At 37.0% G+C, this 53,328-nt stretch overlaps 1 protein-coding gene across 1 annotated transcript; it reads right to left on the reverse strand.

Moving 5' to 3' along the window:
* Window positions 1-11,569: 11,569 nt before the first annotated feature.
* On the reverse strand, window positions 11,570-47,914 carry LOC110447349 (probable G-protein coupled receptor 158). Its single transcript, XM_021492969.1, has 7 exons — window positions 47,840-47,914; window positions 47,441-47,550; window positions 45,182-45,420; window positions 25,519-25,657; window positions 24,612-24,717; window positions 14,767-14,946; window positions 11,570-11,915 (listed from the first exon to the last, which is right to left on the reverse strand). The coding sequence occupies exons 1-7, from the start codon at window positions 47,912-47,914 to the stop codon at window positions 11,586-11,588; spliced, it is 1,179 nt and encodes a 392-aa protein (XP_021348644.1). The 3' UTR covers window positions 11,570-11,585.
* Window positions 47,915-53,328: the final 5,414 nt, after the last annotated feature.

The raw sequence follows: 53,328 nt of genomic DNA on the forward strand, positions 1-53,328 counted from the left end.
CCATTATATGTTTATCCCGGTATCATCTACATATGCCAGTAACGTCCGTTTCATCATTGTATATGTCATACTTTAATAGTTTTCTCATCTTCTTTCTTTTTAAATGATTTTGTACCGGTGCTTTGTAGTCATTTCTTACCAATATCTTCAGATCGCATGAAATAGTTTACAAATCATCTGCATCACATACATCATTGTTTATTGTATAACTGTTGTGCTCCTTTACTTGTCTCTACGTACTAGAAAATACCAGAAATATCGGAAAACATCCTGTGGCTTGTCTGCGCCTAGCGTCCATGCCCGCTTCGGTACTAGCTATATCCGGTGTCAGTCCTACACAGTGATAATGAACAACAGAAATCCTATCCAAACTTCAGCTTATATTTGTTTTTAGCAACAGACACTAATTCTCAAATAGATAAACAGTGACATAACATCTAAGATTTCAAAATGTCATGTATATGACATCACAGTCATCTGTTTCCACCGTGATAATACAGATATGTAGCAATGATCATAAGAAACTGTCCACTGATGTGTGATCCCATTTTTATACGCTGGTCAAATTTGACGGGAGTATTATCGTCCGACCGGCATTGACCGTCTCCTACATTTATTGACTGATCTCTTTGAAACTTGGTACATGTATACATTAATTTATAATCATGATATGAAATTGATTCGACTATTTTTGCAGAAGTTGTTGCCCTTTGTTTATTTCTAGTACTTGAATCTTGTCCGGAGATCTAGTTTTCTATCGATTTCTTCGAAACTTGGTAGGCTTCATAATCATGATATCAAGTTGTGTTAATATAATGAGTTGGAGACTAATCTTTTGATTATTTGTTTTCCTCAAACTTTTAGAAAATTAAACAAAATCGGAAGTTGACTTTGTAGTGAAAGGTGAGATTTATAACATGCTATATATAGCTAGCTAGCAACTCTTAAGGTGATGCAAATCTTATTTTAATGCAAGTTAATATATAACACTATATGACATTCGACTGGCGTATATTGTTCCGCCCTACGCTACTCTTGTTAGTTCACCTGGTCCGAAGGTAAATTTTGTCCTTTTCTTTTTCTTTGCCTTTATAGCAGCATTATACCAGACAAATTTTGCAAAAGGAAATGTCCTTGACCTTTATTCAAGGTCAAAGAAGTCAAATTTGTTAAAACACTCAAAAGATTTCTTCAATGTCATGTTGAATAGCTTTTTTACCCGTGTTTAAACAGAGTTATTGCCCTCTACACTTCATTCCATCTGTGACACCCCTTCAGGTGTCGCCGCACTAGTAATGTAATGCTTAGTGTACATACGTCTAAACAGTAATGTAATGTGTTGTGCGCATACGTCTAAACAGTAATGTAATGTTTTCTGTCCATACATCTACACATTAATGTAATGCTTAGTATACATACGTCCACACAGTAATGTAATGTTCTTTGTACATACGTCTAAACAGTTATGTAATGTTTTGAGTACATACGTCTAAACAGTAATGTACTTAGTAGTACATACATCTAAACAGTAATGTAATGTTTTGTGTACATACGTCTAAACAGTAATGTTATGTTATGTGTACATACGTCTAAACAGTAATGTAATGTTTTGTGTACATCCGTCTAAACAGTAATGTAATGTTTTGTGTACATTCTTCTAAACAGTAATGTAATGTGTTGTGTACATACATCTAAACAGTAATGTAATGTTTTGTGTAAACACATCTAAACATTAATGTACTGTTTTGAGTACATACATCTAAACAGTAATGTAATGTTTTGAGTACATACATCTAAACAGTAATGTAATGTTTTGTGTAAACACATCTAAACAGTAATGTAATGTTTTGTGTACATACGTCTAAACAGTAATATCATGTTTTGTGTACATATATCTAAACAGTAATGTAATGTTTTGTGTACATACGTCTAAACACTAATGTAATGTGTTGTGTATATACGTCTAAACAGTAATGTTATGTTTTGTGTACATACGTCTTAACAGTAATGTTATGTTATGTGTACATACGTCTAAACATTAATGTAATGTTTTGAGTACATACATCTAAACAGTAATGTAATGTTTTGTGTAAACGCATCTAAACAGTAATGTAATTTTTTGTGTACAAACGTCTAAACAGTAATGTTATGTTATGTGTACATACGTCTAAACAGTAATGTAATGTTTTGTGTACATACGTCTAAACAGTTATGTAATGTTTTGTGTACATACGTATAAACAGTAATGTAATGTTTCGTATACATACGTCTAAACAGTAATGCAATTTTTTTTGTACATACGTCTAAACAGAAATGTAATGTTTTGTGTACACACGTCTAAACAGTAATGTAATGTTTTGTGTACATACGTCTAAACAGTAATATAATGTTTTGTGTACATACGTCCAAACAGAAATGTAATGTTTTGTGTACATACGTCTAAACAGTTATGTACTGTTTTGTGTGCATACGTCTAAACAGTAATGAAAGGTTTTGTGTACATACGTCTAAACAGTTATGTAATGTTTTGTGTACATACGTCTAAACAGTAATGCAATGTTTTTTGTACACACGTCTAAACAGTAATGCAATGTTTTTTGTACATATATCTTAACAGTAATGTACTGCGTTGTGTACATACATCTAATCAGTATTGTTTTTTGTGTACATACAATTAAAAAGTAATAGATTGTTTAATGTACACACTTGTTAACAGTGATGCACCGCTATGTGTACATGCATCGAAACAGTTATGCACCGCTTTGTGTACGTACATTTTCTGTGCTTATGTATATACCTGATGTAACCATTGTATTTGAATCTCTGTAAACTTAATAAAAAAAATCGAAAAATTACAGGAAAGTACAGAAAGGTTTAAGAGAAGTATAATATATAAGACAGGATGTTGACAGTTATCTTGGATTTTAATGAGCATAGTAATAACACGTATATATCACCCACTCCTCTTCTCCACATGCACACATTATCAAGCGTATTCCGGTTTAAATATGAATGGTTACATGTTGACTCGTCAACAATATTGTTCTTATATTACTTACAAGACAACATATTCATGTTAAAATGTGGAAGAAACTAATTATAAATTATCAAACCATGTCACAGATCATCGAGGTAACAGTATGTGGCCAGCAGGCATCGACCAGTTTTATCGTATACTGCTCATATTTATTTCAGCGATAACATTTTCTGGTAAGTAAACACTAAAAGCATAAACGTGTCCATAAGTATGGACCCTCTTTCCATTGGAGGCAAGAAAATAAGGATCATATAATTTAAACAATGAATGAGATTATCGATAGTCTAGATACATCCAGATGGCCGGTAGTCAAGATACATCCCGATGGCCAATAGTCTAGATACATCCCGATGGCCGGTAGTCAAGATACATCCCGATTGCCAATAGTCTAGATACATCCCGATGGCCGGTAGTCTAGATACATTCCGTTTGCCGGTAGTCTAGATACATCCCGATGACCGGTAGTCAAGATACATCCCGATGGCCGATAGTCTAGATACATCTCGATGGCCGGTAGTCAAGATACATTCCGATGGCCAATAGTCTAGATACATCCCGATGGCCGGTAGTCAAGATTAATTCCGATGGCCAATAGTCTAGATACATCCCCCCGATGGCCGGTAGTCAAGATACATCCCGATGACCGGTAGTCAAGATACATCCCGATGGCCGATAGTCTAGATACATCCCGATGGCCGGTAGTCAAGATACATTCCGATGGCCAATAGTCTAGATACATCCCGATGGCCGGTAGTCAAGATACATCCCGATGGCCGATAGTCTAGATACATCCCGATGGCCGGTAGTCAAGATACATTCCGATGGCCAATAGTCTAGATACATCCCGATGGCCGGTAGTCAAGATACATCCCGATGGCCGATAGTCTAGATACATCCCGATGGCCGGTAGTCAAGATACATTCCGATGGCCAATAGTCTAGATACATCCCGATGGCCGGTACTCAAGATACATCCCGATGGCCGATAGTCTAGATACATCCCGATGGCCGGTAGTCAAGATACATCCCGATGGCCGATAGTCTAGATACATCCCGATGGCCGGTAGTCAAGATACATTCCGATGGCCAATAGTCTAGATACATCCCGATGGCCGGTACTCAAGATACATCCCGATGGCCGATAGTCTAGATACATCCCGATGGCCGGTAGTCAAGATACATCCCGATGGCCGATAGTCTAGATACATCCCGATGGCCGGTAGTCAAGATACATTCCGATGGCCGGTAGTCTAGATACATCCCGATGGCCGGTAGTCAAATTACATCCCGATGGCCGATAGTCTAGATACATCCCGATGGCCGGTAGTCTGGATACATCCCGATGGCCGGTAGTCAAGATACATCCCGATGGCCGGTAGTCAAGATACATCCCGATGGCCGATAGTCTTGATACATTCCGATGGCCGGTAGTCTAGATATATCCCGATGGCCGGTGGTCTAGATACATCCCGATGACCGGTGGTATGGATACGTCCCGATGCACTAATAAAGCGTCCAGTCTTATATAATTAAAGGAAGAATTGATAGTTCATTTAACTTGCGAGAGTTGGAAAACCGACGTCACAAGATGTGTTAGATTAACAGTATAAAAACACTTAAGGACGTCACAGAAAAATTCTTCGGTCATTAAACTTGCTGATGACAGTCAGGACAGCGTTAGAGTTATTTAGCTTTCGTAACGCACTTCCAAAGAAATCTAATCTAACGTCCTTCTATCTTATTCGGGTAATTTTTTAAGTTACACTAATGTTGTTATCTCGCCAGAGTGATGTCATAGGAATCTTTAGAATAATACCATTGCATCTACTTTATTGATGTCACAAAAATCGTCAGGCTCAAGTTATTGAAAGCTTGAACGACGTAACAAAAAATGGTCAACTAACTAACCTTATTAAACATTAAACGTTTCATTTAATTTGTATATGAAAGCAATCAGAAACGTTACATTTACGTTATTTAGCTTAATAGAGTTTCATCACAAGAAAGTTTAGACTAACGTCAATCAATTTGCAAAAGTAACGTTAAGATATTCTTTAGACTAACGTCATTTAACTCATCAGAGTGACGTCAAAAAGTACTTAACATGACCTTATTTAATTTGCCAGAATGACGTCAAAAGGTACTTTACACTGACGTCATTTTACTCGCTAAGGTGACATCACAATGTACTTTAGATTAATGCCATTTAACTCGCAATAGTCACGTCACAATGCTCTTTATATGGACGTCATTTAACTCCCCAGGGTGACGTCACAAGACATGTTATTTAACCCGTCAGAATGACGTCCAAAGAAACTAAATACTAACGTCATTTATTCGCCAAAATGACGAAAACAAGAAATACAATTTTAGCATTATTTATAGTCACTGGCTACAGAGTTGAGTTAAATTCACTTCTACTACAAAATTTACACCAACAAAAATAAAGGCATATGTGATGCTTTAACTTCGAATGAATGGTCACTATTTCTCAACTGCCTCATAGTGAATGTGTCGGTGTATCAACAAAAAACATTACATGTAATCCTACATATCAAACATAGTCTTATATAATCTATATGAGCAAAACTCATTTCCTAAATATCTTTCACTAAACAGGCAAAATATTTCACTTTCACGAAAGCATCTCATAGTTTTAAGCACTTGTAACATATAAATGAATCAAAAGAGCAAGGAAATGAGACCTCGTGATCAACGAAACACCGATATCAGTTACAAAACTGACAAACTTACCTGTTCATAATCACGTTTTAGATATCACAATATACAAAACTTAAATAACGGCAGGGAATAGAATAATCTATATAGAGTAAATCATTAGATTATTAATAAATAAAGCAAAACATCAACAAATGCATTAACAATAAAAAATAACGTATAAACACAAAAACCTTATGGATTTCTATAGAGTTCTTTCAGGAACTATCAAAAATCTTACATAGCGGTTCATATATTTTAAAATGCGGAGACAGGCAGTAGTACTAACAACGTCTAACCATAGGTAAGACCTGATAACTGACAGTGTCTGACTATATGTTAGACCTGATAACTGAGAGTGTCTGACTATATGTTAGACCTGATAACTGACAGTGTCTGACTATATGTTAAACCTGATAACTGACAGTGTCTGACTATTTGTTAGACCTGATAACTGACAGTGTCTGACTATATGTAAGACCTGATAACTGACAGTGCCTGACTATATGTTAGACCTGATAACTGACAGTGTCTGACTATATTTTAGACCTGATAACTGACAGTGTCTGACTATATTTTAGACCTGATAACTGATAGTGTCTGACTATATGTTAGACCTGATAACTGATAGTGTCTGACTATATGTTAGACCTGATAACTGATAGTCTCTGACTATATGTTAGACCTGATAACTGACAGTGTCTGACTATATGTTAGACCTGATAACTGACAGTGTCTGACTATATGTTAGACCTGATAACTGACAGTGTCTGACTATATGTTAGACCTGATAACTGACAGTGTCTGACTATATGTTAGACCTGATAACTGACAGTGTCTGACTATATGTTAGACCTGATAACTGACAGTGTCTGACTATATGTTAGACCTGATAACTGACAGTGTCTGACTATATGTTAGACCTGATAACTGACAGTGTCTGACTATATGTTAGACCTGATAACTGACAGTGTCTGACTATATGTTAGACCTGATAACTGACAGTGTCTGACTATATGTTAGACCTGATAACTGACAGTGTCTGACTATATGTTAGACCTGATAACTGACAGTGTCTGACTATATGTTAGACCTGATAACTGACAGTGTCTGACTATATGTTAGACCTGATAACTGACAGTGTCTGACTATATGTTAGACCTGATAACTTATAGTGTCTGATTATATGTTAGACCTGTTAACTGAGAGTGTCTGACTATATGTAAAACCTGATAACTGACAGTGTCTGACTATATGTTAGACCTGATAACTGAGAGTGTCTGACTATATGTTAGACCTGATAACTGATAGTGTCTGACTATATGTTAGACCTGATAACAGACAGTGTCTGCCTATAAGTAAGACCTGATAACTGATAGTGTCTGATTATATGTTAGACCTGATAATTGACAGTGGGTGACTATATGTTAGACCTGATAACTGATAGTGTCTGACTATATGTTAAACTTGATAACTGACAGTGTCTGACTATTTGTTAGACCTGATAACTGACAGTGTCTGACTATATTTTAGACTTGAAAACTGATAGTGCATGACTATATTTTAGACCTGATAACTGATAGTGTCTGACTATATGTAAGACCTGATAACTGACAGTGTCTGACTATATGTTAGAACTGATAACTGATAATGTCTGACTATATGTTAGACCTGATAGTGTCTGACTATATGTTAGACCTGATAACTGACAGTGTCTGACTATATATTAAACCTGACAGTGTCTGACTATATGTTAGACCTGATAATTGACAGTGTCTGACTATATGTTAGACCTGATAATTGACAGTGTCTGACTAAATGTTAGACCTGATAACTGATAGTGTCTGACTATATGTTAGACCTGATAACTGACAGTGTCTGACTATATGTTAGACCTGATAACTGATAGTGGCTGACTATATGTTAGACCTGATGACTGATAGTGTCTGACTATATGTAAGACCTGATAACTGACAGTGTTTGACTATATGTTAAACCTGATAACTGATAGTGTCTGACTATATGTTAGACCTGATAACTGATAGTGTCTGACTATATGTAAAACCTTATAACTGACAGTGTCTGACTATACGTAAGACCTGATAACTGACAGTGTCTGACTATATGTTAGACCTGATAATCAGTTAGACTATATGTGAAACCTAAAAACAAACAGTGTCTAATTTAATGTAAGACCTGATAAATGACGATTTCTGACTATATATCTGACTTAATAAGTTACAGTGCACATCACGTACAGTACACACGTCCGTTATATTACGTACAATACACACGTCCTTTTCATTACTTACAGTAAACGCGTCCTTTATATTACTCACAGTACACGCGTCCTTTACATTACTTACACCATACACGTCCTTTATATTACGTACAGTACACACGTATTTTACATTACTTACAGTACACGCGTCCTTTATATTACTTAAAGTACACACGTCCTTCACATTACGTACAGTACACACGTCCTTTACATTACTTACACTATACACGTCCTTTATATTACGTACAGTACACACGTCCTTTACATTACTTACAGTACACGCGTCCTTTATATTACTTACACTATACACGTCCTTTATATTACGTACAGAACACAAGTCCTTTACATTACTTACAGTACACGCGTCCTTTATATTACTTACAGTACACACGTCCTTTACATTACGTACAGTACACACGTCCTTTACATTAAATACAGTCCACCCATCCTTGATATTACGTACAGTCCACCCGTCCTTGATATAACGTACAGTACACCTGTCCTTAACATTACGAACAATACACACCTCCTTTACATTACGTACAGTCCACCCGTCCTTTACATTAAATACAGTCCACCCGTCCTTGATATTACGTACAGTACACCTGTCCTTTACATTACGTACAGTCCACACGTCCTTTATATTATGTACAGTCCACACGTCCTTTACATTAGGTACAGTACACACGTCCTTTATATTATGTACAGTCCACACGTCATTTACATTACGTACAGTACACACGTCCTTTATATTATGTACAGTCCACACGTTCTTTATATTACGTACAGTACACATGTTCTTTATATTACTTACAGTACACACGTCCTTTACATTACGTAAAGTACACACGTCCTTTATTTTACGTACAGTACACACGTCCTTTATATTACGTACAATACACACCTTCTTTATATTACGTACAGTACACACGTCCTTTACATTAAATACAGTCCACGCGACCTTTATATTACTTACAGTACACACGGCCTTTATATTACTTACAGTACACACGTCCTTTATATTACGTACAGTACACACGTCCTTTACATTAAGTACAGTCCACGCGTCCTTCATATTACGTACAGTACACACGTCCTTTACATTAAATACAGTCCACCCGTCCTTGATATTACGTACAGAACACACGTCCTTTATATTACTTACAGTACACACGTCCCTTATATTACGTACAGTACACACGTCCTTTATATTACGTACAGTACACACGTCCTTTATGTAACGTACAGTACACACGTCCTTTATATTATGTACAGTACACACCTCCTTTACATTACGAACAGTACACACGTCCTTTATATTACGTACATAATACACGTCCTTTACATAACTTACAGTACACGCGTCCTTTACATTACGTACGGTACAGACGTCCTTTATATTACTCACAGTACACGCGTCCTTTATATTACGTACGGTACAGACGTCCTTTATATTACTCACAGTACACGCGTCCTTTATATTACGTACGGTATAGACGTCCTTTATATTACTTACAGTACACATGTCCTTTATATTACGTACAGTACACGCGACCTTTATATTACATACAGTACACACGACCTTTACATTACGTACAGTACACACGTCCTTTATATTACTTACAGTACACGCTTCCATTACATTACGTACAGTACACACGTCCTTTATATTACGTACAGTACACGCGACCTTTATATTACATACAGTACACACGACCTTTACATTACGTACAGTACACACGTCCTTTATATTACGTGCAGTACACGCGTTCTTTATATTACATACAATACACACGTCCTTTATATTACGTACAGTACACACGACCTTTACATTACGTACAGTACACACGTCCTTTACATTACTTACAGTACACACGTCATTTATATTATGTACAGTCCACACGTCCTTTATATTACATACAGGACACACGTCCATAATATCACGTCCAATAAATACGTCCTTTATATTATGTACATTACACACGTCCTTTACATTACTTACTGTACACTCCTCCTTTATATTATGTTTAGTCCACACGTCCTTTACAATACGTACAGTACACACGTCCTTTATTTTACGTACAGTACGCACGTCCTTTATATTACATACAGTACACGCGAACTTTATATTACATACAGTACACACGTCCTTTACATTGCGTACAGTACACGCGAACTTTATATTACATACAGTACATGCGTCCTTTATATTACATACAATACACACGTCCTTTATATTACATACAGTACACGCGACCTTTATATTACGTACAGTACACACGTCCTTTACATTACGTACAGTACACACGTCATTTATATTATGTACAGTACACACGTCCTTTATATTACGTGCAGTACACGCGTCCTTGATATTACATACAATACACACGTCCTTTATATTACATACAGTACACACGTCCTTTATATTACGTACAGTACACACGTCCTTTACATTACGTACAGTACACACGTCATTTATATTATGTACAGTCCACACGTCCTTTATATTACGTACAGTACACGCGTCCTTTATATTCCATACAATACACACGTCCTTTATATTACGTACAGTACACACGTCCTTTACATTACTTACAATACACACGTCATTTATATTATGTACAGTCCACACGTCCTTTATATTACATACAGTACACACGTCCATGATATCACGTACAATACATACGTCCTTTATATTATGTACATTACACACGTCCTTTATATTACGTACAGTACACACGTCCTTTATATTATGTACAGTCCACACGTCCTTTACATTACCTATAGCACACGCGTCCTTTATTTTACTTACAGTACACACGTCCTTTACATTACTTACAGTACACACGTCCTTTATATTAATTACAGTACACGCGTCCTTTATATTACTTACAGTACACACGTCCTTAACATTACGTACAGTACACGTGTCCGTTACATTACGTACAGTACACATGTCCTTTACATTACTTACAGTACACATGTCTTTTACATTACGCACGGTACACACGTTCTTTTGAATAGTTATGGTTTTTATTTGTAACAAAATGTAGTGAAGATCACTTTAATCAAGCGCTGTTTTTTTCAGTGTAAAACAGACGGTTGCATACCTTCGCATATCTTTTAATGTTTTACTATTAATCAGGAACTTTTTCATGACATATCTCTGTACTCAAAACTCATCATCTTGGATGTTTATAAAATTCGTAATAACTTCGATAAATGGCAACATTGAAAGCACCTACAGTACACACGTCCTATATGAGAGTAATAAAATAACGCAAATTATTCTCGTTTTATAATGTTGTTTTTAAATTAATACATCTAAATCCTATATTAAAATTTTGATGGATTTTCAAAATAATACTACCTCACTACAACAGAAGAAAATATCATATCCATGAAATGATGGTTATTTGAAACAACCCGAGAGAAAATATCCGCATTTTTTCTTATTTAACATTATCCATCATATGATTGGAGAAACTACTGATGGATAGTGATTAACATTAATGAGAAACGGTTTATCGTACTTGTTGTGTGATATTATCTACTTGTGTCCCATTTTAAATGTAACTGTACACTGGCCGCTGGTCTTTTGCTCATTTTCATGAACGTCATCACATTTATTTCCGGTGCCACTTTCGAAACCCATCGGAACTCCCTCGGCACTATTCGTTGATTCCTCGGGTGTTTTCGACATCTCGTGGTCGTGGTCGTGATCGTGATGATGACGGTGTTTATGGTGAAATGGCTGTAACGAGAAACGCCTATGTGTTTGCTTTCTCCCACCCCTACGTTTAGAAATATGTCGATTCTCTTTTCTCATTGTCCGAGTCTTATATATTTGTAGCTGTGTGTATAGACGCTTCAATTCAGCCTGCAATAAATAAAAGACATCTCTGTATATACATACCTCCAAAAGCTACATAACATACACCAACAACACTCTATCTACGGTTAGTGTTCCACAAAAAAACTAATCCGTAAAATTGTTTTTTACTTGTGAAATACTAGAAATGATATATGTGATAATGAATTCTGTCAAATTGATAAAACTGATTTCTTCGAACTGTGACAGATATCAAAATCGATGTTTACACTGTGTGAAAATATCACTTTTGGTATTAACCAATCATAATAGGTTATTCAACACTGTAGATTTTTTGTTCAAATACGGACGAAGCGACGGTAGAATAAGTGGTTATTTTTGGACCATCTTTGCTACATACACTAAGGAATTAATTGGCTTACATAATTGATGCCATTTATTAAAGCAAATCTTACCAAATAATAGAGAAAACGGCAGAATTGTGTTAAATAACTAATTCAAATTTGCGCGAAGTCTTGTTGTCAATTGTAACGTCATTAGAAAACGGCCAATTAAATACCATTTTGAACGAATTTGCATTGCTCCTGAAAAGGGAAGGAAACTCCTATTTACACACTTTATTTTCACATCTCCTTGATGTATAGGTAATCCCAACAGAACATTTTTTTTATTTAGTTAAAACTATTATTATAATTTATCATTATTATTGTCTTCATTCAAGGTCACAAGAATCAAATGTACTAAAATAAAAACTTTGGAAAGTCAGACAATGATATTTTTGCCTTGCTTTATTTGTTTATAGTTAAAAATTAAAAAAAAATGATGTAATTTTCCTCATATTTTGTTTAATGAATGTGCAAAAGACAAAATAAAATCATTATTAAGTGTATATTAGTTTTTATATTAAGATTATTTTTTTTTTTTTTTTTTTTTTTTTTTTTTTTTTTTTTTTNTTTTTTTTTATATCTATATATCTTTGATTATAACACAATCTCAACCAGAAGTAGTTCTCCTGAGGAGAGATTACTTTTGCAGAATACATATTTTTGAGATAATACTGCTGCACATAACTTAAAAAACCATGCGTAATATAACAAAGTGTTTTGGTTTGATACAAAAACAGAAAAATCAAATCTTCATGATTATGTGATATTGTGCATTGGTCATGTTTGGAATGGTACCAAAGTACTTTACCGGTTTTAATATTACATAAAAATGATCCTGTAGACAGAATACATAAATAGAAAGTTTTTAAAGAAGTTTAAAATATAGACTACCATTGTTACTATATATAGGCAAGTTGACAATGTTGAATATTTTGAATTTTGTGAACCTTTTGCATATTTTTCTAGTTAAAAGTATCACAGTGACTATGTTTACTTCGTGTATATCAACATAACACATTCAGTATCAAAATAACAGTAATTGTATTCACTATACACTATGATAATTGATTTTCAAAATAAGATTCGCCTGTGACATTTCTTTGTCATTTTTTAGGAAACCCCCGTCACTCAACCTGCAGCAATGAGGTCCACAACGATTATCAGTAGTAATAATGAATAATCATGTATGCACCTGTTGTTGATATTTATGTAAATACAAATGCCGAAACAATAAAAAAAAATTGAAGTAGTAATTGAATGTTGACCCCCACCGACACCATTCGTTGGAATGAAACGAGAATACATCACCATACATGTACGTTGCAGAACTGGACATGAGTTGAAGCATTTTAAACGGTTTGCTGTTCTAAAAAAACTGCATTTCTTCAACGCCCCGGGATCAATTCTAATATCGTGACTGCATTTGTCTCTTTTTGCCCAGCATTTGTATATATAGTTTTGGGGTGGGGATCGCAACCGTTTCAAAGTTATGACCCAGGGGTTAGGTCTGCAAGGGTGGGTCAGCCCAACCATTTGTACAATTTTGAATCTCCACCATCTAGGGATGCTTCCAGTCAAATATGGTTGATATCCACTTATTAGTTCCAGAGAAGAAGTCGCTTAAAGCAATATTGCCAAATTGACCCCTTTTGGCCCCGCCCCTCAGTCCCCTGGAGGGTCAGCCCCACCATTTGTACAAATTTGAATCCCCACCACCTAGGGATGCTTCCACTCAAATATGGTTGATATCCACTTATTAGTTCCAGAGAGGAGGTCGCTTAAAGCAATATAGCCAAATTGACCCCTTTTGGCCCCGCCCCTCAGTCCCATGGGGAGTCAGCCCCACCATTTGTACAATTTTGAATCCCCACCACCTAGGGATGCTTCCAGTCAAATTTAAGAAGAAGTCATTTAAAGAAATTGTTGACGTACGGACGGGCCCTATGGAGGATGAAAGCAGCTTGTTTTTAGTCGGTCGTTAGCTTTAATTTTTTGATACTTACCTACTTCACATGAACATTTAATCCTTTTATATTATATATACACTCTTCCCATATACATTCTTCTAAAACACACTAGATATTACATATATGTTTATACACTTTTCACAAACACACTAGATATTACATATATATATATACAAATGTACACTCTTCCCAAACACACTAGATATTACATATATATATATATCAACCCGAGAAAGGCCTAGAGACACTATCTCTGTCTTTTGTTTTATTTATATATATATATATATATATGTCATATGATACTATGCATCATAGAATCCGCCTGAAGAAGCCCTAGAAGGCAGAAAGGCCTAGCGGACGATCTGAAAAATTTGTTTTTATTCTATATTTTCCTTCGCAAGGACTTATTTATTTATTATCTACTATATATATATATATATAAAGAAAACATTGAGAAGTCCTTATGATAGACACTCTTTCCAAACAGACTCGATATTGCATGCACGTATATATACAAAGTATCCCTAAATGCTATCTAAAACATACACGTATATCCTCAGGATCCATGTCCGCCAAGCTGATTTCCCCGACGTCTACGTCTCCGTTGGAGGAGACGCCGATGTTAAGTTTCATGGACTCCGGCCCCATACTGTCCGGTCCGTCTGATGAGGAATACGCCCTATTACGTAAATGATGGTTCTCGGGCGGCCGGTGCGCATACAGAAGCTAAAACAAAGAAAACTGCATCAAACAGGCATCTGTAGCAATTCCTGTCCCGAAAGTTCTGTTTTAATCTCCTCCTAACTAACATGAAATTAGTATGCAATTACTATCGGAAACAATCATATAACCACCTATAGCTATTGTTTTTTTTTCCTGAATTTGATATTGTTATATTTGAAATATCCATCCGATTTATACAGAAGTTTTTGTTATTTTATCTTGTTTTGTTAATCGTATTCCAATACTAATAATAATTGGAGGTTCCTATATACCGCTTTATCACAACCTAGTTCTTAGGTCGTCTCAAAGCGGTTCACAAAGTATTATCCGTGGTTATAGGGCCTTTGCAACCAGCCAATATCTTTCTCAATTCACTGGGGAGCATACAGCCGGAGCTGCCATTTCGGCGCTAACAGCTAACATTCAACAATTCTAGCGCTGCCCAACCACGTACTCATTTACAGCTGAGTAGACTAGAACAAGCGGAGTCAAGTATCTTACTCAAAGATACAACACAGTGCCGTACCGTGACTCGAACACGCAACCCTTCGGTCACGAGCCCGGCTTCCTACCTCGAGACTACCGTGTCTCCTATAAGATAGAAGTCACATAAAAAATCACACTAGTTAAATCATGACATTGTTTTTAGAGACGATCCGCTGTTTAAACTGGCTTTAGCTGCTTAAACCTGTGAACAAATATTGTTTTATCCATTTTTTTTTCTATATCTTTTATTTAATTGAAAACCCAAATTTTAGGTCGTGATATTTGGCCTGCAGGTTGTTAATGCAAAAGATTATCAATTTTGTGAATATTACTGACACTGGCTTTCATTCAAGGTTAGAACAGTTCGATGTGTTAAAGTACTGACATAAATGTGTCCTACATTAAAAGTCAAACAAGGATATCTTGTATGAATTGTTTTTTGCTTTGTTTATACATGAATATGTGAATAGATCAAAAATATTTCACTAAACTTATTTTTCCAAATGAAAGGAAAATATCAAAAAAAAATAAACAATTATTATCTAAAATATTCTCTCCATATGTACCCCTCAAGGGTACAAAATCAGATAATAACTCCAAAGGTGAAAATGTGTGCGTTAGAATAACGACTATAATCTTCGTTTTCTGAAATTTTTACATATCTGTGTTATGGCATGTTAAGAACTATTTACGCGGTTTCCGAAGTAAATGCAAATAATTCTGTTTGTAGATAATTTGACAAGTATATTAACTGTGTATAGATGAGTTGACAACTTGCAATACATAGAACTATATATATAATCATTTTTCCTTAATACCCATATGGAGTCACGAGGTATTGCAATGGAGTTAGCAAGAATTACAACGGTGTATGGTAGTGTAACAATGTGTTTAGCATATATATATAACGTTGTAAGGTAGCGTAACAATGTGTTTAGAAGATCTACAACGGTGTAAGGTAGTGTAACAATGTGTTTAGCAGATCCACAACGGTGTAAGGTAGTGTAACAATGTGTTTAGCAGATCTACAAAGGTGTAAGGTAGCGTAACAATGTGTTTAGCAGATCTACAACGGTGTTATGTAGCGTAACAATGTGTTTAGCAGATCTACAACGGTGTTATGTAGCGTAACAATGTGTTTAGCAGATCTACAATGATGTAAGGTAGTGTAACAATGTGTTTAGCAGATCTACAACGGTGTAATGTAGCGTAACAATGTGTTTAGCAGATCTACAACGGTGTAAGGTAGCGTAACAATGTGTTTAGCAGATCTACAACGGTGTAAGGTAGCGTAACAATGTGTTTAGCAGATCTACAACGGTGTAAGGTAGCGTAACAATGTGTTTAGCAGATCTACAACGGTGTAAGGTAGCGTAACAATGTGTTTAGCAGATCTACAACGGTGTAAGGTAGCGTAACAATGTGTTTAGCAGATCTACAACGGTGTAAGGTAGCGTAACAATGTGTTTAGCAGATCTACAACGGTGTAAGGTAGCGTAACAATGTGTTTAGCAGATCTACAACGGTGTAAGGTAGCGTAACAATGTGTTTAGCAGATCTACAACGGTGTAAGGTAGCGTAACAATGTGTTTAGCAGATCTACAACGGTGTAAGGTAGCGTAACAATGTGTTTAGCAGATCTACAACGGTGTAAGGTAGCGTAACAATGTGTTTAGCAGATCTACAACGGTGTAAGGTAGCGTAACAATGTGTTTAGCAGATCTACAACGGTGTAAGGTAGCGTAACAATGTGTTTAGCAGATCTACAACGGTGTAAGGTAGCGTAACAATGTGTTTAGCAGATCTACAACGGTGTAAGGTAGCGTAACAATGTGTTTAGCAGATCTACAACGGTGTAAGGTAGCGTAACAATGTGTTTAGCAGATCTACAACGGTGTAAGGTAGCGTAACAATGTGTTTAGCAGATCTACAACGGTGTAAGGTAGCGTAACAATGTGTTTAGCAGATCTACAACGGTGTAAGGTAGCGTAACAATGTGTTTAGCAGATCTACAACGGTGTAAGGTAGCGTAACAATGTGTTTAGCAGATCTACAACGGTGTAAGGTAGCGTAACAATGTGTTTAGCAGATCTACAACGGTGTAAGGTAGCGTAACAATGTGTTTAGCAGATCTACAACGGTGTAAGGTAGCGTAACAATGTGTTTAGCAGATCTACAACGGTGTAAGGTAGCGTAACAATGTGTTTAGCAGATCTACAACGGTGTAAGGTAGCGTAACAATGTGTTTAGCAGATCTACAACGGTGTAAGGTAGCGTAACAATGTGTTTAGCAGATCTACAACGGTGTAAGGTAGCGTAACAATGTGTTTAGCAGATCTACAACGGTGTAAGGTAGCGTAACAATGTGTTTAGCAGATCTACAACGGTGTAAGGTAGCGTAACAATGTGTTTAGCAGATCTACAACGGTGTAAGGTAGCGTAACAATGTGTTTAGCAGATCTACAACGGTGTAAGGTAGCGTAACAATGTGTTTAGCAGATCTACAACGGTGTAAGGTAGCGTAACAATGTGTTTAGCAGATCTACAACGGTGTAAGGTAGCGTAACAATGTGTTTAGCAGATCTACAACGGTGTAAGGTAGCGTAACAATGTGTTTAGCAGATCTACAACGGTGTAAGGTAGCGTAACAATGTGTTTAGCAGATCTACAACGGTGTAAGGTAGCGTAACAATGTGTTTAGCAGATCTACAACGGTGTAAGGTAGCGTAACAATGTGTTTAGCAGATCTACAACGGTGTAAGGTAGCGTAACAATGTGTTTAGCAGATCTACAACGGTGTAAGGTAGCGTAACAATGTGTTTAGCAGATCTACAACGGTGTAAGGTAGCGTAACAATGTGTTTAGCAGATCTACAACGGTGTAAGGTAGCGTAACAATGTGTTTAGCAGATCTACAACGGTGTAAGGTAGCGTAACAATGTGTTTAGCAGATCTACAACGGTGTAAGGTAGCGTAACAATGTGTTTAGCAGATCTACAACGGTGTAAGGTAGCGTAACAATGTGTTTAGCAGATCTACAACGGTGTAAGGTAGCGTAACAATGTGTTTAGCAGATCTACAACGGTGTAAGGTAGCGTAACAATGTGTTTAGCAGATCTACAACGGTGTAAGGTAGCGTAACAATGTGTTTAGCAGATCTACAACGGTGTAAGGTAGCGTACCAATGTGTTTAGCAGATCTACAACGGTGCAAGGTAACGTAACAATGTGTTTAGCAGATCTACACCGGTGTAAGGTAGTGTACCAATGTGATAAGCAGATCTACAACGGTCTAAGGTAGTGTAACAATGTGTTTAGCAGATCTACAACGGTGTAAGGTGGTGTACCAATGTGTTAAGCAGATCTTCAACGGTGTAATGTAGCGTAACAATGTGTTTAGCAGATCTACAACGGTGTAAGGTAGCGTAACAATGTGTTTAGCAGAACTACAACGGTGCAAGGTAGCGTAACAATGTGTTTAGCAGATCTACAACGGTGTAAGGTAGCGTAACAATGTGTTTAGCAGATCTACAACGGGGGAAGGTAGTGTAACAATGTGTTTAGCAGATCTACAACGGCGTAAGGTGGTGTACCAATGTGTTAAGCAGATCTTCAACGGTGTAATGTAGTGAACAATGTGTTTAGCAGATCTACAACGGTGTAAGGTAGTGTAACAATGTGTTTAGCAGATATACAACGGTGTAAGGTAGCGTAACAATGTGTTTAGCAGATCTACAACGGTGTAATTTAGTGTAACAATGTGTTTATCAGATCTACAACGGTTTTAGGTAGTACGGTGTAAGGTAGTGTAACAATGTGTTTAGCAGATATACAACGGTGTAAGGTAGCGTAACAATGTGTTTAGCAGATCTACAACGGTGTAACGTAGCGTAACACTGTGTTTAGCAGATCTATAACGGTGTAAGGTAGTGTACCAATGTGTTTAGCAGATCTACAACGGTCTAAGGTAGCGTAATAATGTGTTTAGCAGATCTACAACGGTGTAATTTAGTGTAACAATGTGTTTATCAGATCTACAACGGTTTTAGGTAGTTAACAATGTGTTTAGCAGATCTACAACGATGTAATGGTGTTTAGCAGATATACAACCGTGTAAGGTAGCGTAACAATAGGTTAAGCAGATCTACAACGGTCTAAGGTAGCGTAATAATGTGTTTAGCCCATCTACAACGGTGTAATTTAGTGTAACAATGTGTTTAGCAGATATGTAGTGAACAATGTGTTTAGCAGATACAAACGGTAAGGTAGCGTAACAATGTGTACAATGGTGTAAGGTAGCGTAAAAATGTGTTTAGCAGATCTACAACGATGTAAGGTAGTGTAACAATGTGTTTATCAGATCTACAACGGTTTAAGGTAGTTAACAATGTGTTTAGCAGATCTTCAACGATGTAATGTAGCGTAACAATGTGTTAAGCAGATCTACAATGGGGTAAGGTAGTGTAATAAAGCGTACCAATGTGTTTAGCAGTAAGGTAGTGTAACAATGGGTTTAGCAGATCTACGACGGTGTAAGGTAGCGCAACAATGTGTTTAGCCGATCTTCAACGATGTCATGTAGCGTAACAATTTGTTAAGCAGATCTATAACGGTGTAAGGTAGAGTAACAATGTGTTTAACAGATCTACAACGGTATAATGTAGTGTACCAATGTTTTTAGCAGATCTACAGCGGTGTAATGTAGTGAACAATGTGTTTAGCGGATCTACAACGGTGTTATGTAGCGTAACAATTTGTTAAGCAGATCTACAACGGCGTAAGGTAGCGTAACGATGTGTTTAGCAGATGTACAACGGTGTAAGGTAGGGTAACAATGTGTTTAGAAGATCTACAACGGTGGAATGTAGCGTAACACTGTGTTTAGCAGATATACAACCGTGTAAGGTAGCGGAACAATGTGTTTAGCGGATCTACAACGGTGTTATGTAGCGTAACAATTTGTTAAGCAGATCTACAAAGATGTAAGGTAGTGTATCAATGTGTTTAGCAGAACTACAACGATGTAAGATAGTGTAACAGTGTGTTTAGCAGATCAACAACGGTGTAATGTAGTGTAACACTGTGATAAGCAGATCTACAAAGATGTAAGGTAGTGTAGCAATGTGTTAAGCAGATCTATAACGGTGTAAGGTAGAGTAACAATGTGTTTATGAGATCTACAACGGTTTAATGTAGTTAACAATGTGTTTAGCGGATCTACAACGGTGTAACGTAGCGTAACAATGTGTACAATGGTGTAAGGGAGCGTAACAATATGTTCAGCAGATCTACAAAGATGTAAGGTAGTGTAGCAATGTGTTTAGCAGCTCTACAACGGTGTAATGCAGTGTACCAATGTGATAAGCAGATCTAAAACGATGTAAGGTAGCGTAAAAATGTGTTTATCAGATCTACAACGGTTTAAGGTAGCGTAACAAGGTGTTTAGCAGATCTAAAACGGTCTAAGGTAGTGTAACAATGGGTTTAGCAGATCTACAGTAGTGTAACAATGTTGTTAGCAGATCTACAAGGTAGCGTAACACTGTGTTTAGCAGATCTTCAACGATGTTAAGCAGATCTATAACGGTGTAAGGTAGGGTAACAATGTGTTTATGAGATCTACAACGGTTTTAGGTAGTTAACAATGTGGTTAGCAGATCTACAATGGGGTAAGGTAGTGTACCAATGTTTTTAGCAGATCTACAGTAGTGTAACAATGTGTTTAGCAGATCTACAACGGTGTAATGTAGTGTACCAATGTGATTAGCAGATCTACAACGGTGTAAGGTAGTGTAATAATGTGTTTAGCAGATCTACAATGGTGTAAGGTAGCGTAACAATATGTTAAGCAGATCTACAAAGGTGTAAGGTAGTGTAAAAATGTGTTTAGCAGATACAAACGGTGTAAGGTAGCGTAACAATGTGTTTAGCAGATCTACAACGGTGTAAGGTAGCGTACCAATATGTTTAGCAGATCTACAACGGTGCAAGGTAGCGTAACAATGTGTTTAGCAGATCTACACCGGTGTAAGGTAATGTAACAATGTGTTTAGCAGATCTACAACGGTCTTAGGTAGTGTAACAATGTTTTTAGCAGATCTACAACGGTGTAATGTAGCGTAACAATGTGTTTAGCAGGTAGTGTACCAATGTGTTTAGCAGATCTACAACGGTCTTAGGTAGTGTAACAATGTTTTTAGCAGATCTACAACGGTGCAATGTAGCGTAGCAATGTGTTTAGCAGATCTGCAACGGTGTAAGGTATTGTAACAATGTGTTTAGCAGATCTTCAACGGTCTTAGGTAGTGTAACAATGTTTTTAGCAGATCTACAACGGTGTAATGTAGTATAACAATGTGTTTAGCAGATCTACAACTGTGTAAGGTAATGTGACAGTATGTTTAGCAGATCTACAACGATGTAAGATAGTGTAACAGTGTGTTTAGCAGATCTACAACGGTGTTATGTAGTGTAGCAATATGAATAGCAGATCTCCAATATGTTTAGCAGATCTACAACGGGGCAAGGTAGCGTAACAATGTGTTTAGCAGATCTAGAACGATGTAAGGTAGTGTAGCAATGTGTTTAGCAGATCTACAACGGTCTTAGGTAGTGTAACAATGTTTTCAGCAGATCTACAACGGTGTAATGTAGCGTAACAATGTGTTGAGCAGATCTACACCGGTGTAAGATAGTGTAACAAAGGTAAGATAGTGTAACAGTGTGTTTAGCAGATCTACAATGGTGTTATGTAGTGTAGCAATATGAATAGCAGATCTACAATGGTGTAAAGTAGTGTAACAATGTGTTTAGCAGATCCACAACGGTGTAAGGTAGCGTAACAATGTGTTTAGCGGATCTACAACTGTGTAAGGTAATGTAACAGTATGTTTAGCAGATCTACAACGAGGTAAAGTAGTGTAATAATGTGTTTAGCAGATCTACAACGGTGTAAGGAATTTTAACAATGTGTTTAGCAGATCTACAACGATATAAGGTAGCGTAATAATGTGTTTGGCACATCTACGACAATGTAAGGTAGTGTAACAATGTGTTTAGCAGATCCACAACGGTGTAAGGTAGCGTAACAATGTGTTTAGCAGATCTAGAACGATGTAAGGTAGTGTAGCAATGTGTTTAGCAGATCTACAACGGTGTAAGGGAGCGTAACAATGTGTTTAGCAGATCTAGAACGATGTAAGGTAGTGTAGCAATGTGTTTAGCAGATCTACAACGGTCTTAGGTAGTGTAACAATGTTTTCAGCAGATCTACAACGGTGTAATGTAGCGTAACAATGTGTTTAGCAGATCTCCAACGGTGTAAGGTAGCGTACCAATATGTTTAGAAGATCTACAACGGTGCAAGGTAGCGTAACAATGTGTTTACCAGATCTACAACGGTGTAAGGTAGTGTAATAATGTGTTTAGCAGATCTACAACGGTGCAATGTAGCGTAGCAATGTGTTTAGCAGATCTGCAACGGTGTAAGGTATTGTAACAATGTGTTTAGCAGATCTACAACTGTGTAAGGTAATGTGACAGTATGTTTAGCAGATCTACAACGATGTAAGGTAGTGTAACAATGTGTTTAGCAGATATAACGGTGTAAGGTAGTGTAACAATGTGTTTATCAGATCTCCAACGGTTTGAGGTAGTTAACAATGTGTTTAGCAGATCTACAACTGTGTAAGGTAATGTAACAGTATGTTTAGCAGATCTACAACGGTGTTATGTAGTGTAGCAATATGAATAGCAGATCTACAATGGTGTAAAGTAGTGTAACAATGTGTTTAGCAGATCTACAACGATGTAAGGTAGTGTAACAATGTGTTTAGCAGATCTTCAACGGTCTTAGGTAGTGTAACAATGTTTTTAGCAGATCTACAACGGTGTAATGTAGCGAAACAATGTGTTTAGCAGATCTAAAACGGTGTAAGGTAAAGTAACAATATGTTTTGCAATTCTACAACGTTGTAATGCAGCGTAACAATGTGTTTAGCAGATATACAACGGTGTAAGGTAGTCTAACAATGTGTTTAGCAGATCTACAACGGTGTAAGGTAGTGTAACAATGTGTTTAGCAGATCCACAACGGTGTAAGGTAGCGTAACAATGTGTTTAGCAGATCTACAATGGTGTAAGGTAGAGTAATAATGTGTTGAGCTGATCTACAAAGGTGTAAGGTAGTGGAACAATGAGTTTAGCAGATCTACAAAGATGTAAGGTAGTGTAACAATGTGTTTAGCAGATCTACAACGGTGTAGTGTAGCGTAACAATGTGTTTAGCAGATCTACAACGGTGTAGTGTAGCGTAACAATGTGTTTAGCAGATCTACAACGGTGTAATTTAGCGTAACAATGTGTTTAGCAGATCTACAACGATGTAAGGTAGTGTAACAATGTGTTTAGCAGATCTACAACGGTGTAAGGTAGTGTAACAATGTGTTTAGCAGATATAACGGTGTAAGGTAGTGTAACAATGTGTGTAGCAGTTCTACAACGGTGTAATGTAGCGTAACAATGTGTTTAGCAGATCTACAACGGTGTAAGGTAGAGTAATAATGTGTTTAGCAGATCTACAACAATGTAAGGTAGTGTAACACTATGTTTAGCAGATCTACAACGGTGTAAGGTAGTGTAACAATGTGTTTGGCAGTTCTACAACGGTGTAAGGTAGCGTAACAATGTGTTTAGCAGATCTACAACGGTGTAATGTAGCGTAACAATGTGTTGAGCAGATCTACACCGGTGTAAGATAGTGTAACAATGTGTTTACCATATATACAACGGTGTAAGGTAGTTAACAATGTGTTTAGCAGATCTACAACGGTGTAAGGTAGTGTAACAATGTGTTTAGCAGATCTACAACGGTGTAAGGTAGTGTAACAATGTGTTTGGCAGTTCTACAACGGTGTAAGGTAGCGTAAAAATGTGTTAAACAGATCTATTTTGGACTATTAGACTGTTAAAAAACTTGGTAGGATTGGAAAGGTTAATCGTATTGTATACAAATAGAATTTACTAATGGAAAAAAAATAACAAGTAAAATCATGATCACACACACACACACCCACACCCTCACACACACACACACACACACATTATAATAATAAAAGTAACTACCTAGGCGACACTGGTGGTTATGGAATGCATGGTATATATACTTGGATGAGATTAGACTTACCTTGGGACCGTATATGAGTAGCAATGTTACTGTGACTGTCATCTGACAGCGAACAAAATACATTAGGAACAGATAATCGGGGTGTAGATTTAACCAGTATACATGTCTGGAAAGAAAACACACAAGTATTACACCGAGAGGGCTGCTCAGGTAGGAGTGTAGTTATACAAATTAAGTACATAATGTGTTGAGAAAGGCAAAACATATTTTAGATAATAAAACAAATTTGATTGATTTATGTTTCAGATTCATGAGAAAAAATATTGCATTCAACATGTTTCATCACCTGTTGTTGGGTATAACTTTCGTTAGCATCAAATTGATATAACTTAAATAGATTTCCAACCAAGTTTAAAATATGTTCCACTGAAAGTAACCACATTATGATAACATAAGCTTTTTGTATATATAAAGCATATTAGAATTTATAGAATATGTGACCTCGGAGTAATGAATGCACAAGTTTGATCAAGTACCTTAAGACCTTTCTGTCCATGACTAACACTTATTTATAGCATATCTGGGTCTGAGAAAGAACATTTTGAAATTAAAAAATAAGCAACACTTTTCGGTCCGCCCCTCAGGCCCTAATGGAGAGGATCTTAATTTCTATGCCATTAAACTATTATCACGTGATAATTGTAAGTCTAGCTAACTTTGAATTACTTTCCGCTGAAAATAAACAAAATATACTTGAAAGTGTTATTTCCCTAAATAAACTATGGTTAAATTTTACCCTCACCTCTGGGGGAACCGTTGACCCAAACGTATTGAAATTCACTATTTTGATAAAGCTCCTAATGACCTTTCCATCCACAAACAAACGTTTATTAACTGTTTTTCGTTTTATTGAAAACATTATTTGACCTACGTTATTTACAAGATACAGAAGTAAATGAGTACCTACCTTAATACATAGAATATACAAGAAATAACAGCTTCGTAACAGATGGCTGCTGAGATGTAAGTTCCCTCTGAATAATCGGACGGCGCAGCTCTCACTTTGTAACATATGTATATCCCAAAACACAGGAACGTTAACTCAGCTGAAACAACGTACAGTATCTTTGAATATTGTACACATCTTTCCCTAACTTACGATCATATTACTAAATATTACAGTAAAATATATAATCTTCTTCTTATAAAACAGTACATAGTACATTCTCCTAATTATATAACAGTATACAATAGGCCCAATGGGCCTGCATCACTCACCTGGTATTGATCTCACAATTGTAACCTTATACGTGAATAAAAATACAGCTACAGGTAAACTATCAGTGTCTTGACTCGAAGTAATTCAAAAGAACCTGTTAAAAGATTTAAACACATTTGACCCCCGTAACCTTGAAAGTCAAGCAAGGACATTTAGTTGAACATTTTTTATAGCCCTTCATCGTCGTTTTAAAGTTTTTGACATGTTTGACCCCTTTGACCTGTGTCATTTGAACGAACTTGGTAACCTTTCATGCATGCATGTCTGTAGCCAAATATCATCACCCTGGACCTTTTGGTTATTCAGAAAAAATGTTTAAAGATTTCAACATATTTGACTCATGTGACCTTGAATACGGGTGTAGATCATTCATTTAAACAAACTTGGTAGCCCTTCATGCCAGCATGCTAATGGCCACAATATCATCACCCTGGACATTTGGGTTATTCAGAAGAAGTCGCTAAAAAGTGTTTCAAGACAATCGACCCATGTGGCCTTGAATATGAATGAAGGTCATTTATTTGAACAACCTTGGCAGCCCTTCATCCCAGCATGCTACTGACCGAATATCACCATACTGGTCCTTTTGGTTATTGTTTAAAGGTTTTTTAAGACAATTGACCCAAGTGACCTTGAATATGAGTGAAGGTCATTCGTTTAAAATAACACGGTATCCCTCAATCCCAGTTTGCTTGTGGTCAAATATCATCATTCTAGGTCTTTTGGTTATTAAGAAAAAGTTGTTTAAAGTAAACGTTTGACGCCGACCAACGGACGACGGACGCCGCGCCACGGCATGAGCTAAATTGGCCCCTTTGGCCAGGTGAGTTAATAATACATTTTCCTACTTATCTACAGTATATAATACATTTTCCTCCATATCTACAGTATACAATACATTCTTCTATTTATACTACAGCAAATAATACATTCTCTTACTTATTTACATTAAATTATGTATTCTCCTACTTATCTACAGTATATAATATATTCTCCAAGTTATCTACAGTATAATATAAATTCTCATAGTTATCTAGAGTGTATAATACATTCTCCTCTTTATCTACAGTATAAAACTCAGTATATACTTCATTCTTCTACTTATATAATAGTATCTAATACATTCTCCCACTTATCCTCCGTATATAATACATTCTCCTACTTATCTACAGTATAAAATACATTCTCGTACTTATCTATAGTATGTAATACATTCTTGTACATATCTACAGTACATAACAATTATTCCATCTATCTACAGTATAAAACACATTCTCCTACTTATCTTCTGTATACAATTCATCTCGTACTTATCTACAGTTTATAATACATTCTACTGCTTATCTTCTATATATAATAAATTCTCCTCCTTATCTTCTGTATACAATTCATCTCGTACTTATCTACAGTATCTATTACATTCTACTACTTATCTTCTGTATATAATTCATTCTCCTACTTTTCTACAGTATATAATACATTTTCCTATTAATACAACAGTATATAATAAATTCTTCTACCTATCAATAGCATAATATACATTCTCCTACTTATCTACAATATATAATCAATTCTTCTACCTATCTACAGTATATAGTACATTCTCGTACTTATCTACAGTATATAGTACATTCTCCTACTTAGATTCAGTATGCACTACTGTACATTCATACTTATATAACAGTATATAATACATTTTACTATTTATACAGCAATATTTAATTCATTTTCCTACTTATATAATAGTATATATTACATTCCCTCCTACTGACATAATGGCATATACTTTTTGTTTTGTTTCTACTTGCATAACAGTATAGAATACATTCTTCAACTTCAATAACATTATAAAACATGTTCTCTTTCATAAATATATGTTTGGCTCTACTGGAGTTATCACCCCAAAAGCTGACCAAAATATACACCTATTTCTTAAATATACTGAAACGGAAAAAAATCCAACTACTAAACTTGTTATGCATTTTGTATTAAATGTACATACATGTAGATTTATAGCAGGCGGGAGAATCAAAGTGCACCTTGTCTATAACCATAACTAAAGTTAAAAACAACCAGATGTGACGACAAACCTATGCACATCATGTGCGGCTAAAATATCAAAATACACGTGCCTACATAAACATATGCATTTTTTTCATTCAAACAAGTATCAATTTATCACAAACAGCGAGTCACATAATCGTCAATACTTTTGCAAACATTAACTCATTTTTAGTGACTTTTAGTAGACGAGGTTTATATCTGAACGCCACATGACGATTCGATGACCGGTCGTGATCAGATTATTAGGCTGGCACACCTATGTAACATAGGTTAACGGCAGCTGAAACGGCTGGGAATACGATACAATCACCAAACAGACTGCGTTAGACTAATTTGAATGCATGCCGTATGCAATGGCTAGCGGCACATATGTTTAGACTTTTCCTTATGAGATGTTGGAGGTCCATACTTTTCACAGATAAACCTCGATTGCAGTTATATCAAACAGATGCCCCTCAACGCGTGTGCCGACGTAGAGGTGAACGTTTTGGTGACGCCTGTGTTTTTGAGAATTGGAAATTAAATGAGCTTTCTTCGGAAAGCGAAATTTGATATAGATTCCATGAACTTAACTTATACTGAGGTTCAATTGAGATGACGTCAGAGATCACGTGATTCAGTTTTTAGAGTCTGTCACACAAAAACTCATACTTCAATTCCATGAACTTAACCTACTTAGGGTCCAAATGAGATTTCAGAGATGAGATTCGTGTTACGGTAATACTCAGATACATTGTGTACAGAAATCAGAAATCAATACATAATTCAAACTGTAACTGTATGTTTTATTCTATTTACAGGTAATATATACATGTACATGGTCAGCCCATGAAGTTAACAGTCTTATGATCATGAGCTACTGGCAGCGTGCTGCAGCAAGATCCCACCGCTAACACTCAATGAAATGTCTGTTGATATGTACAGTTCTTTGTTGTAGAATTTTCGGAACACGCTGTCACTTGCCCATCCGGCTATTTCCATAATGGTTGGCATTGAAACATTGGCTGCTTTAGCAGCCGACACCGACGTGCTTCTAGTACTGTGCGGTTTGAAAAGTGTCACGTCTATACCGGACAGTATGAGTACCTTCCTAACCCAGTTATATATATTTTGTTTACAAACCGGATTGTGTGCGTCTCATATATAGTCTGCACTACACACAACCTATAGTCTTGTTCAAATGCCTTTAGTTTTATGGGACTTAAGTGCTGTCCAGGTCTCGATTGTTTGAGTAGATCTGTTACCACAAACGTCACATAATCTGAGTTCACAGTGATGTTACGTACATCAAGCATATAAAAATTTTGACATCTTTGACTTGTAAGGATTGCTAACAACATGACTAATTCTAAGCTAAGCAACCGAACGAATATGGTATTTACAGGGCTTAAGGTTTCAAGGTATTTTTACACCACCGATACATCCCATGTATTGGAATATCGCGGCAGAGCTGTACGTTTCTAATAAACACCGTTTAACAATGTTACAGTCTACAGTATTCTTGTTTCCCACTATTTCTAATGGGGAACTAATACATTGCAGTATCATTTCATTTGCATAATTATGTCCCCAAAACAAAGTTTGGGGACATCCAAGAAGTCAAAGATGGCCGCCAGAGTCTTACTTCCGATGTTGAAGACTTTGGCCACTGATTTCGGTGAGAATTAGTACATAAGGGTTTTTTGGGGATGCACAAAACAAATGGAACAGTTTCGAACAGCTCAGTTGCCATGGTAACGAAATGAAGGTCTCCGATTGGTTGAAATTTAGCTGTTGACCGATTTTGCCCAAAATTGGTACATAACGGTTTCTAGGGATGCAAAATACAATGGAAACAGTTTCGAAAAGTTCAGTTGCCATGCTTACGAAATGGTGGCCTCTGATTGGTTGCAATTTAGCTGTTGTCTGATTCTGCCCAAAATTGGTACATAAGGGTTTTTAGTGTTATTCTTCCGCCTAAGCACTTAAGTCCAACAGGGGTCGTTTGGGGGACTTTTGTAACGGCCGTCCGTTACAATTATTACTAGTTATCAGGTCCCCCAAACGAAGTGGGGGATTTATTGGTTTTCTCCGTTTCTTATTACTAAGTCCCCCAAACGAAGTGGGGGACTTATTGGTTTAACTCCGTTTCTTATAAAGTCACCCCGAACGAAGTCGGGTGACTTGTTGTTATTGTTCCGTTTCTTTCTTCTTCTTCTTATTAAGTCACCCCGAACGAAGTCGGGTGACTTGTTGTTATTGTTCCGTTTCTTACTTATTACTATTATTAAGTCACCCCGAACGAAGTCGGACGACTTGTTGTTATTGTTCCGTTTCTTACTAATTACTATTATTAAGTCACCCCGAACGAGGTCGGACGACTTGTTGTTATTGTTCCGTTTCTTACTAATTACTATTATTAAGTCACCCCGAACGAAGTCGGACGACTTGTTGTTATTGTTGCGTTTTTTACTTATTATTCTTCCGCCGTCAAAAGTTTCCGCGCTAAATATCCGAAACTACTAATTGGATTCTTATCAAACTTTGCATTTATAGTCAGAACAATTTGTAGTTTTGCATAGGACTCTTATTTTTCCGCGTCAACCCTCCAAGATGGCCGCCGCTGCTCTGTTTGGCCGAAATGATATCCAGTTATAACATTCATTCTATTTGTATATAATGAAACTTGGTGAAAGGGATGATAACGTCACACCGATCGTTACAAATATTTCATTTTGGATTCAAAATGGCGCCCAATTTCAATGAAATTTGGTATGTAGGTGTAGTAGGGCACTACAAACAAAACCGCTGTGTTTGTTTTGTGAAAAAAACAAAATGGCTGCCATTCCTGGGATCTGATTGGTCAAAAAAATTCAACGCGAAATCATATCACCATTAATAACATTCGTTCTATTTCATCGAACATAATAAAACTCATAGAAAGGGATTACAACGTCACAGCGCTCGTTTTCGACACAAAATTAATTGACTTTGGATTCAAAATGGCGGCAAAATGCAGAAATCTGATTGGTCAAAATTTTAATATTGTCCGATTTTCATGAAATTTGGTATGTAGGTATATCATGGAACACCGGTCACTTTCGTTACCCACTTTCACATTTCGACAAAATGGCTGCCATTTTCTGGACTCTGATTAGTCGAAATTAAAATATCGGCTAATTTTAATGAAAATTGGTATGTAGGTGTAGTAAGGCACTGCAGCACAACTGCAGTGTTCGTTTTGTGAAACAAGAGGCCCAATGGGCCTGAATCGCTCACCTGGTTTTAATCTCACACTTGTAATCTTAAAAGTGGACTTAAATACAAAAACTTATTAAAAGATTTAAACATTATGACGCCTCTGACCTTGATTATCGAACAAGAACATGAGGTTGAACGGAGTTTATAGTCTTAAAACCCAGCATGCTTCTAGCAAAATATCATTACCCTGGACCTTTTGGTTATACAGAACAAATCATTTAAAGAATTAAACATATATTGACCAGTGTAACCTTGAGTATGGGCGAAGGTCATTCATTTGAACAAACTTGGTAGCCCTTCGTACCAGTATGTTACTGGTCAAATATCATCACCCTTGGCCTTTTGCTTTTTAAGAAGAAGTCATTCAAAGGTTTTAAACATATTTGACCCCAGTGACCTTGAATATAAGTCAAGGTCATTCATTTAAACAAACTTGATAGCCCTTCATCCCAGCATGTTACTGGCCAAATTTAAGCACCCTAGGCCTCTTGGTTATTCAGAAGAAGTTGTTTAAATGTTTTGAACCTATTTTACCCCTGTGACCTTGAATATCAGTCAAGGTCATTTATTTGAACAAACTTGGTAGCCCTTCATCCCAGCATGTTATTGGCCAAATTTAAGCACCCTATGCCTCTTGGATATTCAGAAGAAGTTGTTTGAATGTTTTAAACATATTTGACCTCTGTGACCTTGAATATAAGTCAAGGTCATTCATTTAAACAAACTTGATAGCCCTTCATCCCAGCATGTTACTGGCCAAATATCATCACCCTATGGCTTTTGGTTATTCAGAAGAAGTTGTCTAAATATTTTGAACATATTTGACCTCTGTAACCATGAATATTTGTCAAGGTCATTTATTTGAACAAACTTGGTAGCCCTCATCCCAGCATGTTACTGGCCAAATATCATTACCCTAGGTCTCTCGGGTATTCAGAAGAAGTTGTTTAAATGTTTTGAATCTATTTGACCCCTGTGACCTTGAATATAAGTCAAAGTCATTTATTTGAACAAACTTTGTAGCCCTTCATCCCAGCATGTTACTGGCCAAATATCATCACCCTATGGCTTTTGGTTATTCAGAAGAAGTTGTCTAAATATTTTGAAAATATTTGACCTCTGTAACCATGAATATTTGTCAAGGTCATTTATTTGAACAAACTTGGTAGCCCTTCATCCCAGCATGTTACTGGTCAAATATCATTACCCTAGGCCTCTTGGTTATTCAGAAGAAGTTGTTTAAATAATTCGACCCTTGTGACCTTGAATATAAGTCAAGGTCATTCATTTAAACAAACTTGATAGCCCTTCATCCCAGCATGTTACTGGCCAAATATCATCACCCTATGGCTTTTGGTTATTCAGAAGAAGTTGTCTAAACATTTTGAACATATTTGACCTCTGTAACCATGAATATTTGTCAAGGTCATTTATTTGAACAAACTTGGTAGCCCTTCATCCCAGCATGTTACTGGCCAAATATCATCACCCTAGGACTTCTGGTTATTCAGAAGAAGTTGTTTAAATGTTTTAAACATATTTAACCCCTGTGACCATGAATATTTGTCAAGGTCATTTATTTGAACAAACTTGGTGGCCCTCATCCCAGCATGTTACTGGCCAAATATCATTACCCCAGGCCTCTCGGGTATTCAGAAGAAGTTGTTTAAATGTTTTGAATCCATTTGACCCCTGTGACCTTGAATATAAGTCAAAGTCATTTATTTGAACAAACTTGGTAGCCCTTCATCCCAGCATGTTACTGGCCAAATTTAAGCACCCTAGGCCTCTTGGTTATTCAGAAGAAGTTGTTTAAATGTTTTGAACCTATTTGACCCCTGTGACCTTGAATATCAGTCAAGGTCATTTATTTGAACAAACTTGGTAGCCCTCATCCCAGCATGTTACTGGCCAAATATCATTACCCTAGGCCTCTCGGGTATTCAGAAGAAGTTGTTTAAATATTTTGAATCCATTTGACCCCTGTGACCTTGAATATAAGTCAAAGTCATTTATTTGAACAAACTTTGTAGCCCTTCATCCCAGCATGTTACTGGCCAAATTTAAGCACCCCAGGCCTCTTGGTTATTCGGAAGAAGTTGTTTAAATATTTTGAACATATTTGACCCCTGTGACCTTGAATATAAGTCAAGGTCATTCATTTAAACAAACTTGATAGCCCTTCATCCCAGCATGTTACTGGCCAAATTTAAGCACCCTAGGCCTCTTGGTTATTCAGAAGAAGTTGTTTAAATATTTTGAACATATTTGACCCCTGTGACCTTGAATATAAGTCAAGGTCATTTTTTTGAACAAACTTGGTAGCCCTCATCTCAGCATGTTACTGGCCAAATATCATTACCCTAGGTCTCTCGGGTATTCAGAAGAAGTTGTTTAAATGTTTTGAATCTATTTGACCCCTGTGACCTTTGATATAAGTCAAAGTCATTTATTTGAACAAACTTGGTAGCCCTTCATCCCAGCATGTTACTGGCCAAATTTAAGCACCCCAGGCCTCTTGGTTATTCAGAAGAAGTTGTTTAAATGTTTTGAACATATTTGACCCCTGTGACCTTGAATATTTGTCAAGGTCATTTACTTGCACAAACTTGGTAGCGCTTCCTCCCAGAAGGTTACTAGCCAACTATCATTACTCTAGGCCTCTTGGGTATTCAGAAGAAGTTGTTTAAAGGTTTAGAACATATTTGACCCCTGTGACCTTCAGTATCAGTCAAGGTCATTCATTTGAACAAACTTGGAAGCCCTTCATACCAGCATGTTAATGGCCAAATATCATCACCCTTGGCCTTTTGCTTATTAAGAAAAAGTCATTCAACGGTTTTAAACATATTTGACCCCTGTGACCTTGAATACAAGTCAAGGTCATTCATTTGAACAAACTTGGTAGCCCTTCATCCCAGCATGTTACTGGCCAAATTTAAGCACCCTAGGCCTCTTGGTTATTCAGAAGAAGTTGTTTAAATGTTTTGAACCTATTTGACCCCTGTGACCTTGAATATCAGTCAAGGTCATTTATTCGAAAAAACTTGGTAGCCCTTCATCCCAGCATGTTATTGGCCAAATATCATCACCCTTTGCCTTTTGCTTATTAAGAAGAAGTCATTCAAAGGTTTTAAACATATTCGACCCTTGTGACCTTGAATATAAGTCAAGGTCATTCATTTGAACAAACTTGATAGCCCTTCATCCCAGCATGTTACTGGCCAAATATCATCACCCTAGGACTTTTGGTTATTCAGAAGAAGTTGTTTAAATGTTTTAAACATATTTAACCCCTGTGACCATGAATATTTGTCAAGGTCATTCATTTGAACAAACTTGTTAGTCCTTCATCCTATCATGTTAATGGCCAAATATCATTATCCCAGGCCTCTTAGTTATTCAGAAAAGGTTGGTTACAGATATTTTAAGACAATTGACCCCTGTGACCTTGAATATAAGTCAAGGTCATTCATTTAAACAAATTTGACAGCCCTTCATCCCAGAATGTTACTGGCCAACTATCATCACCCTAGGCTTCTCGGGTATTCAGGAGAAGATGTTTAAAGGTTTTAAACATATTTGACCCCTGTGACCTTGAATATATGTCAACGTCATTTATTTGAACAAACTTGGTAGTCTTTCATCCCAGCATGTTACTGACAAAATATCATCAACCTAGGCCTCTTGGTTATTCAGAAGAAGTTGTTTAAATATTTTAACATATTTGACCCCTGTGACCTTGAATATAAGTAAAGGTCATTTATTTGAACAAATTAGCTAGCCCTTCATCCCAGCATGTTGTTGGCCAAAGTTAAGCACCCTAGCCCTTTTGGTTATTCAGAAGAAGTTGTTTAAATGTTTTGAACATATTTGACCCCTGGAACATTGAATACTTGTCAAGGTCATTCATTTTAACAAACTTGGTAGTCCTTCATCCCAGCATGTTAATGGCCAAATATCATCAACCTAGGCCTCTTAGTTTTTCAGAAGAAGTTGTTTAAAGATTTTTTAAGACAATTGACCCCTGTAACCTTGAATATTTGTCAAGGTCATTCATTTTAACTTGGTAGCCTTTCATTCCGGCATGTTAATGGCCAAATATCATCACCCTTGGCCTTTTGCTTTTTAAGAAGAAGTCATTCAAAGGTTTTGAACATATTTGACCCCTGTGACCTTGAATATAAGTCAAGGTTATTTATTTGAAGAAACTTGGTAGCCCTTCATCCCAGCATATTATTAGCCAAATATCATCACCCTAGGCCTCTTGGTTATTCAGCAGAAGTTGTTTAAATATTTTGTACATATTTGACCCCTGTGACCTTGGATATAAGTCAAGGTCATTTATTTAAACAAACTTGCTAATCTTTTATCCCAGCATGTTACTGGCCAAATATAAGCACCCTAGGCCTCTTGGTTATTCATAAGAAGTTGTTTAAATGTTTTGAACATATTTGACCCCTTTGACCTTGAATATAAGTCAAGGTCATTTATTTGAAACTTGCTAGCCCTTCATCCCAGCATGTTACTGGCCAAATTTAAGCACCCTATGCCTCTTGGTTATTCAGAAGAAGTTGTTTAAATGTTTTAAACATATTTGACCCCTGTGACCTTGAATATTTGTCAATGTCATTCATTTTAACAATCTTGGTAGTCATTCATCCTAGCATGTTAATGGCCAAATATCATTATCCTAGGCCTCTTAGTTATTCAGAAGAAGTTGTTTAAAAATTTTTAAGACAATTGACCCCTGTGACCTTGAATATTTGTCAAGGTCATTCATTTGAACAAACTTGGTAGCCCTTCATCCCAGCATGCTTCTGGTCAATTATCATCACTCTGGGCATTTTGGTTATTCAAAAGAAGTTGTTTCAAGTTTTTAACATATTTGACCCCTGTGAGGGGGAGGGGGGAGGCGGGGCTTATCTACAGGATGGGTTGCTAGGGCCACATACATACCACACACACTCATAAAAAGAGGATGTAAACAAATCAGAGTCTGAAACCAACTGCAAACGGTAAATCAATTTTCTCACCTTTTGCACATCTGCCAATCAAGCCTCCTTTACAAAGATGTCTTAAATCATAGGTCCAATATTACAGTGTCATTGTTCATATTATGTTCAATGTAAGCAAATAAGTAAATATTTTACAGGTATAACATATATTTGATTGTATGCACTCAGTACTGATATAATGATTCTACGAAGCGTTTCCAAATGTTAGTTCTGTAATAGTAGATTTGCAGTACAGCCAACTGTGATCTCACAAGATACTGATCGTCACTTAATGATATCCTCTTATCTTGAAATATGTTCATTACATTATTGAAACTTTCCACATAGAAAGTGTCCCTAACTAAGATGTAATCCTGGGGATATTTGTAGATAACCGAACTTCTTATAACTCCAAGCAACATTTTAGCTGCAACATCATCAAGGACCTGCCTAGAAGGTTCATAAGTCTTGTCCGTTTTACACCTGCTGGATTGATGACATCCCGAGTGGTCATTCTGATAATGTGCTACAACATTTGTCAAACTGTTTTTCAATTTGGTTGGATTTCCTCCACTGTTTTTCAGACACCAGTGGACATGGGTCGTTACGGGTTCAATTTTGTCTTGAAGTAAAGGGGACCAGATTTTCCCCTTTTTGTATGCTGGACCGAACGACACTGCCTTCAAACCCTTTTTCAATGCCTTGGTTGCATGCCATGGGTCGTTTTGGTTGATAGTGCCAGCATCTCTTACAAGTTTATTTATGGACAGATTTCTGTCATGTGTGTGCACATTGATTGTAATGTCCTTTTCTTTCATTTTTTTATAAAATCTATTTGTCCCAACTTTTTCATGCCTTTGGGATACTGGGTCATCTTTTGTTGTTACATGGATGTGTTCCAGAACTTTGTGAGTTTCATATCCTATGGCAACTACACTAGAGTCTTTTGCATTTTTTCGCCAGCCGTGTCGAGCATCTGTCATGATGTCAATTCCTTCATCTAGTTGTTCATAGCTAAAACATTCCTCATCCAGCGCATGGGTAATGGACACTTCGTATTCATCTGATACATGATTTTTGTATCTATCAAAATATTTTTTTCTTTTGTCTTTTGTCAACTGCCCAAGTCTAGCTCCTTCTGTGAACCTCTTATATTGAATTGGCAAAATACCACTACATTCCATGCCATGAAACACTCTGTAGTTTACAAGAAATTCATTGTCTGGTAAATACGGAGAAGATGACCAAAATATTGAATGGTGTTTGTCTTTAGTACAGGAAAGACGTATGGATGCTGCATGACCTTTAAGAGTTATTTTTTTTCATCGCTAGCTTTCCTTCACAGATTTTAGAATGGTCCCCTGCTACTTCACACAGTCTTGTCACAGAGGATTCTGCTGTCAAGAAAATCTTTTGATCCACATCCTTCTTTTCAGTCTGTTTGAATGTGCAGAAGTTTGGTATTGTATTGTCTTTTTCCTTCTCTTTGTCGTGTAAGTAGTTGTGTAACAAGCTTTCCATAATATCACAGTTATTTACTGGATGTCCCAAATTTCTACAAAGAATATCTCTCACTTTTTGTAATCCATCCAAAATGTTTCTCTTTGCATTCCCATCTCCAGGTATTTCTATCCGAAAATTTGGGGTTTTTTTCCTCGCTTTTTCCATCGTTTTAGATTCCAATTTTAGATGTACATACTCAATAATACTGACCACTTGGATAAAGTAAGCTACATTTGTGACTATAGGACTGATCTGTTACCTGTACTTGTATATCTATCTTTACCACATGAGGCTCTATGGGGCTATTTTTATCAATATTGAAATAATCTATAATAAATGTCAAATCACTAAAAATTTAATATAAATATTGTATGGCTTTATTGTCAGAATGTGTTCCCCTTAATAAAATATAAGTTTCCTTGCAATAAAGGAAAAAAGTAAGATCATATGGTTTATTTTTTCAATTTCCGCACATGTCACCCCAATTTTGGGAACTTGATATATTGCATAATTCTCCCTCTGGCCATGGGGCAGTATGAATCTCTCACAGTATCAGGTTATCAGCCCCTCACTGAGTTTGCAGCCAGCATAGGGGAAGGAGACAGATTTTCTGTGACCTTGGTTGTAAATGAGGAACAAAGAAATGCTATTAGCCAACTTTTCCAGGAGAAACATTTGGATTATTCAGAGAAAAATAATGAGGGAGATTGTCAAGAGGAAAGTGCTAGTATGACCCCTGATACAAGTAACCAAGTAACCTGTTCTGGATTTACTATTCCCCAGGATACCGACTCAGATGAATGCCAGTATTGTTTATGCAGACCTTGTATTACGAACGAGAGAAATAAACAACAGTGGTGGGAATTAAGAGAAAATCCCTAAAACAGGAAAAATAATATTCATAGGAAAGAATTATACAAAAGATTTTGGACCATGTTATATCACAGAGGAGCATGGGATGATCAGCGATATCAGGATAAAAAGAAGCAAGCTCTTGGAATTCAGACAATGGGAGGAGAACCTGTGTGGCATAGGCGGGATATAATGCCAGACTGTGTGATAAAACTGGTCAGATTCTGGTTTCCTAACCCTGATAGTATGGAATATATGGGTCATTTGTGGGAATAGATCTATATTATGTATTTGTTTCGGGGAGTGAGTGTAATATGTTTATGACGGTGGTAATTGGATTAGCATTCCTGTGTATCTGCCTAAGGGATCCAGTTTCTTGACATTGCCGCCAAATGTTGATAAGGTAGGTTTTTTTGTTTACTCAGCATGCGTAGCTAGGTCCATAGCAACAACACAGTTGTAAACTTTCGCTATCAATTTCCGGTAAGGCCAACCGGCAATTTCAAATTTGACTGACAGCTTAGAAATTGTAACAGAAAAAAAAATCAACAATAGGAAATCAAACTAATAAGAATTTTGTTAAGAAAATGATAACCACATTCAGATTCCTCACAAAAAAATATGTAGCCATGACAAAATCTGTGTCAGACCTTTTATTGAAAAACATGAATTTGAAGAAATTCTTTCTCTGAAGTGAAGGCAGTCAGATTTTTGCATTTCCTCCATTTTCCCGAGTTGTCTCCCTTTTATACCCCACCCTTGGCCTTTAAACTTCGCATACGTCTTCAGCACGATGTCTAATTGTGCATCTGACTTATTTTGTTCGCGTCATCCATCCAAGAAGGCCGCCGCTGCTCTGATTGGCCGAAATCATATCCAGTAATAACATTCGTTCTGATTGACAGAACATAATGAAACTCACTGAAAGGGATGATAACATCACACCGATCGTTTTCGACAACATTTCACTTTGGATTCAAAATGGCGGCCAAATGCAGGTTTCTGATTGGTCGAAATTAAAATCTCGTCCAATTTCGATGAAATTTGGTATGTAGGTGCCGTATGGCAAAACAAACAAAACTGCGGTGTTTGATTTTGAAAAAAACAAAATGGTTGCCATTTCCTGGTCTCTGATTGGTCAAAAATTCAACGCGAAATCATATCACCAGTAATAACATTCGTTCTATTTCATCGAACATAATGAATTCAGTGAAAGGGATTATAACGTCACAGCGCTCGTTTTCGACAAAAAATAATTTACTTTGGATTCAAAATGGCGGCCAAATGCAGGCTTCTGATTGGTCAAAATTGGGGCGGAACATAATGAAACTTGGTAAAAGGGATGATAACATCACACCGATCGTTTCGACAAAAAGTTAGTTCACTTTGGATTCAAAATGGCGGCCGAATGGAGGCTTCTGATTGGTCGAAATTAAATTATCGTCCATTGTTTATGAAATTCGTTGTGTAGGTGTAGTATGGCACTACGAACACAACTGCGGTGCTCGTTTTTGAAAAAACAAAATGGCTGCGTACTTCGCATGCTCGCAATTGCAATTCGAGTTATTATTATTATTCTTCTGCCGTAAAAGACACATTTTTCAAAAACTATTTGACGGAACTCAATGAAACTTTACACAAGTGTTCATCATGGTCAGTGGTTGTGCAAATGACCTGTCATTTCCCGATCGGTCAACCAAGATGGCCGCCACGTATCTGATTGGTCGATATTTAGATATTGTTGGGGTATTAGGAGACTGCGATTTTAACCGCATGGGTTTCGTTGCCATAGCAATTACACGAAGGCTTCTGATTGGTCGAAATTTAGATATCGTTCGATTTTGATGAAAATTGGTATATAGGGGTATTAGGGGACTGCGAATTCAACCGCATATGTTTTATTGCCATAGCAACCACATGGTGGCTTCTGATTGGTGGAAATTTAGATATTGTTTGAATTTGTTGAAAATTGGTATAAATGGGTATTAGGGCACAGTGAACATAACTGCGGGGGTTTGGGGCAACTTAGCGGGATTTGAATTTTGCCGCTTATTATTTTTACCCTGTTTTACAATGTAGATATCGGTAGCTATGGAGTTTACATGCACTATGCCGGGTGGAATTTTTTAGCCAATCAGAAATAGGCCGATCTCCCGGCAGAGGAGAAAACATTCACCTGGGCGGCGGGCATGTTGTCTAGTGGCAGAAAAATATCGATGTATTGCTGTTTAGAACTAGTTTTGGCCATGGAAAAGTGAGTACAAGTTGTATTTTGTTACAATAACCATGACTAATTAAGGATAGTTGACTGTCAAATCTGTTTATAGTAGCAATTTGCTAAAACAAATTGTAAGTGAAGCGAGACTTAGGCTGATTGTTCGAACACGTGTGTACAGTATTAAGCAAACTTTACAACATTGTATAGTATCAATAATACGTTAAATTGTTTATAAAATGTTAGCAGAAGAAGGGTAGTTAGAAGTATTCAGCTGTCGGCGAGTAATTTGGCAATATTTTGTATTTTTCTATCTGACGTGTAAAACGAAATGTCATATAGGTAGCATTCAATTCCGGTGTCAACTGGAAGCTTGCTCTGTAAAATGTAAACAAAAGTGTATCGAGATAGTAAACACATAGTTTTGGTCTGACAGGCTTCGTGGTGAACGAGTGATGGGGTAGACACCAGGATGGGGACCTAACCAGGACAGCAGGGCATGGCTTGAGCCCAGGCAGGACCAGTTCAACGTACATAACATGGGCGAACGATATGAACTTTATCCAAACATCTGAGTGTACGTCTATAGCTGACCACACGGACCATCCCTCTACGGCTCGAGCAGCATATCAACGTGGACGGCGATATACCTGGGGTTCACGCGCCGGGACTATCTCATTTGTGGGAAGTGATAAAGGATCCAGTGGCTTCCGATATGTAACATTCTGAACAGAACTTAGTATTTGAACTGTGTATCTGAACTGTGGATTAGAACTGTTTATTTGAAAGAACATTTATTGTAATTTATTGGATCATGCTATACTTAGAGTGAATTGGATAGGATAATAGAATAGTTTCGAGTCACTTTTATGTGCTTGTGGTATGGTTAATACTTAGAACCATTGAATGGGTTATGTTGATTATTCATATTGAAATGTAATTATCTAGTCATACTCTAATTATTGAAATACCTCAGTAGGCAAAGCAGTCAGTATTTTGATTTTTTATCTGGCTGGTGGAGAGGTGAAATCTTAGGGACATTTGGGTTCTGTAGCACTTTATTCTTTGGTGGGATTTTTTTGTATATAAATTTGTTATTTGAAAATTCATATTCTGGTTTGTGTATTCCTTTCACTGGACACCATTCCTTCGGTTTAACTTCGGTAAGTGGTGAAACCCACACCAAAATGACGATCGTCACTTGCTATACAATATTGCAAATCCAAGTGTTTTAAGTCTTGTTAAATCCCAGGAATAAAAAAGGAAATTCGGAGCACAAATAATAGTTACTATTGCTGAATCAAGTGAAATCTAGTCTCTGAATCACGTGATCTCTGACGTCTAAGTAGGTTAAGTTCATGGAATAACCAATTAGGGGTTAGTTCGGATATGGCTTTTTAGGAGAGGGTCTCCCAAGGTTTGAAAACATCTTTCAGCAAGATAACGCTAGCAAAAACGTTGCAAGAGACTGTAGGAACTTATAGATTGGGCTCCAATACATTCCCGATTTGTCCCAAATCGAACATTTGTGGGATTCCAATACGGAGAGTGAACGTGTAGTTTATTTGCCGGCCAAACTGTAGTTTTGACTGGTACAGCTTTTTTTACCGAACTTACTGTAGTTATGACGGTGTAGTTTATTAATGACCGTACTGAAGTTGTGACAGTGTAGTTTATTTACAAACCCCACTGTAGGTGTGATGGTGTAGTTTATTTATGACCATATTGTAGTTATGACGGTGTAGTTTATTAATAACCGTACTGAAGTTGTGACGGTGTAGTTTATTTACCGACAATAATGTAATTGTAACGGTGTAGTTTATTTACCGACTATACTGTAGGTGTGACGGTGTAGGTTATTTACCGACCATACTGTAGTTGTGACGGTGTAGTTTATTTATGACCATACTATAGTTGTGACGGTGTAGGTTATTTACCGACCATACTGTGTTGTGAAGGTGTAGTTTATTTATGACCATACTGTAGTTGTGACGGTGTTGTTTATTAATGACCATACTGTAGTTGTAACGGTGTTGTTTATTAATGATTATACTGTAGGTGTGATGGTGTAGTTTATTTATGACCATACTGTAGTTGGGACGGTGTTGTTTATTAATGATCATACTGTAGTTGTGACGGTGTAGGTTATTTATGACCATACTGTTGTTGTGACGGTGAGGTTTATTTATGACCATACTGTAGTTGTGACGGTGTAGTTTATGTATGACCATACTGTAGTTGTGACGGTGTAGGTTATTTATGACCATACTGTTGTTGTGACGGTGAGGTTTATTTACCGACCTTACTGTAGTTGTGATGGTGTAGTTTATTTATGACCATACTATAGTTGTGACGGTGTAGGTTATTTACCGACAATACTGTAGTTGTGACGTTGTAGGTTATTTATGACCATACTGTAGTTGTGACGGTGTAGTTTATTAATGACCATACTGTTGTTGTGACGGTGTAGTTTATTAATGACAATACTTTAGTTGTGACGGTGTAGGTTATTTACCGACCATACTGTAGTTGTGACGTTGTAGTTTATTTATGACCATACTGTAGTTGTGACGGTGTAGTTTATTAATGACCATACTTTAGTTGTGACGGTGTAGTTTATTAATGACCATACTGTAGGTGTGACGGTGTAGTTTATTTACCGACCCCACTGTAGGTATGATGGTGTAGTTTATTTCTGACCATATTGTAGTTATGACGGTGTAGTTTAATAATGACCGTACTGAAGTTGTGACGGTGTAGTTTATTTACCGACCATACTGTAGTTGTGACGGTGTAGTTTATTTATGACCATACTTAAGTTGTGACGGTGTAGTTTATTTACCGACCATACTGTAGTTTTGACGGTGTAGGTTATTTACCGACCATACTGTAATTGTGACGATGTAGTATATATTCTGACCGTTTTGCTGTTATGATGGTGTAGTTAATTGTCGACCATTCTGTTGTTGTGATGGTGAAGTTTATTTACCGACCTTACTGTAGTTGTGATGGTGTAGTTTATTTATGACCATACTGTAGTTGTGACGGTGTAGTTTATTTACCGACCCCACTGTAGGTATGATGGTGTAGTTTATTTACCGACCATACTGTAGTTGTGACGGTGTAGTTTATTTACCGACCATACTGTAGTTTTGACGGTGTAGGTCATTTACCGACCATACTGTAGTTGTGACGATGTAGTATATATTCTGACCGTTTTGCTGTTATGATGGTGTAGTTAATTGTCGACCATACTGTAGTTGTGACGGTGTAGTTTATTTACCGACCTTACTGTAGTTGTGACGGTGTAGTTAATTGACGACCAATCTGTTGTTGTGAGGGTGTAGTTTATTTATGACCATACTGTAGTTGTGACGGTGTAGTTTATTTACTGACCTTACTGTAGTTGTGACGGTGTAGTTTATTTATGAACTTACTGTAGTTGTGACGGTGTAGTTTATTTATGACCATACTTCAGTTGTGACGGTGTAGTTTATTTATCGACCATACTGTAGTTTTGACGGTGTAGGTTATTTACCGATCATACTGTAGTTGTGACGATGTAGTATATATTCTGACCGTTTTGCTGTTATGATGGTGTAGTTTATTTACCGACCTTACTGTAGTTGTGACGGTGTAGTTTATTTATGAACTTACTGTAGTTGTGACGGTGTAGTTTATTTATGACCATACTGTAGTTGTGACGGTGTAGTTTATTTACCGATCATACTGTAGTTTTGACGGTGTAGTTAATTTATGAACACACTGTAGTTGTGATGGTGTAGGTTATTTATGACCATACTGTAGTTGTGACGGTGTAGGTTATTTATGACCATACAATAGTTGTGACGGTGTAGGTTATTTACCGACCATACTGTAGTTGTAACGGTGTAGTTTATATTCTGACCATACTGTAGCTGTGATGGTGTAGTTTATATTTTGACCGTTCTGTAGATGTGATGGTGAAGTTTATTTACCGACCATACTGTAGTTGTGACGGTGTAGGTTATTTATGACCATACTGTAGTTGTGACGGTGAAGTTTATTTACCGACCATACTGTAGTTGTGAAGGTGAAGGTTATTTACCGACCCTACTGTAGTTGTGATGGTGTAGTTCATTAATGACCATACTCATGTTGTGACGGTGAAGTCTATTTATCGACCATACTGTAGTTGTGATGGTGTAGTTTATTTACCAACCATACTGTAGTTGTGACGGTGTAGGTTATTTATGACCATACTGTAGTTGTGACGGTGAAGGTTTTTTATGACCATACTGTTGTTTTGACTGTGTAGGTTATTTATGACCATACTGTTGTTGTGACGGTGTAGGTTATTCATAACCCTACTGTAGTTGTGACGGTGAAGTTTATTTACCGACCTTACTGTAATTATACCGGGCGAAGGTTACCGGTAATACTGTATTTGTGACGGATGTAGTTTACTATAGTTGTGACGGGTCGTATAGTGTGTACTTACCTATCTCTATGACGTAGTCCCACCAACCTGCTTTACAAACCGAGTACTTTAACCCATCCCCAGGGGTTGATCCCATCTCTAAAAGAGTCTTTCCTTCGCGTAAATGATCAAGGGTGACCGTTGTCCATGCTGACATATAGCCCAGTACGACCACCACTACACACAAAAGGTATTTCAGAAGGTCCTTATCGCGCACGTGCACTCTGTGTGCCTTACGCGACTGAAACTCTGCCAATAATCTACAACACAAACATAAGACTATAATACGACGTATGGTGTTTAATATTTTAAATATTGTTCTGTTTTTCCTGACAAGAGATTGGTCCCATTTACATCACCTCATAGTCAATACAAGCGTTATCAAATACCTTGTACCTGCTACAGGTGAATACCAAATTTTAAATTTAACTTCCTAAAATCCAACAACTGCAACATTCAACAAGAGGCCCAGGGGCCTTAATAGCTCACCTGGTATTTTATTTTTCAATTTAAAACCTGCTGAGTACCATTCAGGTTTATCAAAGGAGTACAAGTAACAAAGTTGCATCTTCCATTTATAAATATTCAATTCCCTTTGCCCAAAGATTCTCTAAAACAAGTTTGGTTAGGTTAAAATCCCTTCAACGGTACAGAAGGAGAAGGATCTTTAATGTTTTCCTCTATTTCCCCTAATGGGCCCCACTAATCTGCCCCAAAGAAGGGGAATCCACACACCTCAGTTTAAACAAAATTGATTCTTTTCTCCCTAAGCATGCTTCAGACTGCATTTGGTTTAAATCCCTTCACTTGTATAGTAGGAGAAAAAAAATCCTCTATTTCCCCTATTGGGCCCCGCTCCTATGCCGCCAGAAGGCCCACACCCTCCGTTTATACAAACTTGAGTCTCCTTTGTCCAAAGATGCTCTAGGACAAATTTGGTCAAAATCCTTCAATTGGTTGAGGAGAAGATTTTTAAAGATTTACCTATTTTCCCCTATTTGGCCCCGTCCCTCTGCCCCCAGGGGGACCATACCCTCCGTTCATACAAAACTGAGAACCCTTTGGCCAATGATGCTCCAGACCAAATTTGGTCAAAATCCCTTCATCGGTACAAAAGGAGAAGGATATTTGATGTTTTCCTCTATTTCCCCTAATGGGCCCCACCCATCTGCCCTTAGAAGGAGGCCCACACACCTCAGTTTATACAAAATTGATTCTTTTGTCCCTAATCATGCTTCAGACTGCATTTGGTTAAAATCCCTTCACTTGTATAGCAGGAGAAAAAAAATCCTCTATTTCCCCTATTGGGCCCCGCCCCTCCGCCCCCAGAGGGGCCACACCCTCCGTTTATACAAACTTGAGTCTTCTTTGTCCAAAGATGCTCTAGGACAAATTTGGTCAAAATCCTTCAATTGGTTGAGAAGAAGAACATTTTTAAAGATTTACCTTTTTTCCCCTTATTTAGCCCCGCCCCTCTGCCCCGAGGGGGGGCTATACCGTCCGTTTATACAAAACTGAGAACCCTTTGGCCAATGATGCTCCTGACCAAGCTTCAGACTGCATTTGGTTTAAATCCCTTCACTTGTATAGTAGGAGAGAAAAAATCCTCTACTTCCCCTATTTGGCCCCGCCCCTCTGCCCCCAAAGAGGCCACACCCTCCGTTTATACAAACTTGAGTCTCCTTTGTCCAAAGATGCTCTAGGACAAATTTGGTCAAAATCCTTCTATTGGTTGAGAAGAAGAAGATTTTTAAAGATTTACCTATTTTCCCCCTATTTGGCCCCGCCCCTCTGCCCCCAGGGGGGTTATACCCTCCGTTTATACAAAACTGAGAACCCTTTGGCCAATGATGCTCCAGACCAAATTTGGTCAAAATCCTCTGAGCCATTCAGGACAAGTAGCATTTTAAAGGAAAAAGTTGACGGACGCCGGACGCCGGACGCCGGACGACGGACGACGGACGCTGCACCATGGGATAAGCTCACTTGGCCCTTCGGGCCAGGTGAGCTAATAAAATAACCCAAAGTAGCATTGTTCGAATAGCTAAATAAAGTTTAGGAGAATGTGTCTTAGTGGTTGAAAATATATGATAAAAGCATACTAATGATTTGGGATTGTAAATCGGATGGGATAGGAACCAAAGCATTATAACCATAAATGAAGTTCATAATTTTATATAGCTATAGGCCATAGCAATATTACACTAATACATTAAAAGTTTGGTAGAAATAAGCATATAACTAATTTAAACTAGTGTTATGAAAAGTTGAAATCCTTACCTGTACACCTTTAAAATCAATGCACCGTAAACTATTGCGAAGCCCAGTTCCCTAAACCATGGGATCACCAGGCATATAGTCGCAGTCGGCTTAAAGTACTGCATGATTACCTGCAAACGGAATAATTATATATTTAGAATAAAAAGACAAAATACGTGTTTTTTCAAATACATTTTCAATTAAAGTTGTCTGTATTATACTGTGTAGAAGTCATTACATCAGAAAGATTTGTGTAGTCATTACCACTCTCTGAAATGAAGAGTTATAACCTTTCTCTGATCTGAGGCATCATTACTTCTCTCTGATCTGAGGAGTCCTTGCCTCTCTCTGAAATGAGGAGTCATTAACTCTCTCTGATATGATGAGTCATTAACTCTGTCTGAGCTCAGGAGTCGTTACCTCTATCTGATCTGAGGAATCATTTACTCTCTGTGATCTGAGGAGTCGTACCCTCTCTCTGATCTGAGGAGTCATTACTTCTCTTTGATCTCAGGAGGTAAACGTCTTTCTGATCTGAGGACTCATTAACTCTCTCTGATCTGTTGAGTCATTAACTCTCTCTGATCTCAGGAGGTAAACCTCTCTCTGATCTGAGACCTCATTTAAATTCTCTGATATGAGAAGTCATTAACTCTCTCTGAAATGGGAAGTCATTAACTCTCGCTGATCTAAGGAGTCGTTACCTCTATTTAATCTGAGGAGTCATTACTTCTCTCTGATCTCAGGAGGTAAACGTCTTTCTGATCTGAGGACTCATTAACTCTCTCTGATCTGTTGAGTCATTAACTCTCTCTGATCTCAGGAGGTAAACCTCTCTCTGATCTGAGACCTCATTTAAATTCTCTGATATGAGAAGTCATTAAGTCTCTCTGAAATGGGAAGTCATTAACTCTCGCTGATCTGAGGAGTCGTTACCTCTATTTAATCTGAGGAGTCATTACTTCTCTCTGATCTCAGGAGGTAAACGTCTTTCTGATCTGAGGACTCATTAACTCTCTCTGATCTCAGGAGTCATTAACTCTCTCTGATCTCAGGAGGTTAACTTCTCTCTGATCTGTGGACTCATTAAATTTCTCTGATATGAGAAGTCATTAACTACTTCTGAAATGGGAGGTCATTAACTCTCGCTGATCTGAGGAGTCGTTACCTCTATTTAATCTGAGGAGTCATAAGCTCTTTCTGATCTGAATAGTCATAACTTGCTCTACTCTGATGAGTCATTACCTCTATCTGATCTGAGGTGTCATTTACTCCCTTTTATATGAAGAATCATTAACTCTCTCTGATCTGAGGAGTCATTACTTCTCTCTGATCTGAGGAGTCATAATCTCTCTTAACTCTGCGGAGTCACTGCCTCTCACTGAAACGAGGAATCATTACCTCTCTCTGATATGATGAGTCATTACCTTGCCACGATCTTAGAAATCGTTAACTCTCTCTGATCTAAGGAGTTGTGTGTGTAGTGAAAGAAGTGACATTTGTAAGGGATTCTTTGGAGGTGGATATACAGAGCAACGACATAGACATTGCGCATAGACTCGGGCGTTTTGACAGAAGCAGGCCACGGGTGATCATCTGTAAAATGACCCACAGGAGGAAAAAGGCCCAGATACTAAATTACAGACGTAAATTGAAGGGAAAAGGACAAATTGTTTTCGAGGATTTGACAAGAATGAATCAAGAAACACTTAAGGAAGCATACAGACTTAAAAGTGTCAAACATACTTTTCGTGCGGACGGAAAATTATTCGCAGTTCTAACCAACGACAAGAAACGAAGACTGTCATACGCTACAGAGGTGACGGATCAGTATCTTGCAGATGACAACAATTTTAGGAACTAAGTGATAGATTCTACGGAACTGTGTGAAAAGTGTTATTATTGAGTGTGAGATCGGTATCTGACTATGGGCTCGCGTACATGTATACGTGTGGCCTCCAGAGATGGACTCCTCTGGTTCTACCGATCAGAATGGTTTTGAAGTGTGTTCACGATGTGTCACTGATATGTCTTTGTATTTGGAAGGTATGCTGTGGATAATTTATTCTAAAATGTATTCCGGTAAGTTTTGTATGATAATGTAACGCTCCACTGAAGACGACTGACGTCTTTTTTCTGTACTTTACTATTAATTCAAGTTTCTTTTTGTCAATTTTGATGTTGTTGATATTATAAAATGTACGTTTCATGTCATATTCGTTGGAATACATCTAAATAATTTTATATTACTTTTTTTCATAATGTAAAACCGTCCGGAAGGGTGTCTGATCGTTTTTCTAATTAATCTATTTGAAATCCGGAAAATCAAGTGTCTAGCTTAGTATGTTACAGTACTACTTCCGGTTGTTTTTCACTTCCGCCTGACTGCATGGTTTTGGAAACTGTACTTTGAGAGAAGGATGAAAGATGCGTAAGTTAACAGTTGTCTGCGACTTTTGACCATTGTGTTTTAACCTTTTTCTTCTGTTGTGCTATATCTTGATACTTCTCTTTTTCTTATCTGTGCTAGTTAATACATACATATTTCTGGTAAGTTGTAATGTAACATGATGGAGGGTATAACTTTTCTTTCTGCTAATTGTCAGGGTCTTGGGGACAAAATTAAAAGAAGGGACCTTTTTTCATACTTAAAATCGAAAAAATATTGTGTTTATTGTCTACAGGACACTCATTTTACTGAAGAGAACCAGAATATTATCAAAAATGAATGGGGGTTCGACTGTTATTTTAATTCATTAATTAATTATTTTTTAAGTCCAATGCCAGGGGGGTAGCTATTCTTATAAATAATAATTTTGAAATTAAGGTGAAAAGGGAAAGGAAAGAAATGTCAGGATTTTTTTTATCCCTTGATATTGAATTAGAGGGTTCACATGTTACATTGATCACGCTATATGGCCCAAATACAGACACACCTACATTTTTTGATATTTTAACTGACACAATTGACAACTTTGGAAATGACAAATTCATTATATGTGGAGATTTCAACTTAGTATTAGATCCTGAGTTAGATTATGACAAAAGCAATAAGAACATTAATAATAAAAAAGCAAGAGAAAAAGTTATTGAAATTATGGAAAACTATTCAATGGTATTTTTTTTTTAGAGAATTGCATCAAGATAGTAAAAGATATACCTGGAGAAAGAAGAACCCATTAAAACAGTCTCGTTCAGATTTGTTTCTTATTTCAGAAAATTTGTTATCTAGTATTCATAAATCAGCTATTGAGTCAGGTTACAGGTCCGACCACTCATTCCCTATAATTGTTTTAAAAATGGAACGACTTCAAGCGGGGAAAGGGATTGTGGTAATTTAATTAATCTCTTTTATATGAGGAAGAGTGTCATCAAATGGTGAAAATTATTATTTTAGAAACAAAAACCCAGTACTCTTTGCCAGTGTATAATCTTAATGCTATAATGAATATACCAGATACAGAAATAAAATTTGTAATTGATGACCAGCTTTTTCTTGAAACATTATTAATGGAAATCAGAGGTAAAAATATATCTTATTCATCTCATAGAAAGAAACAGCAAAGTAGGGAGGAAGATGATCTTAAGAAAAAAATACAAACTATTGAAGAGCAGGAACATGTAGACATAGAAGATTTAGAAATTAAGAAAAGGGAATTGGAAAATATTAGATTGAGGAAGGTAAGAGGTGGTATAATTAGATCTAGGGCAAGATGGCAAGAGGAAGGAGAAAAGTCAACAAATTATTTTTTCAATTTAGAAAATAGGAATTATACTTCCAAGATTATACCCAGGATGAAATTTTAGAAGAAGTTTTTTTTTTTTATGAAAAATTAAATGATAATAATACTGATATTGATGATATAGATTTAGCAGATTTTTTGAATACATGTGATGTTTCAAAATTAGAAAATAACGATTCTCTTGGTCTAGAAGGGTTAATTACTTTAAATGAAGCAACAACAAAAATGAAAAATATGAAAAATAACAAAAGTCCTGGTTCTGATGGGTTTACTGTGGAATTTTTTAAGTGTTTCTGGAAAGAGCTAGGGGGTTCATTGTTAGATCTATAAATTGTGGTTATAGGAAAGGTTTGCTATCAGTAACACAAAGGCAAGGTATTATAACATGTATTCCCAAGGGAGATAAACCTAGGCAGTTCATAAAAAATTTGCGACCCGTAACATTATTGAATATAGTCTATAAAATAGCGTCCGGATCGATAGCAGGTAGAATTAGAACAGTTATAGATAAATCAATTAGTGAAGATCAAACAGGATTCCTTTCAGGCCGTTATATAGGGGAAAATACTAGATAAGTTTATGACATTATGCAATATGCAGAAGAAAGATATATTCCAGGTATGTTATTAATGGCAGATTTTGAGAAAGCATTCGACACAGTCTCATGGGAATTTGTTGATAAAGTTTTAAATTATTTTAATTTTGGTTCTGATATTAGATGCTGGGTAAAACTACTACACACCAATGTAAGTTCAACTATAAACCAAGGTGGCAATCTTTCATCATTCGTAAACATAAAAAGAGGCCGTCGCCAAGGTGATCCAATCGCCCCCTACATTTTTATTTTGTGTGTTGAAATACTAGGCATAAGACTTACGTGAAAGGACTCACGGAAGAAGAAACATTGACACAGGAGTGAATGCACATTAATGTAAAAGGACTTACAGAAGAAGAAAAATTGATACCAGAGAGAATGTACATTGATGGGAAAGGACTGACGGAAGATGAAACATTGACCCCAGAGTGAATGTACATTGATGTAAAAGAACTGACGGAAGAAGAAACATAGACACAGGCGTGAATGAACCTTGATGTAAAAGGACTGTCGGAAGAAGAAACATTGACACAGGAGTGAATGTACATTGATGTGAAAGGACTGACAGAAGAAGAAACATTGACACCAGAGTGAATGTACATTGATGTAAAAGAACTGACGGAAGAAGAAACATTGACACAGGCGTGAATGAACCTTGATGTAAAAGGACTGTCGGAAGAGGAAACATTGACACAGGAGTGAATGTACATTGATGTGAAAAGTCTGCCGGAAGAAGAAACGTTGACACAGGAGTGAATGTTCATTGATGTGAAAGGACTGACGGAAGAAGAAATATTGACACAGGAGTGATTGTACATTGATGTGAAAGGACTGAGGAAGATGAAACATTGACACCAGCGTGAATGTACATTGATGTAAAAGGACTTACGGAAGAAGAAACATTGGTACCAGAGTGAATGTACATTGATGTAAAAGGACTTACGGAAGAAGAAACATTGATACCAGAATGAATGTACATTGATGTAAAAGAACTGACGCAACAAGAAACATTGACACAGGCGTGAATGAACCTTGATGTAAAAGGACTGTCGGAAGAGGAAACATTGACACAGGAGTGAATGCACATTAATGTAAAAGGACTTACAGAAGAAGAAAAATTGATACCAGAGTGAATGCACATCGATGTGAAAGGACTGACGGAAGATGAAACGTTGACACAGGAGTGAATGTTCATTGATGTGAAAGGACTGACGGAAGAAGAAACGTTGACACAGGAGTGAATGTTCATTGATGTGAAAGGACTGACGGAAGAAGAAATATTGACACAGGAGTGAATGCACATTAATGTAAAAGGACTTACAGAAGAAGAAAAATTGATACCAGAGTGAATGTACATCGATGTGAAAGGACTGACGGAAGATGAAACGTTGACACAGGAGTGAATGAACATTGATGTAAAAGGACTGACGGAAGAAGAAATATTGACACAGGAGTGATTGTACATTGATGTGAAAGGACTGACGGAAGATGAATCATTGACACCAGAGTGAATGTACATTGATGTAAAAGGACTCACGGAAGAAGAAACATTGACACAGGAGTGAATGTAC

This window comes from Mizuhopecten yessoensis, unplaced genomic scaffold (assembly GCF_002113885.1).
Source record: "Mizuhopecten yessoensis strain PY_sf001 unplaced genomic scaffold, ASM211388v2 scaffold3331, whole genome shotgun sequence".
Lineage (NCBI taxonomy): Eukaryota > Metazoa > Mollusca > Bivalvia > Pectinida > Pectinidae > Mizuhopecten > Mizuhopecten yessoensis.

Excerpts from the sequence above, each read along its gene's own strand:
- LOC110447349 (XM_021492969.1), bottom strand. The coding sequence starts at position 47,914 with ATGACTCCTCAGATCAGAGAGAGGGTACGACTCCTCAGATCACAGAGA. Across the intron at positions 25,658-45,181 it reads GGACTACGTCATAGAGATAG|CTGAGTTAACGTTCCTGTGT; the intron begins GTAAGTACACAC and ends ACGTTGTTTCAG. Across the intron at positions 11,916-14,766 it reads TGGATCCTGAGGATATACGT|GCTGAATTGAAGCGTCTATA; the intron begins GTATGTTTTAGA and ends TATTTATTGCAG.